Here is a 72,089-nt window from a genome sequence, read left to right as displayed (position 1 = left end):
TGACCAATTTTATATATACACCAATGTCATCAACAAATATTAACATGTACTTAAAAACACTTTGAATCATCAACTTAATACAAATTCCACAAAGTTGATTTTGATACAAATTCATACACTTAATACAAGTTCCTCCAAGTTTTCAAGAATACAAATTTCGAGCACCATGATAAGCAGCTCTAGCACCAAAATTTCCAAAAAGCAAACAACAACCAGCAATGAAAATGGAAGCAGCAGCTCCACCACCAGCAAGCAGCAGCTCCCAACAAGTAGTAACCATTTGATAGCAACCAGCGGTACAAAAATGATTTTCATTTGATAGCAACTAACAGTACAACAATACCCAAAAAATGTCACCACACAATCAAAACAATTGCAAAATCACCCAAAACCAAGCATACAACTATGTACGAGATATGACCTTATTCCTTTGTTCCTCAATGATTTCCATTTGAAGATTATGGAAATACTCTTGCTGCACAGAATTCATGGAATCAATATCCAATTTCATAATTTCCATATCAGTTTTTCTCTACTTAAGAGATACTAATTCAGATATATCTTCTTCAGCCTTAATTTTTATATCAAGTTTTCTCTTCTTAAGAAGTAGTAATTCAGATCTGTCATTGTCAAACTTCATCAATGTTTCTTTTCTCTTCATCATACAAGTCCTCGTATCATCTTTCATTTGCCTTAAGGCCTCATTAAATTCATTATCTTGTCTTTCCTTACATTTTCTTTGTTTCTCTCTTTCTGTTTCAGCCTTCTTGCCTGAAGGTCTCTCACAATCCATATGCACATTTTCCATGTCTTTTCATAAAGGTATTGAGTTTGGAGTAATACCTGAACGTGACACATTGTCTTTTCTTCTTACTTGTTCCACGTGTTTGCCATTTTGGTTGGTGCCTCAAAAGATTCCAACAATGATCCATATTGAAGTTGGTTTGGGTCTCTTGGTACAAAACTTTTGCCTTATCAATCTACAAAATAGTAGAACAATCAGTACGTTCTATCATTGCAAATACTTAATAATTAGAACAATAAAACATTGAAAAAAACATTATACCTTGCCTAGCTCGGTCGCACCACTTGTATTCATTCCTTCAACTTGGTAAAAGAGGGTATAGACCGTTCTTGACTGTTAGGTTTTTTATAGGTGTAGTAGTAATCATAAATTCTACTCCACAATTGTGTGGAGGTTTGGTCAGTCCCCCGTATGGAGTTTATACTAATGTTAAGCCAAGCTGAAATGAGGAGAGTATCTTCCTCTGTAGTAAATGACACACCCTGCTGGGATTTTTGTTTAGGTGCCTTTTTTTTTTTTTTTTTTTTTTTCCGTTGGGGTTGTATCGCTTGGACATCAACATTTGGACTATCCATAGGGGGGTTGTTAATACCACCCTCACCACTTTCCAACAGTGCGGTGAAGAAGGGATCCTCATCAATTAAAGTGTTCATTCTTCAACAAAATATTGAAGGACAAAATGTTACTAAAATAGCTTAATCAGTACCATTGTATTGAAGGACAAAATGCTCATCCTTCAACAGTATAAGAATGTACTCATAGTCATATTGGCAATTAAAACATGCCAAATAGTTTCCAAACAGCCCCCAAGGGGCATGCCAAGAACTGAAATGGTGCATACTTCCCATAGATAATGAGAGAGAGAGAGAGAGAGAGAGAGAGAGAGAGAGAGAGAGAGAGAGAGAGTGGCAACAAATACATATAAATAGCTAAAACTTGCTAAGGGTATTGTTGAAGGCAGGATTCAACTAGCACAGCTTGAAGAAGCCTGTAATGGAGCAAACTTATCAAGCTACGATAAATTGGCTAACCAGTTGAAAGAAATTGATGGATTTGGTCCTTTTACACGTGCAAATGTTCTTATGTGCATGGGATTTTACCACATTATTCCAATTGATTCTGAAACTATTAGGCATTTAAGACAAGTATCCTTTTGTTACTTCCCGATATTTTGTCAAAAATGTTGAAAATGTGCTTGATATGATTGAAGTTTCCTTAATAAACATGTAGGTCCATGCAAGCAAATCCAATAGGCCAATAGGCCAAAATGTGCTTATGTGAATGGGATTTTACCACATTATTCCAACTGATTCTGAAACTATTAGGCATTTAAGACAAGTATCCTTTTGTTACTTCCTGATATTTTGTCAAAAATGTTGAAAATGTGCTTGATGTGATTGAAGCTTTCTTAATAAACATGCAGGTCCATGCAAGCAAATCCAATAGGCCAATCGGCCAAACTGTTCTTGGCATACTGGTATATGATTATAATACCAGTTCTTAGCGCCATTTCAGTTCTTGGCACACTAGTATATGATTATAATACCACAAATCTAATGTCATTTTAACTATTATCTTCTTCAATTGCCAATAGGCCAAACAGTTTCCAAAAAGGTCTCTAATTACAATGCTAGGGAAAAGAAATAAGACATTACAACCACATAAGCTTAGCTAACATTTTGATTTGTATATCCTTTCACATCATTCTTTGTAATATGGGATTTTGTGCATGGAGAACAACTTGGAGTAATTCATTAGAACATTCTCTTTATATCATCACAAGTGTCTGAGGTAGAACAAATCACATTTCAAGGAGGACAGATTTGAACCCTACCTAGAACTAGTTATGCGGTCAGGAAAAAAAATGAAATAACATTTCCCTCCAAAAAAGTGAGGCACAGATGAGCTATCAAGAATTTAGCTCACCTTTTATTTGATGCTTGTAGCACTTTGTGAGGTAACTATTGCCCTACACAGCTAGAAAAATTGTTCAGGATATGAAGAATTGTATAGTTACTCCATATCGATAATACACTCATGGGTCACTCATGGATGCAACTTAACAGAGGTATATATTTGGGATCATGGTATTTATGGTGATAAGTACACATATATACAGAGTCAGATGTGTGCATTAGACCTTTGGGATGCTTTCATGTCATTGTATCATTTCTGCATTCTCTAGGGCCCAAGTAGTAGTTCAATATCTTATTTATTAGGCCAATATTTCCGAGGGTTGCATCTACCTGTGAACACAAAGTGCGCACCCAATTTCCTCTAACTCTGTTTCCTACCAAATTTCCTCTAACTATATTTCAACAAGTTTAGAAGGCGACGAACATATTTTGTTCCTAAATTCTTGAGAAAAGAACATGAGAAAAGAACTACCATAGCAAAAGACCACAAGTAATCTTTAGATAATACAAGCACACGCACATGAAACTTGAAAGCAAAAAAAATAAACCCAAGAATTGCAGCCCTATCCTCCCCACAAAAACCAAATCTCTCGCGAAATCCGAAAATCCAAAACCATAAGAAAGGGTAAAGAATTACTTATCGGAATATGCTTGATAACTCGAGTGGAGGTCTTTAAATGATCTTCCAGGGAACAAGATCTGGATTTTGCCCTAATATGTGGTATCAAAATGGGGAGAATTTGAGACCGGGAGGACGACAAAGGAGCACAAGTTGATGATATAGAAACTATAAAAAATAATCCCGTTGGTGGAGAGAGAGAGAGAGAGAGAGGGAGGAAGGAGAGAAAAAATTAGTAAAATAATATTTGTAAAGTGAATGGTATATCTGTAAATTTGTTGAAATACTATTTATAGATTTCACTTTTTTTTTTTTTTCTCTAAAGACATGTGTCCAAAATTTATAGCAATCAATTTTCACTTAATTACTTAGAATTCAAATTAAATGCTCATTTGATTATTTCTTCCTTTTTATTTTCCATTTCAACCTTTTCAATAATAATAAAAATGGCTTGACTGCCATGCATACCCATCCTCCACCACGCGCCGCCTAGCTAGCTGGATTCTTTATCCCGAGATCCACCGTCAAAGCACATGGGCAACACAAGTTATCACCCTGACTTTTTCTGTCTGTTCTCTCCTATGTCATATTTATTAGGAAAATGATTAACCTACAATATTTTGTACAACACATTATACAATAATATGTTAAATGAGAGGTATTTTTGTAAAATTATATTACTTTTATAAGATGTTTTATAAAAATATCCCTCATTTAACACGTTGTTATACAATATATTGGACAAAATGTTGTGGGTATATCATTACTTTATTTATTATAGGATGCTGCGAGTCAGCTCCATCATTTTATCCTTTCAAACTTACCACTAATTTAATTGTATTATTATTTTTTAAATATTTTTAAATATTTTAAAATAATATATAATTTCCTTAATAGTCACTTGCTAAACTATTAAGAAAAAAGAATTAAAATAACCTAATAGTAACTTTGAGGGGCCAAAATCATGGAACCAAGTATCATTTTCTATTTATTTATGTTTTTCAACTTTATTTACATGTTTTTTTAGTTTTTCATTTAAGAAGTATAAAACTAGTATTTAATAACTTAATATTATGACCATATATAGTATTAAGACATTTTAACTCAGCCTATAGATTGTCTCATCGCCATTGAGGGAAGCTAGTGAGTCTCTCAATCCTCAGTATCTCTTCTTCTTCTTCTTCTTCTTCTTCTTCTTCTTCTTCTCCTCTCTCTCTCTCTCTCTCTCTCTCTCTCTCTCTCTCTCTCCCCATTCGTTTCTCCCACTCTCTCTCGATTTTGTCCTAATTCTTGTTAGGATTTTGAATCTCTCAAATTCACCCTTAGGATCCACTTTCTGGTGAAATATGAAGAAAAACAGAGAAATAATAATAACACAAGAATTTATGTGGAAACTCCCAAATTCAGGAGAAAAACCACCAGACCCAGAGAAGAAAATACACTATGTGAAAAATTATTATAATCACACAATTTTTTTCCTTACCCCAAATGACACCCACAAAGCTTCCCCACTAGCAAAACTTTAACTCTCATCTCTTTCCCTTTTATAAGAAAAACTAATAGAGTAATTTTACTAGAGTCACAAGTTACTAAATAAGCTTATGATTTTGTGTACTTTAACTAGAGGCTAAGCCCTCTTATTTATAGGCCATGAGCCTTGGCTCCTACATCACTCCCCATCGATGTGGGACTCCAAAGAAGCTAACCCAACAATCTCTACCTTGCGACTTTGGCTGATCCCACAGCCACGCTCCACCGCAATGAAGATCTTCATAGCTTCTGCTATCATGCTCCACTATAAAAGTATACCCACTCAGAATAAACCAATTCCAAGCATTTCAATTTCGGCACATGTCGAAAATAACCTTGCTGAAAAATTATGGTGCAACTTTCACGTTTGGCTTTCTTGGAAGTTCATCAGCCATCGACATAAATTTCCACCACACACCCTGCATTAATGCTAAATCAATGCCTGTGTGCAAACTTGTGGACCAGCTAACATTAACACATCCTCTATCATGGCAACTTTGGGAATTAACGGCATGCCATGAGGATGTACATGTCCCTTTAACAGACGTTGTCTTCTATGGAGAGGGACACAACATCAGTTTCATTACCAGTATCTTCATTTACTGACTTGGAGCCACTTGCCGAACCTGCTCCCGCTCTTGGACAATTTTTCTTGACGTGTCCAGATTGTCCACACCCCCAGTAGACTACTTTCATCTTCATGGAGTTCTTCTTCTTCCCATTACCAGCTACTACCAATGCTAAGTTCACAGGTGGACCATTTCTTCCACCACATAATCTTCTCTCTTCAGAAAAAAGTTTATTGGTAACCTCTGAAAAAATTATTTTCTCCCTCCCATATATTAAAATAGGTTTCATATGCTCATAGGAAGATGGAAGAGACCAGATGAGCCTCAAGGCTTGATCCTCATCATCAGTTTTAACTCCAATAGATTCTAGCTCAGAGACAATGTCATTGAGAACACTTAAATGATCTGAAATAGTCGTACCTTCACTCATCTGCAGTATATGAAACTGCTCCTTTAAGTACACCCGATTTGAGATGCCTTTCGTCTGATACAACTCTTTGAGCTTTTCCTATAGTTCATTTGACGTAGATATTCCATGTATATTTGCAAGAACATTCTTGGCCAAGCACAGATGTATCGCACTTGCTGCTCTCAAATCCAGATCCTCCCAATCTTCATTGCTCATTACAGATCTGCTCTTTGTTTCATCAGTCACGCTAGTATCACTACTGATTTCAGGGGTTGGTCTGCCCTTCAACGTCTTGTGTAATCCTGATTGAATCAAAACATCATTGACTTGAACTTGCCACAAGCCAAAATTGATTCTCCCATTAAATTTCTCTACCTCGTATCTGATAGAATTTGAAGCCTTACTTCCAGACATTGCCTCGATGAATTTTTATCGTAGAAATGAATAGTACTCACTAAGTAAGTTCCCAGGAAAGATTGGAGGGTCACACTGGACCAATTAAATACCAATCTCCTAGACAGAACCTCCTTAGACTGTACGTATCCACACTACCACACCAAAGCTCCACCCACCAAAAAGAACCTAGTGGCTCTGATACCACTTGTTAGGAATTTGAATTTCTCAAATTCACCCCTAGGATCCACTTTCTGGTGAAATATGAAGAAAAACAAAGAAATAATAACAACACAAGAATTTACGTGGAAACTCTCAAATTCAAGAGAAAAACCACCAGACCCAGAGAAGAAAATACACTATGTGAAAAATTATTACAATCACACAATTTTTCTCCTCACCCCAAATGACACCCACAAAGCTTCCCCACTAGCAAAACTTAAATTCTCACCTCTTTCCCTTTTACAAGAAAAACTAATAGAAGAATTTTACTAGAGTCACAAGTTACTAAATAAGCTTATGACTTGGTGTACTTTAACTAGAGGCTAAGCCCTCTTATTTATAGGCCATGAGCCTTGGCTCCTCCATCACTCCCCACCGATGTGAGACTCCAAAGGAGCTAACCCAACAATTCTATCTCTCAGTTTCGTCATTGTATGTGGAGGATCTTGACCTGAGTGGTACAGAGGGCCAGATTTTTTATTAGGGTTCGTCATGAAGCTTATAAATCCTATATGGATTTGGATGAGAACCAGCAACTCAAATAGGTATCAGGTCTTCTTGATTAATTTTGAGGTTTTGTTTTCTTTTTCTTGAATATTTCAGAATTTTAGGGTAAAACATAATGATCTTTATGCTTATGATTTTGAGGTCTCGTGTTATGGTTTTGAGGTTTTTGTTGGACTACTTTACTAGGCGCGGTTAGATGGGGTTTAGCATTTTTCAAGTTCTCAAGATACTAAAAGATTCTGCAGTTCAGGAAGAAAATTTAAAGGGCTTGCAAGCTTGATTTCAACATTGGGCTTCTGATTTTGGTGTTTTTGTGTCGTGTACGCTTGTTGAAAATCTTAGGGGAGTAGTAACTTTCATTGAAAGAATGAAAAACTTGTTTGATGATATCAGTTCATGTTGTAGTTGAGAATTTATCTCTTACAAAGTATGCTGAAACTTATTGTGTAGATAACCATGTTTGTAGTTCGAGAATGGATTGCTTTTAGAGAATGGGTTGACGTTTGAGAATAGGTTGATTTTAGACTTTGGTTTATATGCCATTATAGTTCTATGTGCAAACGACCTAGGCTTATATTTTGTACTTATAATTTACTCAGGTGCATCATGTATCACTACAAGAAAGTTGGTCTTTACCGGCGAGTTATTAGTCGCCGCATAATAATTCGTTGGCAAAAGTATCATCTAGCGGCGAGTTAAAAACCGCCGGTTGTTTTTAAATGAAATACGACCAATCGTATAGTGGGTCCATAGAAGATGGCTATTACAACGACTTTATGGTCTATAGGGGCGATTAATGTCGCTGCTAGAAATAATTAAATTTGAACGCGGTAAACTTCGCCGCAATACATTTTCTGGGCACCAAACCGGCATCCAGGTTTCGGGTCTTAATTATTTTCCCCCCAAACACATTTCCCCCCAACACTTCGACGAACCTCTGCACTTCGACGAACCCGGCGACTATTGCACCTGCTTTGCGCAACCCTAACCAGTGTTTGCCCACGGCGTGACCTCCTCCGCGTTCACCGAATGCGGGTTTTCACTGTCCCATTTTCAGGCAATTTTCTCCCTTCCGTTGTTGGTTCTTGATTTTCAGCTAGTAAAATCAAAAAATCCACTCCCCTTCATTTCCACTAGTAACAAGCCGAATCCCTACGTTTCCTTCCCTTACAATATGAGTTCTTTGCCTCCATTTCGTTTCCCAAGTTGAAGATTTGCCAAGAGATCAGCATAATCGTTGGCGGCTCCAGGGAAGGGAACTACCGTATAGGTATACAAAGTTGCCAATTTAGCTGTTTTCCTCCCTTCAATGAAATCTAAAATTCGTTTTTGTGCTTATTCCAAAATTTGTCATTTGCCAAATGCACTCTGATCATGTAATTAGTTTACTCTTGACTATGTATTTGGTTGGAAATGGTTATTTCTCATGAGCACTGGACATGCAAAATACCATGTTTTTTTTTTTGTTTTTTTTGTCAATCCTTTTCTTTAACTTGCGAAACAAATGTGCATGTTCCTATGTAACTTGATTTTATTTTTCCTCTGTTTGCTTCAGGATTTTCTGTATCTGCCCAATCTTACGGTCTAAATATTGATTTTCTTTTCGATGCCTGGTTTTGTTTGTGTAATACTGATGTTTTTAGTGTTTATATATAGATTTAGATCAAGAGTAAGCTTAAGATCGAACTGTTGCAAGGCAATACTGACAAAATTGTTTCGGTAATATAGTTCACAGTTAAAATCCTATAGGAAAATGTACCAAACTATAAGAACAAATCATAATTTGGTAAAGGGGCAAAACCAACTCAAGCTAAGCTATGCCTTAATATACTTCATATATTAAACCCTTTTCAAGGAAAAAATAGGCCAACTTCAGGTGAGGCTAGCTATTTATAACTGACACATTGAGTTAGTTATAAATAGCTGTTTCAAATTTATTTATACTACTAACTTCATATTTTTCTATTTTTATAAGAACATAAAAGTTAATTTCTAGTTATTTTAGTTAGGAGCAAGTTTAAATATATCTTAACTATATTAGAGTTTAATTTAAGAATTGCATAGTGTCATTGCAAAACCATCACATTCATTATTAAAAACCAGGCAAACTTCTTATAATAGCAATCCCTTGGAGGAGAACTATGCATGGAAATTGGTGCAGTGACCCTAGATCAGATTTTTCATCCAGATGTATGCAAAAAAAAAAATTACTTGACAGAAATATTACCACCCAATTATCTGGTTGTAGATCAGATTTTCTGTTTTACAAATTTAGTTAAAAGTCTTTACGTTTAGATGAACTAATTCATTTGTTCTTATTAGGGGCAGGAACCAGCCATTTGGCATTCTTAATGCCTATGTAGGAAAGGCTAAAAAACTTATATTTATCCTGCACTTTTTAGAGTAGTCCAATGCCCCAAATGTAGGAATCTCATCTGCCACTGATTTTTTTATCTAGCAGTCGATAATTCCAAAATATAAGTGTTTCTTTCTATAGTTTACGACTTTTCACATCTCTTGCAAAAACTTAACCAAATGTAGTGTCATCAATAGGCCTTTTTCCCATTTTGGCAATCACCAAACTTATCGAATGCTATCATTAATGGCATTCATGAAAAGACAAACTAACATATTCCCAATTCGTATAGCAGGTGTTACAAATCAACGATATCTAGTCATGGCATTCATGCTGGAAAAATTTGCCACAATGACGAGGAACGTACAGCGCATTGTTTGCGTGTTAGCATGCATGCAAACATGAAAAAAACTTATAAGTTGCATCTATTAGCGCAGTACTGTCCTCAATTGAATACAAAATACTTCAGATCATGACTGAAATTAAAAACCCATTTAATTTAAAGTTATTTATAGGGTATTTCGAATATGATCAATTTGCTCGTAGTTAATATTCATATATCTCAATTATGCTAGTTGGGGGAACTGAAGTTCTTTCTATTACTGGTCAATTAAACAGCTGATCATGTTTTGTGGCTGTAAGCTCTGCTGGTTTCAAGTGCTATAATACTTGTCAATACCTTAAGCCATTGACAAGTTTTCTGTACTAAATATTTAGGCAAACATTAGTCTATACATTGGGGAACTCAAGTTCTTTCTGCATATAGAGATTAATTTTGGGTTCCAATATAATATACATATCAATTAATTAATTTATCACAGCAAACTATATACAAATGCGAGTAGGGGTGTATATATAAGTAGGTATGTATTTCAGTTTGTTTGATTACTATTTCTAATTTCTGTTTGTGATCAACCAAACATTTATCTTTGTATATGATATATAAACATATACTTTTCAGAATAACATAGTACTAGGCTTTTTGTGTTATTACTTTTAAGAATGAAGCTAAAGTATATGAATCGGTTATACCAACATCACTTGTGTTATTACTTCTAATATTTAGTCTATAAAGCCACCACCCGGCCATGCTCATAATTACCAATTAAATGAAGGACTCATTAACTATTCGCACAAAGAGTTAAATTTTTCAACTAAAATATAATACCAACATCCCAGAAATAAAATACTTGTTTCTAATTTCTGAATTTACTAAAATATAATTACTGTTTGAATGGCAAAAGTGTTTGCATTCCTTTTTGGTTTGTGGTGGAGAGGAGTTAACGATGACTTGTATTTTGTCTGTGGGATGACATTAATGTAAACTGGTTTGAATTAATATTGCCAATTTGGTGATTCTGCCGCCTAACAATGTGCTGGCCCGTCAAAATACTGATGGATATGGGAACTGATGCATCATTATGAGGTTGAAACCTGCATAATGTTCTTATAATGACGAGGCTCTACATCTATGAGAGCCATTGCATAACTGCCATATCAGGAATTCTGTTGCTGCATTGCATGCTAGCTTGTTGCAGCAGATATTCCATCATCATCAGCAGCAGCTGTAGATGCATCTGTGATTAAGAAATGATGATGATGATGGATACGATCCTAACATTCCACCATCCCTTACCATTGATCAGAGTCTCTTTATCTAGATTCTGAATTTGCTTGCCTTACAATCCCTGGCCCGGGCTTCCATTTCATGCAAAAAGAGAAGAAACAAAATAGGAAAGGAAGCCTGTTTGGTTTAATCTGAATCAGTAGTTTGCCATCATGTTTTCCTTGAAAGCTACTCCAACACCCAAAGGCAGGCTTTTGTGGGTCAGAAATTTATTAAAATCCTGACCCAAATGGCTTATTTACAGATGCACCTACCTACTAGAATAGACAAATACGGCTCAATAAAATTCTGAACGATTTGGGTTGCGTAAGCCTTAAGATATTGCATATATGTACATGAGCATCGACTCAAGCAATTAAGTGGATTTGGTTAATGTAAGCTTGGGCATAACATTAATTTATTTGGGTCTTCAACAAAAATAGACACGAACAAGGAAATATTCAGATGTTGGAACTTGTAATGCACGTATAATAATATTTTTCTGTGTGATAAATATAACAATGAAGAAAATCAGGAGGCAACGTAGTTTTAGCGGAAATTAACGTTAATTTACATACCCAACCAACTCCATTTTGAAATTTCCTTGTGTACTACTAACACACATTATTGTTTAAATAATGAATTTACTAAAATATAATTAAATGAAATGCTTGTTTGGATGTGAAAATCTCATGTTCGCTATTCTGGCCATGTATCTTTCATTAACGCTGATTGTGATGGTTTATTGATCAGTATGTTGATCTTGTCTTGACTATATAAAGATCCATATAGATTATATATATACATGGAGGTATGGAGTTGAAAGGTTTTTATGCAAATTATTCAAAGGTCTGCTGCATGCATGCCGGATTATATTGTTACACACTCAGCATTTATAGCCTTACGTGAATATTGATTTTGCGTGACATATTTCATGCGTGAATATTAACAGCTATAATTAAATATATTACATATATATATACATATATATATATAGGAAACTTCTTAAAAAAACAGTGGTCCCTGGATTCAATAGGAATGTATGATGTATATAAATATCATTGGCAAGTTGAATCCTTCCCAATGATATGTTAAGGTACTGTTCTGTGCTAGATTAAGTGATGGAAGTGTAGATAAGACCCTTTCGAGGCCTCGGCTGAAAGGAAATGGGATAAAAGTTGATGGGTGTGGATCAATATAACATGAAATGGGATAAAAGTATTGTTGGGTATATATATATATATATATATATATATATATATATATATATATTTATATATATATATATATTTATATTGATCCATTTTATTCTCAGCTAATTTTTTGTTCTTCTTTCTCAAGCCATGCAATTGAACTGAGTACTACTACCTACAATGAAAAAACAGTTCTAAAATTACCTAATTTTTTAGACTTTATCTATAAATGCTGGATCAGATCAAAGTCCCTTATTAGGAAAAGAATGGATGGTTGAGTGTTCAATTGGCAAAGCCTAGCTCTTATTGCTGGATAGTAACCAGGCTAGAAATTTTATAGAATCGAATCTTTAATTACATAAACCAGACAAGGATTAATTCAAAGAATAAAAGCTGTTAACTACATGTTTGGAGAGCTTATGTATATATATAGGAGGGCCAGCATGGTGGTTCTATCTGCAGTGAAACAAGAAGGGAGTTTCAAATCATAATGGATTCATTTATGATTTGAATAATCGCAGGATGTAGATATGGAGGGATGTTTGGTCCAGAAAACCAGAGGAACATGTTTTGCCACCCACCATTCGTTTCATTAAATATATATTTTTCTGTGGTGGTGATGATTTTAAAATTCAAGGCATTTTATACAATCACCTTCCATATTGCCTTTCAAATCATGAGGTGTCTATCTGTTTCAGTGTCTTGTCCTCCATGAAACCTATCAAGTTATTAGATTATTAGTGTCGTAACTAGCTCCCAAGTTGGGGCGTAAAGCAAACAACAATCTATTGATATTGTGGACTAGAAACCTCTCTCTCTCTTGCTGACCAGTAGGGCCCCCTCTGCGTCGGACGTCCATTAAGATAAGCCTGCAGGGCATATGCAACATGGCCCCATGTCGCGCGCGGACAAGGGTGTTCAACAGCTGCACTGAGCATTGTCTTTTGTGTTTGTGTGTATATATATATATATAGCAGTCCTTTCATTTCTGATGAACTTTTTACCGTAAATTTGTTAAATGAACAAGCTTTCGAACATGAATTTCCAGTTTCATTACCAAAAGATCAGTCGAAATTGAGCAGAAATTTTGTCTCTGCAATACATAGTTTGGAGAATATGTATTGACATGCATATTGACAGGTTGAATCTCTTCTGTTTGTCTACAGTTTCAGCACATGAAATAAGAACAAAGTGCGTGCTGCATCATGGTGTCTTTTAGCCCACACACATATATGGTGCATATAGCTAGGTATCAAACCCATATTAAGCCATTCACAAGAATTATACTTGCACATCCATTCATGCTGTTGTCTATCCAACAAACATTTTAGTAGTCCTTGATTATTTCTTAGTACTAAAACAAGCTTTAAAAACAGAAACATGGTGACAAAGCTTGTAGCTGAATTTGATTATACTTTTCAGCTCATAAGGGGCTCATGACCTACAAACACAAGCTAAGAAGTCGAGAAAGCATTCATGAAATCTAATTGTTATTAATTATTGTAGGTGCTGCAAACATATCAATAGCAAACCCCATATATGTGTACTTACTTTATCAGTACCTAAATATGATTTGAACTTCAAAAATAAGCATATATATTATGCTTATTTTCATAACATAAGCCCACCTTGGTCTCATATCCTTCAGGAAGCCCAATAATGAAGTACTGAACATTTAAATACTAGGCTAGGTCATGAATGAACATTTTATATATACAACTGTTGAGGATGAGAACTTGGTACTTTCTAGCAGATAAGACATGGACTTTTTCGAACTGTTTGAGTTTTACTTTGTAAGTGAAGACGTTAGGGATTGCGAGTTTTGCTTTTAAACCTGGTTGCAGCAAAATTATTTGTTCATTGACCGGCATTCTCTCTTTGTATCATTTTGTAGTTGATTTTCCCTAAGTTAAGAGGATGTAAGGAAAGTGCTTTGTACTTGAAATTATATAGTTGGTAAAGGTCTTTGATATTGTGATTAAATCTTCTAGCTCCTACATTTTTTTACTTTTATTAGTATATATATATATATTTTTTGTTTCTTGATTTTGTTTGTGTTATATTTTGGTATTGAGATCTGTTCTGAAAATTACTTGGTACTGTTGGGTGCAGATTGTAAGGCGGACGTGTTGTGCTTTTGATTAAAAAGCACTTGACTCAGACAACAAGCTTGTTGAGGAGCCATTTCACTCTTGTGTGAGCTGAAATTCCTTTAGTTGGGGATTGAAGGTAAGAAATACCCATACACAGCTTCAAGACGATATTTTATCTATTTTTCTCATTCTCAAAACATATGCTGCATGTTTTTTTTGTGAGTGTTATTATATATGCTAGCCTTTTTTTTGTTACATCTGCCACACCTTTTAGGCTGCCAACCGCTATATGATCTGACTCATCTTTATGGTTATATGTATGCGGCCTTTTTTTGCCCAGTTAAAAGGCTCAGTCTCAAGAGATTTAAGCAAAACCAACTTTATCCTTACGTAGTTTCATGTTTGGGGCCTTAAGCCATTGCATGCATTTGCTAATTCAGTATAAAGATGTCCAGCAATCAAATAACACGCGGTGTATTTAATTATATATTATAATTCACCAAATATTCATTGATCAACAAGTAGGTAGGTATTAACGAAGACGTACGTTGTTAATCCAACTTGGCTACGTTAACCTTTGATTGCTAATTATTGCCAAAACAAGAAAAAGAAAATCATGAACATCAGGTTAATTTTCTAGTCATTTTCAAGCTAAGCTAAGCCTAATTTGTTTTACAGACCACCTATATAATATATATTATTAGTCCCTGCCTATGGATATAAGGTCTTCTTTGTGATTTAATCAAGTTCCAGAGCTGATGAAGGACTCATGGCGCCAATCCTCTAATACCATGATCATATAGCTAGCTAGCATAATTTCGCACCATTCTTTGCGAAATCATGTCAGAAATATTATTTTTCTTATAATTATATATACGATTAATGTTTCTAATTTGGTTATTCCATAATTTAAACCTTCTGAGAATGAGACGTGATCCTACATTGGACATTCATCATGACTCTCACTGGGATCAATTTACTTTTACAGGGAGGAAGAGGTGGGCATTATGACCGGAAACATTGTTTGAGGGTCTATTCGCTGGGATATCACAGGTATGCATGAGTTCAGCCCATGTGCAGTTGCATCTAATTTATTTGGGTTCAAATTTGCTTCCATAAAACATAAGTAAAGAACACAAAAAGCCGCCTCATTTGGAGTGCAAAAACTGGTCGTAGTTGTAAGCTTGGTTTACTATTTATTCTTGTCTTGCATGCTCATTGGGAAAACCAAAGGGTACCCTAATTATCTTAAATGTTCTACTGCAGTCTGTTGCAACATATTTTCGATCATGTTATGACATTGGATTGGAGGAAACAGTGCTAGTCCAGGTATTTTGGTGCTTGAGTTCGATTTGTCTTCATAAGCTACCACCTATGTATTAGTTGGATGGGTTAGTACATGACATGGGACTGATGCCTTTCATTGTTTCTACTTTTTCCAAGGTGCCCCGTGCTGCAACACTTGGTCCAAGCCAGCCCAATCCAGTACTGAACCTGGCCGTTGTTGGGTTAAAGTCGCAGGAGCTGTACATGGAGGCATGACGCTCAGTAAATTTGTTTGATATTGGTTGTATTTATTCTCAGTGGATAGTAGAGTTGAATACAAAATGAGAAATGACTGTGATGGTTATTTAATATGAATGGATTTAGCTCAGTTTGTATATGAGAATACAATACGCCACCCTATTGTAATACATATGAGTTTGGATTTGTTGATGGGCTTGGATGTTTGTTGATGGGATTTTATTTTGCATGTTATATTGATGTTCAACCTTCATTTCTTGGGGATTATGAATGTTGCTTTTATGAACAGATAAAAAAACCAGGCTTAGAAAGAAAATTAGGCCCAGGGAATTTAAGCACGGAAAATTATTTGCGGCGAATTAAAACCCTTAACCGGCGACTAATTTATCGCCGCTATATCAATTTTACTTTATTAACTCTACCCCAGCGATCCCAAAATCTCTACGATAAACTTATAGCAGCGATTTAAATTTCGTTGCGATTTAATTTCAATACCAATAACTAAATGACGGCGAAACTCGAAATCGCTGTCTATAAGGAAATAGCGGCGTATTGAGCTCGCCGTTATAGGAACATCTACATTGCAGCGATTACAAACTCGCCGTAATATAGCATTTAGCAGCGATCTTATGGTCGCTGCCAAAAGGGCCATCTCCAATAGCCGCGATTAAAAACTCGCGGGCAGTAATGAAAACGGCGATTAATAATCGCCGCCAAATACAACAACACTGTTGTAGTTATATTACGGCGATTTGGATTGGTCGCTGGCAAATAGCATTGGCAGCGATATTTTCACTTCTAGCGTCAAAAATTAGTCGCTGCTAAATATCTTTCGCAGCGTTTATCAACTCAATCCTATTTTGATTTTGCGGCGATTAATAATATAGAGCAGCGAATATAATATCGCCGGTAAATAACCAGTATATGGCGGCGAGTTTTCCCTTCCGTTGGACTAGATCTAAAGTGGAGCTTTAATACCGGCGAACTAGCAGCGACTTATAAATCGCTGGGGTAGATGTACGCCAGCGATTTATATGGTATAGCCAGCGATAAATAATCGCTGGTAAAAGGCTCATTCCTTGTAGTGTATATAGATATGTACCGCGTACATCTTTCAATTATGCTTATGATAGTTTCGATATATGTATTTAGGAACAATTGATAATAGCATAGAGGTAGCCGCTAAAATCTATGATCTCTCTCATTCTTTCTTCTCCATCTCTTTTTCTATTTTATTCTATTTTCTACAATTTTTTAACTCTCAAAATCATAATATTTTACTTGAGAATATTTGCAGAAAGCTGTTAATTTTTTCCAGGAATCTTCAACATACGACCTGATCATGACGTTATAAATTCTCTGGCAAGTAACATGATTAATCGATGATAATTCTCAATATGCAAGATTAATTAATTAATTTATCGAATATCATGAAATATCCAAGGACTTCAGTACTCCAAACTGGATCTGATGACAACGTTAAGTACCAGAGCCAAGCCTTCAGGAAAAGAAACGACACCTGCAAACCAATCTATAATATATATGTTAAGTGGCCAGCCATGATGGATGGGACTATTGAATCATGCTATCAATCAAATCTCCAAGGTCGACAACATCCAATATCGATGTTTTCTTGAATTAGTTACTGTTTGAATGGGTATTCTGAATTAGAAAAGGGTTGTCTTTGGTCAAAAATAGATAATGTAAATCGTTGCATGGAGATAGCTGCATGCATATTCATTGAAACCACCGTACGCTTTAACTATGGAATTATATATTGACATGCCTTGGTTTGGTCGGGCCATTGCTATTGATTATATATATATATATATATATATATATATATATATACACACACACACACACACACGTACGAAGCTGCATGCATGAGTACGTACGTGGTGTTCTATACACGTTATTGTTGGCTTTGATTTGGCTGGCCGGAGCTAGCGCTGCTGCTCATAAATTACTGTATTTCTTGCCATCCACACACACACACGCTACTCTAAATATCCCATGCTAGCTTTAGCTTTATTATCAAATTGTGTTTTTGGATTTAACATGCGGATTATATATATAATATGCTCATGATCAGTTGGGAAAAAATAACAAATACTGAGCTGGTGGCCTTATCCTGCACTGTTTCACAGAAGTACTATACAGACTGCATGTACTGATGTTCTTATCCTATGATCATATGATACGTACCATGTCAACTAAACTTTGTGCTTACATAAATAATTTTAGTTATATTACATGTTATGGTAAGATGAGAATCATTCGTACGTACTAATTAATAATTTTTGTATTGACATAGTATTGTACTTCTTACAAGGGTTTATCTAATTTGGATTGGATAACTTTGAGGTTTGGGAGATTATATATATATAGAATATGGAGAACCACGCCATGCATATTGGTTATGGTATGCATGCATGCATGAGATCATACCCCATTTTTTATGATATACAAAATTATTTGGAAGTTCCAATATTCCCCAAAATTCGATACCTTCAACAATCGGGATTTCAAGATATATAAAAATGTTGAAAATTAATTAAACACATGATGAATCTCTTCATTCAAGGAGATAATAGATCAAATTGTGAGGATAAAGTTTGACCAAATATAGAAGCCAATAGGACTGAATAATTGGTGGGCGGTGACATATATATATATATATATAGAAAGACCGATTCATATCATACAGGAGGAGGCTCAGTATCATGCGAAGGTTGAATCATTGAGAGACACGTACCAACAGACGGATATCAGAGCAGTTGATTGGCTGTTAGTTGAGCTGAAACCTACGTGGAGGAACATAGACACAACCGTGGTCCAGATTCATGTTTTCAACACCTAATATTCACCCACAGCTCTATACATATGGGCTTCCCTCTGTCCTTTGTCTCCCTTTCTATGAGTACCAAACCACCTTTGTTCATCTCTCTCTTCTTTACGATTGGTGTCTGTGAAAGAAACGCGCACACAGTACATACGCAGAGAAATAACATGGAAGGAAGTTCAAAGAAGAGCTCAAAAGGGCAAAAAGAGAGAGGCAGTTTGTATCATATCATACACAAGGTTCCATGTGGCGATAGTCCTTATGTTAAAGCGAAGCATACCCAGGTGATCTGTGCTTCCCAATTTCATTCTCTTTCGTCCAACCCATTATTCTTTTTGGCTTTCTGATCAGCAAAAAGAGTACTAAATGTGCACATTAATGGTTTCCGGTTTCCTAGTACTAAAAGATCAATGTTAGCTAGAAACGGCAAGTAATTAATCAATGTTATAACAAGACCTTCAGATTACTTCTTACTTCATCATGAGCCTGCCTTTGATATGATTTATATATATATATATATATATATATATATATATATATATATATCTATATCTATATCTATAAGTTTTGCTACGCAATATATATAAGATTTATGAAGTAATTGGCAAAATTAGCTTGAACAGTTGACCTTTAATTCCCAAAACTTTCCCAGAACAAGTAGAAAGATCTAATCAAGTTAATCTCCATCGGTATATATATTAAATATAGTACGGATTATGGACATAGATATAATTATGCAAACCAACAATTAGAATAGTGATCTTCTGGTTTCTACTTTCTAGTCATTGTATTACATAAACCTAGCTTGGATTCCTGAGATGATCAACATCAGATCTATTCTTTGAAGATCAGATCCTCTTAGTTTTTAAGGATAATTCTACAATATGGAATTCATAAATCAGAGTTGATCATGATTAGGAAGGTGTTTTGATCAGGAAGGTGTTTTTAAGGATAAACTACAGTACTGGCCAGTCCTTTCATTTTGTGAAACCTTCCTCTTTCACTGTCATTTTATGCTTAGTATTGGTCTTGTAGGGGAGTTTCTCCCCCTATCGGCCCTTAAAGCAAGCCCACGAGGGACCACTGGGGAAGTAAGTCAGGAAACCCGGCCAAGTCCAATCTAGGCCAACAACCCTCCTCCAAAGGAGTCAGTGAGCTTCTGCAGAGTACTCGGCCCATGAGTAAAACCCACCCCCGAAGTAACCCATGCATAGAGAAAGCGGACGGTAGGGGTAGATGAGACTTGCCGCCCTAATACCATCCCGATGACACCTTGCCCTCTAGAACCTACACAGGCAGGTAGACAGGAAATATGGAGAATCCTCGATTTCCTGACAGCAAGCATGGAGAGGCTTAACAAGGAACTTCCGCAGGATAAAGTGAGTCAGGAAGCCATGTCGCATTAATGGCATCACTACTAGCACTCCATGCCGCATTAATGACTCCGCCCTAGAAGCAAGTCGCATTAAAGGATTCTGACAAATGAACAGCAGAAATGACATAGGTTGTCCCCACCCGAAACCTAGTATAAAAGTTAATCGATCCCCAAGTACGAAAAACTCTCTTTGATCCCTCTAAACTTGCGCACAAACAATTAAGGAGATATCCTGACTTTGGTATAAGAGACTCCATGGCCACCACCAAGGACCCCCATTCTTCGTGTTTGCTTAAGTATGCAAATTAAAGCCCAAAGACCTGAGTTGTTGGAACCCGACCCAAAGGCGTGCGAAACACGACGTTAACAGTGGTGTCGTCTGTGGGATCTCGATAAACTTCACGTGTCCTACGTATGCTTGAGACAACCCGTTCTCAGACAATTCGGGGACAAGAAGAAGTGATGTCGACAAACATGGAAGCAAAGCTCGCCGCAATGGAATAACTGGTAGGAAAACTAACTATCGAGGTGGAGACCCTCTGGAAAGGAGAATGAGATGCTCAAAGTAGCCACCAATGAGCCAGAAAATGAAGCATAACTAAGCAACAACGAGCACGAGGGATTCGAGAACGCAAGAAAAAGATGTGACACAAAGGAAGAAAGGAAAAACATGTAGGACGAGCTGCGTAACCTCAAAGGAAGTACGAAGAGATGACAAGGAAGATGGGCACATCGTCATCAGTAGACTAATTGCTCACCAGTACGGGCCTATCCTACCTCAAGGAGGTGATGGCTGTGCCCCTACCACCAAAGTTCCGAGTGCCCCTTATGGACATGTATGATGGGACTAGAGATCTCCTTGAACACTTGGAAACCTTTAGAGCCCACATGACTCTGCATGGTTTCCCGGAAGAAGTGGCCTGCAGGGCTTTCTCACTGACCTTGAGCGGGCTAGCGAGAGTATGGTTTGGGTCTTTGGCACCAGGGTCCATAGACGGCTTTGGGAAGGTGGCCCGCCTGTTCCTCACACAATTTATGGAGATCTGGAGAAGGAGACACCTCACAGCGTACCTCCTCACCATCAAGCAGAGGGAAGACGAGAAGTAGAAGGCATAAATATCTAGGTTCAACAAAGAACGAATGACTATGAATGACCAGGACAAGAATATAACTTTGGCAGCGCTCCTGGGAGGAGTGTGGCCCCGATCCAAGTTCATGGTAGAATTGGTGAGGAGAACTCTCGCCACACTACGAGAATTCATGGATCAAGTCGACAACTATATCAATGTCGAGGACACGTTTTAGGCCTTGACTGAGCCGAGGAGGAAAGAACTGGAACAAGCGGAGAAGAAAGGGAAGTCTCCAACAAGGGACAATGCTCGCGAGAAGCTGGAGAAAGGGCTGCACAACAACAGGAGAGAAGAAGCCCCTATGAAGGGCTTGTGGATTCGATTTGAATGACTGGCGCTCGCCATTTAGAAAGACCACTACCAACCTGCCCAAGAAGACGATTACAAGGGCACCAACTGTTGCTATTACACCTACCACCAGTCCCCCACTTATAACACCAAAGATTGCCTTTCATTGAAAGAGGGAAGAGAAGAGGCTAGGCGGCCAAGACCGTGGTACCCTCCCACTCGGAGGCCAAAGCGGGAGTGGAGGCAGAGATCCCAGGAAAGAAGTGCGAAGAGAGTTAGAAGGCCAAAGAGGGAAGGGAGCCCAAGGCAAAAGGTGACTGTGTAGGGACCCCAATGCAATCGTCCCTGTGCACCACATCAAGAAGGGCCACTGTTGGGAGAAATCAGAACCATCGCATGAGGGGTTCGCCGACGGGGGTGTAACCTCATCCGGGCGAAAGGCACAGGCCAAGCTAGCAAGAGATACCAATAAGTGTATTCAGTAGAGTGTCGTCCCACCAAGTGCAAAAGAAACGATCCGGCCCCCATCATTTCCTTTGGAGAGGACGATGCCGCACAACGAAGCCCTAGTAGTAACTATTCTGGTCACCAACTTCACCACTAGGCTATGTTTAGGTGGTGAGAATACCTGAGAAGTGTTGAGAATGTTTATGAATAGTTATGAGTAGAGATTGAAGTGGGTTTGTGGGTCCCATTGAGAGTATTTTGAGTTATTTGGATGTATGAAGTATGTTGAATCTTTGACTTTTGGATAGATAATTGAAAAATGTATGGGTCTCATCAATGATTGATTTTTTTTAATGATGATTTTATTTATATATAATAGTGATAAATATTTTAGTGATTTTATTTATTTTTTATATATAATAGATAGTGATAAATATTATAGTGATTTTTTTTCTTTCCTCACTCTCACTCACTCACTCACTCTCTCTCTCTCTCTCTCTCTCTCTCTCTCTCTCTTTCCCTCTCCTTGGCCCGATTCTCCCCCATGCCCAATTCTCCTTTAGTCCAGCTCGGCACCGCCGTGCGCTGCCCAGCCTCACAGCCACCATCGGCGACTCCCCCTCACGCCGACGACCAAGCCAGCTACCACCGATCTCCTCCACGCGCAACTCTCTCTCTCCCCTGCGGTAACCCAATCGAAATGGGTGAAACCCATTTCTCTCCACTTGCGCCGCTGTACGCCGCCACCCAGCCTCACCGCCACCACCGGTGACTCCCCCTCACGCCGGCGACCAAGCCAACCACCACTAATCTCCCCCACGCGCAACTCTCTCCCCTTGCGGAAACCCAACCGAAATGGGTGAAACTCATTTCTCTCCACTTGCGCCGCTGTATACGGCCACCCAGACCACCGCACCTCCACCACCTCTCGCAGACCCAGCCACCACGAACCTCCCTCTCCCTCTCCGTTGCACACTGGCATTCACACACTAGCAGTGAACTCTCGGCTCAGAAACACAGTGGAGACACTTTGGAGAGACCTTGGTACGAAGATGGTTCACTGTGTTTGGCATGTGAAGTATTTTCTTCTGTATGAGAATACTTGGAAAGTGTTGAGATATCTTCGCTACCCAAACGTAGCCAGAATCCTTATCAACAACAGCAACTCAGCAAACATCTTATTATGGGAAGCCTTTACACAAATAGGGATAGATGCCTCCCGACTTAAACCAACCCCCATGCCACTAAAGGGTTTCACTATGGACATGGTCTAGCTGATTGGAACCATCACACTATCTGTCTTGGCAGGCAGCCCCCCTTGACAGCCTCTGTAATGGTCAAATTCCTAGTGGTGAAGGCTCCTTTGTCATACAACACCATAATCGGTAGACCCACATTCAACAACTTAAAGGCGGTAACATCGACCAATCACTTGAAGATAAAGTTCCCAACCTCTCAGAGGATGGGAGAAATTCGAGGAGAAAAGGTCCTAGCATGGGCGTGTTACGCCCAAGAATTGAAACCAAGGGACGGCGGGGTGCACATGGTCCACGCCCACAGGACGTCGAGCGTCTGTGGGAGTTTTACTCTGAAAGAGCCTTATGACTTGTAATTTATATTACCATGTTGATAGTGTAAATCCCATTAATGAGAATGTGGTTTTTTTCAGGGATAAAATGTGTCTCGCCTATCTAGACTCCTTACTCCATCAACGTAATCTCCATCAACACAATCTCCATCAACGTAATCTCTATCAACAAATATTCATCAACGTAATCTCTATCAACCTAACCTCTACAGACGTATCTCCATCAATGGAATCTCCATCGATGACACTTACCTCCTCGTGAGATACCAAAGGGACGAGTTACTTTATCGTTCTCGTGGTGAAGAGCGGGCCAGCGCTCGGTTGCCCGACACTTACCTTCCTCGTGAGCGTCAATAGGTGAGAGCAGGTCCAGTCCCAAACTGTCAGGTAACTTACCTCCAGTGACAAAGAGTGGGTCCAACCCCTCGGTTGCCCGACAACTTACCCCAACCTCCGCTACGACAAATAGCAGGATCAACACCAGCCTGACCCAACACTTAAATTCCCTGTGGTGTCAATGAGTGGGAGCGGGTCCAGTCCCAAACTGCCCGGCTACCTACCTCCCCATTAGGGCTAAAAGGTGGGCAGGCGGCCCAACCACCCTCGTGGGGAGAGTGGGTCCAACTTTGAGGCTCCCCAAACAACTTACCCCGCCTCACGGTGAAGAGCGGACCGGCTGCTCAGCCGTTTGACACTTACCTCCCCACGAGGTACAAAAGGGATGAGTTATGCCTAAGGCTGCTTTATCCATCTCTCAGCAGAGAGTAGTCCAGCCTTTGGCTACCCGACACTTACCTTCCCCGTAGACGTCAACAGGCGGGAGCGAGTCCAGTCCCAAATTGCTCGGTAGCTTATCTCCTTGCGGGAGGCAGAGGGCGAGATGCACCTTAAGGCCATCTCGTCCCTCCTGCTAAGGAGAGCGGACCCAGCCCCTCGACTGCACGATAACTTACCCCGACCTCTACCACGACGAAGAGTGGGATTAGCATTAGCTTGAACCAACACTTACATTCTCTGTGATGTCAATGGGTGGGAGCGGGTCTAGTCTCAAAATGTCCGACAACTTACCCACCCTCACACCGCGAAGAATAGACCGGCTTCTTAGCCATCCGAAAAATCCTCCTCAGGGGAACAAAGGGGCGCACTTTGCCTAAGGCATCCCGAACCCTCCCACGATGAAGAATGGGTTTAGTCTTTCGACTACTCGACATAACGCTATCTCCAACAATGGAACGCCAAATGAGCAACGCCTCGAACTTCTTGCCTCGCTCTTTCTCCACCAAACGGGACGCCAAACGACTAATGCCTCACGTCTCCCACAAAACAACCCAAGTTTACAAATTTTGCACTCATAGATAGAAGATGAATTTTACTAACTTATTTATTTTGTCTAGCGGTACATTAGACATCCCCACTCGCCTCATGGCAAAGGGCAGACCAGGTTCTCAGCCATCAGACAAATTACCTTCTTGGGGGACCAAAGTGGCTGGCTTGCCCTAAGGCATCCCGATCCTTACCCAGATAGAGAGCGGGTTTAGTCCTTTGACTACCCAACACTACGCCATCTCCAACAACGGAATGCCAAACGAGTGACGCCTCAGACTCCTTGCCTCGCTCCATCTCCACCAAATGGGATGCCAAGCAGCTAACGCCTCACATCTCTGACAAAACAACCCAGGTTTACAAATTTTGCACCTAGAGGATGAATTATACTAACTTATTTATTTTGTCCAACAATATACAGTATGTTCGGCAAACTACCTCCTCGAAGGGACTAAAGGGGTGGGCTTGACCTAAGGCGTCCCAACCCCTCCCCTAATGGAGAGCGGGTTTAGTCTTCTGACTACCCAGCATAACGCCATCTCCAACGACGGAACACCAGAAAAATAGTGCCTCGTAGTCAATTTCAAACTCCTCCTCCACCAAATGAAAAGCCAGAGCAAGACGACTCATCAACAACGTGGCGGGTCACGCCCTTCGGGGAATATATGCCCGTTCTCTCCACAACCTAATAAATACGTCGATACAAGGAGGGGAATGATCAGCTGGCAGAGTAGGTACTGGTGGGGTTGCCTGAGAGTGCGCTTGGCATCAGCTCATTCCCTATCGAAGCCCCCAGCTCTAGCGCCGTCGGGTTTGGAGGAAGTACTTACACTTTCAATACCCTTAAATTGGTTTAGGGATTTAGGAACACGTAATCTCTCACTCTCTCAAAACCCTCCAGATAGCCGTGATTCCAGGCATTACCATGTCTCCATGAACTTGTCAGTTTACGAGGTCAACGAGAAGATCAGGGGAGCCAAGCACCATGTTCCCACAGACTTGCCCCACCCTTTGCCTCGGTCTACAACTCCAAGAAGAAGGCTGAGGGGCAACGTCCCTCCGAATTTGACTTATCCCTCGCATCAGGCCTGCCAAATGGCAAATGGAAGAAAGACAATTTGTAAAGGAACATAGCAAATGGCAAAGGAAGAAAGACAATTTTATTGACAAGTTAAACGTATAAAAAGCGCGAGCAAATGGCCACATGGACATCTAAAGATACTTAATCAGAATTTCCTACAAGAAAAGGAAATAATGTGTCTACCTTTACAAACAGAGCAACATGAACAAAAATTAATGATATGAACCCCGGAGAATGGAATCTGTTGAACTCACAATCAATTTGAAAACTTTTCCAAGAAAGTCAAAATCAAGCCAATGGAAAATTTAGACCGGTTGAGGAACTCGTTTCAAGAACTTGTCTCGATCAAGAACCTAAATTATAAGAAAGAACACCACAAAAGTTATGATTTGTCTTTGATAAGTTCAAAAGTTCATTTAAGAATAAGAGGAGATAAATTCAACTCGCAATGAATAAATTCATCAAATTTTATAAACTAATTAAAATGAGACTACCAAGAATATTTATAACAAAACCTAATTAAAATCTTAGCCAAAATAAAGCCCTTTATTCCAAAAATACCCCTGAATGAATAGCATCACGGCTACAGTAACTCGACTATAGTATCTTCTTGAAACTCTAGTTCAGCTAAATAAAACATATGTCGGCCAAACATCCCCAAGCCCAATTATTCTAAACTAATAAAATAAATGATTTAAACAAATTGAAAGCCTTCAATAAGAATAGGCTCAAATAATAACTCTGAGTCATGTCTTCCACAACTTGTATCGAATGAATCAAAACTGGTTCTTATTCTTTAAAGTCCATCTTGTGTGTTGGGCTCTTGCTAGATTCATCCAAGGTGGGTTGCACCAATCCTAACATTACTTACTTGATCTTCTTAGCTCTTGATCTTATAATTGGCACATCTGGAACTTGCAAAGGATCTTTAAGATTAGGTCCATGTTGGTCCCCATCATTCCCACTGTCCTCAAAAAGATTCAACCTTCAATCTTCACCTACATCAAAAGGAGAGAGGTTAGAAACAATGAAAGTAGTAGATACATTGTACTCATATGGAAGATCCACTTTATATGCATTGTCATTAATTTTCTCAAGAATTTAGAACGGGTTGGAATTTGCAACTTAGTTTGTCTATGGGTTGGAAATCTTTCTTTGCGCCTTCGCCCTTTTATTGGCTTGGGAAGCAAACCTCTCATTCTTTTGGGCAATTTAAAGTCATACCCTCTCATGAAATGACTTCACTAACTCCGCCTTCTTTTGTCCATCCAAGCTACTCTTGTCATCAACAGGTAAAGGCATCAAATTTAAAAGAGTAAGTGGAGTAAAACAATAAATAATTTCAAAATAAGAATATGAAGTTGTTATATGCATGGTCATATTATATGCAAACTCTATAAATGACAAACAATCTTCCAAAATTTTTAAATTCTTATGAATAATAATGCATAAAAGCTGAGTTAAAATCCTATTAACTACTTCAGTCTGACCGTCAGTCTGTGGATAAAAAGTAGTGAAAAATTAGAGCTTATTACCCAATTTCCCCCACAACACCTTCCAAAAGTAGCTAAGGAATTTAACATCCCTATTAGAAACAATAGTCCTAGGCACACCATGGAGTCGCACTATCTCCCTGAAAAACAAATCAGCTATGTTTGTGGCATCATCTGTTTTATGGCATGGAATGAAATGTGTCATCTTACTAAATCTATCCACAACCACAAAAATAGAATGTATACCCTTTTTTGTCCTACGTAGCCCTAAAGCAAAGTCCATAGATATGTCTACCTATGGCTCACTAGGAACAGGTAAGGGTGTATACAACCCATGTGGCAAAACCTTAGATTTGGCCTTTCTACATGTAATGCATCTGCCATAAATGCGATTGACATCTCTCTTCATCTCAGACCAAAAGAAATGTTCATGCAAAATGTCTAAAGTTTTCTTGACACCAAAGTGTCCCATTAATCCCCCACCATGTGCTTCACACACTAATCACTCATGCATAGAATAATGTGGCACACAAAATTTGCTTTCTTTAAACAAATAACCATCATACTTGTAAAACTTACCAATTGCCATCTTATCACATGCCATATATACATTAGAAAAGTCAGCATCATCGGCATACATGTCTTTCACATATTCAAACCCAAGCATTTTGGCACTCAAATAAGTAAGAAGGACATACCTCCGGGGTAACACACTAGCAACAATGTTCTCCTTACCTTACTTGTAACGGATGACATATGGAAAGGTATCAATGTATTCCATCCAACGAGCATGCCTATTATTCAACTTACATTGACCCTTAAGATACTTTAATGATTCATGATCGGTGTGGACCACAAATTCCCTAGGCCACAGGTAGTGCTACCAAGTCTCTAAAGCACGAACAAGAGCATAAAGCTCTTTGTCATAAGTAGGGTACTTCAAGGATGCCCCACTTAGCTTCTCACTGAAGAATGCTATGGGCCGACTATCCTGCATCAAAAGAGCTCCAATCCCTATTCTCGAGGCATCACATTCAATCTCAAAAGATTTGTTAAAGTCAGGTAATGCTAACACAGGTGCAGAGTACAACCTTTCTTTAATAGTAGTAAAAACATTCTTTTGATCAGCCCCCAATGAAACCCAACATTCTTTTTAATTACTTTAGTGAGTGGTGCAACAATGGTGCTAAAGTCTTGAACAAAATGCTGATAAAAACTAGTTAAGCCATGAAAGCTTCTTCCCTTAGTGATGCTCTTAGGCATTGGCCATTCCTTGATAGCCTTAACTTTCCCTCTGTCCACCTGAATACCTTTTGTACTAACAACATAACCAAGAAAAATAACTTTTTCTATGCAAAATGTATAGTTCTTAAAATTGGCATACAACTTTTCACATCTCAACACATCAAATACATATCTCAAATGCTCAATATGTTCATTTAAGTCATTGTTGTATAATAGGATATCATCAAAGTATACAAGTACACACTTGCCTATGAACGCACGTAAGACATGATTCATTAATCTCATGAAAGTACTAGGCGCATTTGTAAGTCCAAATGACATAATCAACCATTCATAAAGCCCACACTTTGTCTTAAAAGTATTTTTTCATTCATCACCATCTTTCATTCTAATTTGATGGTATCTGCTTTTAAGATTAATTTTACTGAAAATATATGAGTCATGCAGTTCATCAAGCATATAATCTAATCTAGTTATAGGATAGTGATACTTTACCGTGATATTGTTGATCGCCTTACAATCAACGCACATCCTCCACGTCCCATCCTTCTTTGGCACTAGTAGCACTGGTATTGCACATGGGCTTAAGCTCTCCCCCACGTACCCCTTGTTCTTCAAATTCTCAACTTGCCTTTGAAGCTCCTTTGTCTCCTCTGGATCACTCCTATAGGCTGGTCAGTTTGGAATAGCAGCTCCGGGTACAAAATCAATCTGATGCTCAATGCCTCTAATGGGTGGCAACTCATTTGGCATCTCCTCTAGGAATACATCCTCAAACTCTTGCAACAAAGAAACAACCAAACTATGAAGAGACTAGTTAGTTTCATCAAGATTAAGATGAGACTCTTTATAGACTAGAAAAATCTTATTGCGATCTGCTAAGAAAACCCTCTTAACCTCACTATCATTTGCATAGAAACTCACTTTTGTCTTTCTTTTCTCTCTCTAGGCTCTCTTTCTTTTTTTCTCGTGGCTCCACTCTTTTTTCTTTACTCACAACCATCTCTCTATTTTCTCTTTCAATCTTTCTTTTTTGCTCATTTCACTCTCAGTCTTTATTTTTTGCTCAATTTATTTTTCACTCTTTCTTTTTTTATCACTCTTACTTCCACTCTTTCTTTTATGACCACTCTCATTTTCACTTTTTCTTTTTTGAGCAACCTCACTTTTCAGTTTCAGTTAGTCCTCATGGACCTTTCTTAGAGTTAAAGGAGCAAGCTTGATTGTTTTGCCCTCCTTTACAAAGCTATACATGTTCTTGAACCCATTATGGGTCACCCTCCTATCATATTGCAACGGCCTCCCTAACAAAATATAGCCAGCATGCATAGGCACAACATTACAAAACACCTCATCCTGATACTTCCTAATTGAAAAAATAACTAGCACTTGTCTATCCACCTTAACGTCCCCACAATCATTCAACTACTACAACTTGTATGGTCTAGAGTGTTTCAAGGTAGGTAAATTCTATTTTTCAACTAAAGTAGTGCTAGCCACATTAGTACAACTCCCTCAATCAATGATCATACTACATACACATACCTTGTTATTGATGTGGCATCTAGTATGGAAAATGTTCTCCCTCAGTTGCTTTGCATCATCCATCATAATGTATGCATTTAGAGCACGCCTGGCAACAAGAGACTCACTTGTCACGGTGTACTCCACTCCATCATCATCACTAGCATCAACCAACTTTGGCATCTCATTCTATCATCCACACTCTCAGTCATCACCTCCCCATTGTCACGCATAATCATCACCCACTTGTTTGGACATTGAGAAACGATGTGCCCTGAACCCAAACACTTGAAACATTTAATATCTCTATTCCTTGAAGGTTGGATTTTTACCTTGGGTTTGTTCTTGCTAGTTCCCTCATCTTTTCTCTTAGGCGGTTCGGTCTTTGTCTTTGCTACAGCTTGATAATTCTTATCCCACTTTGGTTTTCAAGGAGTGCTAGAAACCGAAGTGTACCTTGTTGTCCCCTTTCTTTTTAACTGTCTCTCTACCTTCATAGCCATGTGCACCATGTCCTCTATCTTCACATAATGGTGCAATTCAACTACATTGGCTATTTTCCTATTCAAACCACTAAAAAATCTAGCCATGGTGGCCTCCCGGTCCTCCTCTACATTAGCCCGAATCATCTCCACATCCATCTCCTTATGATAATCCTCCACACTCGTAGGCCCTTGTGTAAGATTTTGTAATTTCTGGTAAAGGTCTCTATGGTAATGGTTAGGTACAAATCTCCGCCTCATGAGAGCTTTCAACTCTACCCATGTCTTTACAGGCCTTTCATAATTCCTCCTCTTATTGGTCACTAATTGATCCCATTAAATAATAGTATAATCAGTGAACTCAACTACCACCAACTTCACTTTCTTCTCCTGTGGATAATTATGACAATCAAAGCTCAACTCTATCTTTTTCTCCAACTCTAAATAAGTTTCAGGGTCAGTTCTACTTTGGAATGATGCTATTTTCATTTTGATGCTCCCAATGTTCCTATCTACTCCATCTCGACCCCCTGGGTTTCCCCTAAGTCCTCTTTCACACCTAACTCTTCAATATCTACCCAATCCAACTTCAGATATCAGGTATTCCTCATCCTCACCATACTTCCCATTCTCATACCCATTCTCAATACTAGGCTTACGTTGCCTCCTATCTCTCCCATCTTGCATATTTCTATTCATCGTTTCTTGATGATCCATCATATCCCTCACTTCACCCAACATCAAGTTCAACCGCTCAAACTGTTGTTGCATGACTTGCAACACAAATTACGAGTTATCTGCAATCCCCTTTGGTGATGATGAGTCACTCCTACGAGACATCGTAATGTGCTGCACAAAAAGAATGTTAGTGAAAAACTTCACATACACTCTTACGTGTTTACACTCGAATAATGGCACTCCGCTCGTGTTTCACTCTTAATTGATTTTTTTTAGATAACAGTCTCACTCTCTCTTACATTTTACCTCAATAGTTTTCCCGTTCAAGTTCTTTAAGAACTAGTTGAACTAAATCAAGACAATCTTATATTATTCCAACCAGCAATAGGTTCAAGAAATAAGAACAAGATATAAAGAAAGAATAAAATGACACGAGACTTAAGAAATTTATACGAGGGAAAGAGTAACTATAAAATAAGATACAAACTAGAAAGATGTATTCAGCTCCTTTGATAATAAAGTTCAATCAACATATGCCTTTCTTTCTCTTTGTTGTAATTATGTAGTGACCCTTGAAAATGTTACATTTTCTTTTCTTTTCTCTTCTCTAATTCAATCACAAACAATAATATTCAATTGTGAAAATCAAGCACTTGAATTCAAACGTACAAGAATTGACAATGAAGTAAAAGAGAATCGATGGAATGACACTTCAAGCAATTGACAAACTTAGAGATGTAAGAAACCCTAGATGATGCAAATTTCAGCCAAACCAAAAACCCTAAGAATTTCAATAGCCTACTTTTTTTTTTAGTCTTAGAATAATGAAGCCCTAGAATTAAATTTAAAGATGCAAGAATTAAAAGATAGAATCAGACCTGATTGGAAACCAAGCTCTGAATACCAAATGATATGAATCAGTGGGAATGGAATCTCTTGAACCCACGATCAATTTGAAAACTCACCCAAGAAAGTTAAAATCTAGCCAATGGAAAATTTAGACCAGTTGAGGAACTCGTTTCAAGAACCTAGATTATATGAAAATCTAGACCCATTGAAGAACCTGTCTCAAGAACCTAAATTATAAGGAAAAATGTTACAAATGTTCTGATTTACTCTTGATAAGTTCAAAAGTTCATTTAAGAACAAAATGAGATAAACTCAACTCACAATGAATGAATTCATCAAATTTCATAAACTAATTAAAATGAGGCTACAAAGAGTATTTAAACCAAAATCTAATTAAAATCCTAGCCAAAATCTTCTAAAAATACCCCTAAATGACGCACTATAGTAACTTCTTGAAACCCTAGTTCAACAAAATAAAACATATGTGGGCCAAACATCCTCAAGTCCAATTATTCTAAACTAAGAAAATAAATCCTTTAAATTATTTAAAAAAATTGAAAGCCTTCAATAACAATAGGCCCAAACAATAACTCTAAATCATTTCTTCCACAACTTGTATCAAGTAGATCAAAACAGGTTCTTCTTCTTTAAAGCCCATCTTTTGTGTTGGGTCCTTGCTAGTTTCATCCCAAGTGGATTGCACAACTCCTTGCATTGCTTCCTTGATCTTCTTAGCTCTTGATCTTGTAATTGGCTCATCTGGAACTTGTAAAGGATCTTTAAGACTAGGTCCATGTTGATGCCCATCAACTAAGGTGTGGGAGCATCAAGGTTTTGCTCAGGATCATTGGGGTCTGGCGCAGGTGCATTAGGATCTGGGTCGGGAGCTCCAGAATCGGAAGAGAAGGTGTCAGGAATCATGTATGTGCCCAAGGTGCAGACATGCTCGAGCGTGTCAAGTTCTGAAGGGAGGTCAGGGGTCAATGGCTCTTAAGTGTGCCTTTAGGGCTCCTAAGTCTGCCTAAGGGTTCTCCAGAATGTGGTCCCACATCCTATTGAGGCCATCAAGGTATCCTTACGAACAAGCTTGGTCGCAGACGAACACAGCCGACCTCAACTGCCCTGCTAAGCGAAGAACAACCTCTTGAACTTGAGATCGGTCGCTTCATAGATCTTCAATGACCCCCATCTGGGCGGCCAACCTTTTCTGAACTCCCTTTAAATCATTGGATGCTTGGCCGGCCCTCCTCTTCATTTGGCAGGAAGCGGCTTGGGCGACCGCCAATGAATCTTCTCGTCCTTTCAAGGCTACAGAAAGGGATTGGCAGTCTTTATCCAACTACTCAAGCTGCGGGCCTCAGAGTCTCGATTGCCCTTTAAGTCGGTATTCTCCCCTTGCAACTGGCTTAGTGACTCCTCAAGAGCTGCCATGTGGCGCCCCTAGCCCCCACTTTCTGCTGCTTGGCGATTTCCTAAATGAAACGGTTATGGAATTTTGTCTTAAATCGATCCCATGAGAGTGCAGCTAGATCTCCAAACTCTTGAATTAACAACTGTTGTTTAGTGTCCCACCATATACCGGCTTCTCCATGGAGCAGGTGTCCAACATACAAGACTTTCTATTCCTCTTTGCATCCATTGATACTAAAGGTTCTCTCCAAGTCCACTAGCCACTTATTGGCCCTCAAAGGTCCTTCTGTTCCCATAAATTTAGGGTATTTATAAACTAAAAATTTCTCATACGAACACCCTTGATTTCCTTATCTAGGCGGTTCTTGCCTAACATTCTGCACTTGCGTTATCTAACTGCGCACTACCTCAGTCATTTGGCGACTAGCTTCCGTAATTGCCTGTCCTCCTTCCAGTGGAGGGTTTCTAGCCTCTTGGGCTCAACGTCTCAGAGAAGTATCCTCACGTCGGTTTCGTACCATAGTTCTTTCTTTCTCTTGAAACGTACAAAAACTAGCATGGGTTAGCCTTCTTATTAGAGACAGGATATTTTCTTCAACTGGCATTCACTATTCTACACGCGTACTTTCCTTCTACTTCTACCTCCTCCAAGATTCAAGCTTATAGCTATAAGATCCAAGCCTATAACAACAGATCTCAAACCTAGTTGAGTGGTACCATGTATTTCTAGGACAATGCGTGGGTTTACCCAGATACGTAGTTGCTCTGATACCATGTGCTATGGCTCCCCAACCCCTACTTGAATTGGACGGCGACTAAACACTGGGACATGCAACACATGGCTATATACCTCTGTATATGACATATTATATGCAATGCTCCTAGGCATACTAGCAGTATGCAATAATTAATGCAATAGAAAATATAAGGTTCATGTGAAACTAGGCAACGCTTAAACCAATTGCCTTAGCACATGGTATCGTAAAACTATGCATAACCCAAACATTGCCTTCAACACAAAATTTCATATCAAAAGTACCCAAATGAAGAATATGTTCATGTCTCCCAAAATAAAAACTATTTTCACAAAAGCAAAACCTTAAGTCATGTATTTTCACCACAAAACATTTTAAGTTTCCAATCTCTTCATTACTACAGCTCCATCTTAAGTCAAGCACAAAAAGATCCCATGTGACTTCTGAGGGTTAGGTGCCAGAAGTCCTAAGTCCTTTGCTATCTCTTTTGCCTAAACCACAGTCTCAGAAGCTCGCTTAAGGAAACTTGACACTTGGTCCATGTTCCACCAAAATCTTAAGTTCTTTGTTGGGTTGGTAAGCATAGTACCAATCTTGGCCTCGCTAAGACTAGCTAATATTTCTTTGAGAAGCGTGGTCGTGTACTTCAAGATTTCTACAGTAAAGTCGTGATGAGCCTTCATGGTGAACTTGTCCTCTATCATTGAGCCATCTAGGTTCATGGTTCCATGGTGTCTAAGGTACCTATCACAACTTCTACCATTCCAGGTGGGGAATGGTAGTGGAAACTACCGCAATGAGAATTCGAAAACTCTCAGCAAGTAGACATACAAAATACAATGATTAACATAAGCATACAAGTGGCAAACCATGGAATCCATGCAAGAACATGTATTTGACACATGACGTGACCCAAAATTTGACTTATGCAATTGACCTTTTACAAAAGACATGTAACATATTCTTTGGGCTTTTCAAAAAAACATTATTTTGACATCATTTCATATCTTATTCTATCACGTGATGTATGTCGTATCGTATCATATCGTATCATATCGTATCATATCACGTGATTCATATCATGTGAGCTCACTACCTTGTTCTTATAATACATGGTGAACACATCACGTATCATAACGGTCCGTACACCGTGGTGAATAAGTCTTATTCATATTTATTATAACACGATCGTCGAGTTATTAGCCTTAGTCATGGCACCCACTAGCATTAGGTGCTACCTCGCCCAGACATCCTTTTCAAAAAGATCCATTCAAGGCTCGCCGACGGTTCTATGTTGACCCAAGGGTTACCACTCTATTATTAAGCATTCCAGAGTGAACAGAAGAGTTCTACCATTTGGAGTCGTGATAAAACATTTTTAGACACTTTTCTTTATCTTTTAAAAAGACCATTTACCCAAATGCATGTGAAATGAGACTTAAGACGTGTTCCTTCTTACACTAGACATGTGACACATGAGATGTCGTGCATGAACTCATCAAACATTACATATTCAAATCGTGGCATGATAACATAGGACATGTGAAATATCAAAACAACTTCCTGAACATAGAAGAACATGACTTGGCCAAAACATCAAATGCATGTAACGTAGAGAAATTTCACTTTAACATCTTTCGAACTTGAAGCATATTAGATAAGAATCATGGTAAGGGTGAAACAAACATGAGATCGTGGCAACATTTCAAAAATCCAAAACACATGACATCACAATAGCCGAATCATGATAATATGTGAAAAATCTACATAACCTTAAGCAAAACCAAAACATATGCATGAGATTCATGTTTTTTTCAACATAGATTCGAAACAAATAACCTCTTTCATGATCTTATACGAAGTCAAAAGAATATATTCAACCAAGCAAAACATAGATTAACAATCAAAGGTAACAATAACATGGAAAGATTTATACAAATAAATACATATGTTTAGGGCTGTACACCGATGGGTTCGGTGTCGGTTTCGGTGCAAAACCAAGACACCACCGACGTCTGCTATGGGTCGGTTGAACCGGCCGAAACCGATGGTTTGGGGATAAAAAACCGATCATATCGGTCTCGACGTGCGTCGGTGCGGTCTTCGGTCCACCGTCGGCGTCTTCTGTGAAGGAGGAGGAACTGAGGAAGAGTGAAGAACTGTCTCGCCGTCGCTGCCATGGAAGAAGAAGAGAGTTGCAGAGGGTAGAGAGAAAGAAGATGACGCGGGGAAGAAGAAGAGGGGCTTGGGGGGGTTATTAATTCATCTTAAAACGGCGCCGTTTGGCTTTTAAGCCAAACGGTGCCGTTCTATTTTAATTTTTTTTTTAACTTTCAAGCTTTAAAACGGCGCCGTTTCACTTATAATAAGTGAAACGGCGCCGTTTTATATACATATATTAAAAAAAATATATAAATAGACCGGATCGGCCGGTTCAGCGGTTTTCCAGGGGTTCAAACCGACGCCGAACCGCCGATATCGGTTTTCCTTCCATTTCTCTCGACCGCCGACCGGTTCTTTGCCGGTTCCGGCCGGTTCTGTGCTCCGGCGGTCGGTCTGATCGGTTCACGGTCGGTTCCGGCGGTTCCTGTACAGCCCTACATATGTTAACCAAACTAAGTTGAGTGTATACTTACAAAAATCTTTCGGGAAAACAACAAGCAAGCTATAAATCGGATGTACAACTCGTTAAAACAAGGGTTTCAAAACCCAAATCCGTGTGCATTAGTGTGTGAGGTTTTTAGGGTTGTCACTCGTTCTTGGAAACTTCAAAACCATTCGATTCTAGGGTTCTTAAACATGAAACCCGTCAAATTTTGTGTGACTCATGGCTGACTCTTGAACGTGTGTGTAGTTCATGTGGGTGGCCGATTGTGTGGAGGATCTAAGCCCTCAAAGCCTGGGCTCCCTCTCCTTTCTTGGAAAACCCTAGGTTACTTCAAAATGAAATAACCTTAAACTCGTGTGTACTTTACAAGAATCTAGAACTCTTTGGAGATTTCATCATCTCCTTGAGTTAGGTGTGAATCGTGTGAAGAGAAAATAGAAAAATATACAAGATCCTCACCATGGTTTCCACCTTGCTACTGTCGTGGTCCTCTCATGAGTGTAGAGAAGAGTGGTTTCTCTTGTTTGATTGAAAGGAAAGTGAGAGAAAGTGAGAAATCTTCAAGTGTTTGTATGAAGTGGTATGGAGAAGATGAGAGCATGAGCAATTTCGAAAATGGCAAAGAAAGAAGAACCCTTGGGCATGTGTCTCTCTTTCCTTTTCATAGTACTTTCCCCAATCTCTCATTGGTTGCTTGTGATCCATTGTTTGAACGACAAATGTACTCTCCTTCTTCCTTCTAGCCGAATGCCTCTTCCCCTTCTAAATCATTGGATTGCCTTGGGAAGGTGAAAAGGCTTGCTTGTGGCGTGTGGCCCTTGCCTTGGCCGAACCCTTTGTCCTCTAAGCCCATTCCATTTTCGTTTAGATGCAATGTATCTTAGGGTAGAAAGGTAAAACAATCACCAAGTCTCTTCATATTCCAAAAGTGAAGCTTTGCATGAATGACACATGGCATAGGCATGTGCCTTGCCCTAGCCTTCCACTTCCTTCTCAAAATCCCATGATGATTCTTCATCTTCTAGTGCCCCTTCCCTAGGTAACCTTTAACTTACCAAAGATTCTTTTTGTAACCCTAATGTGACAAGTGGTGTGAGTCTTTTCCGCGGCAAGGTCACAGACCACAACTAACTTTGGCTCCACCCATTCCCCTCCAGAGGTTCTTCCGACAGGCTTCTTAGTTGAGGCCACTGGGATCTCAACAGCGGCTGTGGCAAGAGCAAGGCCCTCTGGTGCCAGCTGGGTGTGGAAGGGCTCAAAGGAAGACATCTTCTCCACACCTGGACTGGAACCCCCTATGTAATCCTCAGCAGCACACTAGAAAACTTGACCTTCAATGGCAGACTATGCTGTGGATGGGGAGGAGGGGATCATCTCCACGTTCACCTTGGGAGGAGGCTCCACCAGTGTTGACAGAAGAGGAGCTGGCCAGCACTGCTAGGACGACAACCGTGATGGGCTCATTGGTCAAAGCATTTGCAGAAGGAGGAACGGCCGGTGCCTCCGGGATGGTAGGGCCTTTTCCTCCCTGGCTCCTTGCTGGATTCAATTGATGGATAGATGGAGTCGGCTGTGGGAGAGGCACAACTGGGCTGTTGTCGACCCTAGCAGCCTCCATGCAAACTTTCTTCCCTTTGCCTACGAAAGGGGAGCTCACTTAACGCTTTCGAGCCAGAGTGGCTCTGGGCTGGATGGGACTGATGTGGTCATCGAAAACGGTGTGGCAGAGAGGAGGCAAGAAGGCCCTTATGTTTTCCTCCCCAAGGAGAGCCTTTGAGAGGACATCGACTGGGTGATTTTGTACTCATTCTCGGACTAAGCAATACGACGCAACTCCTCGGGAGAGGACTTCGGCCATACCGCTTTGTCTTCAGGAACCACCCCCATATGGCCCAAACGAGGAACTCGTGGAGGTTCACCTGCCCAATCGGAAATTCTCATCCATAGCCAGACACGAAGAAAATCTTGGGAGTCCAATCCTTGACTTTGCGATAGCGTGGTTCCAAAGAAACAAGGGCGTGTATCGCCCTGAAACTGCAAATATTCCCTTTATACTTTATGAGGTTATAAGTCAGGAGAAACTCGCGACCAGTAAGGTCAATGTGCTCCGAATTTGACTCCAACAAAGATGGCTGCCAGAGGATGCAGCAACACATCAAAATCCTCCAAGCATTTGGGTGGAGTTGAGAGGGGGCCAATGTGAGGCGATCCAATAGGTCGCGAACAAGACAAGGGAAGGGTAACCTCAGCCCGCAAGAGAACATATTTCCAATATCAACACTTGCAAATACTTGGAAATATTGGAACAAGAAAGAATAAAAATTCTTTTGATCACTGATATTATTTGCATGTTTTATAGGAAAATTAGCTAATCACACTTGCTGAGCATAAATAAAATTTATATTTTCAAACCGGTGTGGAAGACGCACTATCCACGGTATTGTTGATGTGACATGATTTGAACTCCTCCTATAAATCAAATTCTACAATATCAACATTGTGTAAAGTGTCTCTTTACACCATGATCTAATATATCATAAGAAGTCATGACGCATGATATTAATTTATCAGTTTAATTTTGAGAGATATCTTAGTGGTTGTAACACTTCTTATTTTATATTGGGTTTCCTCTCCCCCCATCTATTTAAACAACATATATTTATGCTAAACATAGAAGTAGTCATGATATTTATTCGTTAAAATTAATAAACTGATTAGAAATTAACATGATCATCACTAGCTAGCTAATTAATTAAATAATATTGGTTAATTAATTATTTGCTTCAATTGGCATGGCAATTTGATCATGATCAGCTAGTCGAAAAGGATCCAGAAGCAGCCATAGTATTGTTTTGGAAGGCAATAAATGAAGGAGATAGAGTGGAGAGTGCCCTAAAGGACATGGCTGTAGTGATGAAGCAACTTGATAGAACTGAAGAAGCCATTGAAGCGATAAAGTCTTTCAGAGGCCGTTGCCCCAAACAAGCCCAGGAATCCCTCGATAACGTTCTCATTGATCTATACAAGGTATATGAATGTATGTAATATTGTATGTATGCATGCACAGCACATATCACTATCATTGATCGAGCATGGTTTTCTATGTATGTATTAATAATGCAGAAGTGTGGGAAAATAGAGGAGCAGATTGATCTGCTAAAGCGGAAGCTAAGACTGATCTACCAAGGAGAGGCCTTCAATGGAAAACCCACAAAGACTGCACGCTCTCGTGGCAAAAAGTTCCAAGTCTCCATCAAACAAGAAACTTCAAGATTATTGGTATGCATGCACCTTAATAATTTATTAATTACATGCATGCATGCATGATAACTTCATTAACGTGTCTGATGATCACTTTTAACTCATTGGACTGCTAGATCTTTAATGAATATCATAGCTTGACATATATGATGCTTAAAAATATGCAGGATATTAATATATAGCATTAATGGCATAGTTGAAAGAGGAAAGATCCCGATATAACCAGCTTATAAATTCGTTTGCGTTTATACAACCATGCATTTGTATAGCTCGTATCTTTCATGGTTTATAAATAAATACATGACCTTCACACACACACATATACACACATACACACACATATATATATATATATATATGTATATATATACAGAAATTCCTAGCCATGCATGTTTAACACTTGATTTGTCAATATACATATACATTCAAATCTGAAGTACATGAAAGCATTGTACTGATTACCAGGGATGTTCGCCTCAAGTTCATTTTCTCAAGTGAGAGATAGATAAACACAAAAATAATTCATTCCGGAAGTGTTCATATTTCTCTCCTACGACCCTCAAATTCAGACAAGAACTTGAATTGATATTTTTCCATATCGACTAAAGTACCATTGTTTCTTTGCCTTTCATTAAGTACTAGTTACATTGAATGATGACAGGGAAATTTGGGTTGGGCGTACATGCAGAAATCAAACTTTATGATGGCAGAGGTGGTGTACCAGAAAGCACAGATGATCGATCCAGACGCCAATAAGGCCTGTAATTTGGTATTTTGCCTGATCAAACAGGCTCGATATGATGAAGCATTTCCTATTATTCAAGATGTATTGCAAGGTAGACTTCCGGGTTCAGATGAGTGCAAGCCGAGGAAACGAGCCCAGGAACTGATAATGGAGCTTAAATCCAGATGGCACCCTTCACAACCATTAATGGAGTCATCATCAGATGATCATATAGTACCAGGCCTTGATGATGATTTTGTTAAGGGACTTGATCAGTTGATGAATGAATGGGGTCCATTGAGACCAAAGAGACTGCCCATCTTTGAAGAGATCTCTCCCTTTAGGAATGATCAGCTGGCATTTTAGATAATATTTGTTTCTTTTTTACTTGTTCATATGGGGGTTTCTGGCCGGGGGGGCGGGCGTGATAGTATAAGGTTCTACTGAAAATAAATGGGCCGAAAGAAAGACCATGTATGAGGCTTGTTCTGTACAATGTTATTATTCTCCACACAGGAGTTGTTTGGGAAACCAATTACCTGTTTTGGGTTTCAACTAAATTGGCTTTTCTTCCAAGTAAGAAAGCAATATATATAGAAAATCTGATAAGATGAAGAATTCTGATAATCATGACTGAAATCTTGATTATTTAGGCAGTTGAGAAAATCTGCCTTTATTAATTAATGGCGCCTCCCACTTTGAAGTTTTCAAATGGACAGATGTAATTTGACCTTGGGATAAATATTTTTCGAAATTAGTGTGCTAGTTACAAATTTCTAAACACCAAACTGAACTAGAAGAGGTTGTGTGACGGCACTGATGCGTAGGAAACAAAAATATATGAGGGTTGATAAAGACACAAATGGATCTCACACACTAATGTGTCACACTGCTAGTGTATCACGTCTCCATTCTTTCTTTTTTCTTTTTCTTTTTCCTCTCTCTTTCTCCCCCCTCTCACCGTGCCTATCCCCTCCTCCCCCTTTCTCTCTCTATCTCACCGGGGTGGTTCTCGACCACCATAGATGGTCAAAGGATGGCGACCATTGACCACGCAAGCCGTCAGCTCAGATCTTGACCACCCCAATCACCTAGCGGCAGCCACGCACACAGAGTGCGAAATGTGCACCAACATGCACGGCGAGCTGTCGTGAGCTCGACGCCGGGGGTGCCACTTGGACCACTGGCGTCTTCTGCCCAACCTGAGGTGGTCGTCGACCACCATGGCCGGCACGGAGAGAGGGCACAGGGAGAGGGCAGGGGTGGCGAGCACGAGGGGAGGGGGAGAAAGAAAGATAAAAAGAAATAGGGGGAGATGTTATACACTAGCAATGTGCCACATCATTGTGTGCATTATGCCTGTTTAAAAAATAACTGACCCACCCCGACCACCCGAACACCCTTGGCGCGTGGTTCCCACATTCCTTCACAGCCACAAATGAGTACTTCAGCCATTGTCGACTCAAGTTGGCTGAAGTATTCTAGGTCTTTCTATCAACCAACTCAAAACAACAAAATGTAGTGTCAAATGATTGGCCGGCCACGGTCTCGGCCAAATGTTGTACCGTAGTTTACAAGTAGAATTGTAAAAAGAGTTTTGCTATATACAATCACTTTTGCTTATTCTTTACGCACTTCATTGATGTGATTGGCCAAAGTAATTATTTTATATTAAAAAAAGTGACGCAGCCAATCACATTAGTAGAATGCACAAGGGAGTATGCAAAAGTGATTGTACTTAGAGTTTTTGTGGTAAAAAAACATTCATTTAAGGTGTCTCTACCTTAAATATTTTAATTACATAATATCTTGCATGTAATAAGATTTAAGTGCTAGGAGTTTCTAATAATCTTCTTCCTGGAAATCCCGAAGTTGTGTTACGTTTTTATTATAAAGTTGTAAACCTATACTATAAAAGATGATGAAAATACACAGTTAAGACACAGCAGCCTAATGGATAAAGATAGAACCAATGTAGTGTTTGTACTGATGGGGTTGATAACTTGATGTTCTGAAAATGCAGAATTTTACAGTACATGACGATCGACATGGTATTTGATTACGTTTATTTACTTTATAAAAAGAATAAATGTAGGCAACAATATTACAAGAGATGATAGCCAATCTTTTCCTGTTGGTTGATGTTCCGATCAAAGATTAATAAAACTAAATATTCCTACGTTTAATCGAGTTCTCTGTTTGTTATTAAAATGGGTTGATGGCTGCAACAATTGGGTCAAACTTAGAACCCAAACCTCTTAAAATAGAGATGATGAAATCATATCATCATCTAAAGGTTTAATTTCTAGCACCTCTCAGGGCAAGAGCCAGAGACTAGGCGTTGTGGAGATACTCCTCCATGGAAGAAGTCCCTTTGGTGAGGGATTGGAGTACAGTTTTCATCTGAAGAACTTAGTCACGTGTATGTCAACCATACAACGTTTCAACGACCTCCCAAGCTTCATGGGATGTCTCACAATTTCTCACTTGTGAGAGAGGCACATTCGAGAGAGAACTATTCATCCAGCTCAGAATCAACTAGTCAATGCGGACCCACTTGGTTGCAGCAGCGATGACAATGGGGATTCCATTCTCATCAGCAATGGAAATCGGTGGACAAGGCAACTCATTGTTTACATAACGCAGCAGACCATAGCCACGTAGAACCGGTACTACTTGAGCTCTCCATAGTAGGTAGTTTGTAGGGGAGTTTAATTGAAATTTCTGGCAGATTTGTTTTGGAGGAAACAAGATCAAATGAAGCAGGTTCTCCCACAGGTGGGATCGTTGAAGTGGCAGAGGAGGAAGCCATGAAAATACCTCTGTTGGCGACTAATACCCTGTAGGGAGAATAGCTTGCCTTGACCATAGCTAGTAATCCATTTATAGAATGTTTAGTTGGCCTACGTAGTTGTACAGAGAACTAAACAAGGAAATATACAACTGGAACAATTACAAGATAACGGATGAGCTATTTACATAAGGCAAAAATAATGCAATACAGAAATAAATGGGAGAGATTGCCGCAGTCATTGATGAGGAACGATATGGGCAGCAAATCAGGAGATATGTCTCTTCACTCTCATCTCATTTTATTTCATCTTAATATTCAAACACAATAAAAATAAATACTTTTCAATTTCAAATCAACTTTTTCATATAATTATTATCTTATAATTACAAATTTCTAAAATTCCAAATAAAATACAAAAAAACAATTCAAGATTTTAAAATTAAAAAAAAATATTATAATAATATTTTAACTTTATAATATTTTTATTTAATTTTTTCTCTCTTTTTTTAAAATATCATGTAATATATTAATTCAAATTATTCTATTACTATTTATAAATTATTTAATTACTATTTACATATGATTTCATCTGTAAATATTCTACCATGGATGTCAAATCTGTTTTTTTAAGCTAGAATTGGTCAAAACAAATGGCAATATCTTTGTTTGGTAGAAAACAACAAAATTACTTGGAAATACAGGGGTAAAATGCAAACAAACAACATCTTCTTCGGTCAGCACAAAGGATGCGACTTTCGTACAATCCGCCACATATGGTTCACTTCTGAAACAGTTACAGTTCTGTTTTCAACTCACGAGGTAGCCAGGAACTTTGATTTCTCCTTTCGTAGTTCTCTACAGAATTAGTGCATAAAGCATCCTCCTAAACTTCCAACATCAATTCCCGTCTCTTTCAGTGCATAATCTCAAGGATAGCTTTGGTCCGAAGGACCCACAAATCCCGCGCTTTGAGGAAGGAGTACAAAGCCGTCGCCCGATTTCCAATGGCAGGCAGAGAACCAGAGATAATAACAGAAAAGAATCAGATGAGGAAATGGTCAAGGGCCATGAGAGCCAAAGGCGAGACCATAGGCTTGGTACCCACCATGGGTTACCTTCATGAGGGCCACATATCACTAATCAAAGAAGCGCACAAGCGCACCAGCTTGATAGTCGTCTCGATCTATGTGAACCCAGGTCAGTTCTCTCCCACCGAGGACCTTTCCACCTACCCATCTGACTTTCATAGTGATATCCGGAAACTCATGGCTGTCCCTGGTGGCGTTGATGTGGTCTTCCATCCCCACAATCTATATGATTATGGAAAAAGTAAAACCACTGGATTAAAGAATGGAGGTGGTAGCAGTAATTGTGAGAACTCTAGTGGTGGTGTTGATGGTGAGGTAGAGAAAAAAGGGGTGATGTCCTGTGTGGAGGAGAGAGGGTTGGGGCATGAAACATGGGTAAGAGTTGAGAGGTTGGAAAAGGTTATGTGTGGGAAGAGTAGGCCAGTGTTCTTTAGAGGGGTTGCGACTGTTGTCACGAAGTTGTTTAATATAGTGGAGCCCGATGTCGCTGTATTCGGGAAGAAGGATTATCAGCAGTGGCGAATTATTCAGCGGATGGTGAGTTTACAGAGAATCATCAAGTTCTTGTTTGAATTTGGGAAGAATGATTGAAAAGAAAAGGAACATTTTCGTTATTGATCAAGAAATGAAAGGCTTTTTTTAAAAAATAGGCCCCTTCTTTTTCTTTTGTTCTTTGCGAGAACCGTTTTGAACTGTTAAATGCACTTGACTGTATAATATATTTGATGGAGTTATTCAGGTTACTTTAAGGCCTCAAAATTATTTACGCACCGTGATACTTTGAACCCAATCCAGATAATGGAAATCATAGCCTTTCTTTACGGGCATATGATATTTGTTGCTTTGGGAGAAGAACTTGGAATCTTGTGATTTATGTGAGGCATGAATGCTTGTTATAAGTTGACTTTCTGTGTCCATTTGCTTTCTTGACAACTGATTGAGGGTAAGTTTCTAGTAGAAGAATTTTGTTGGTTTGTGAGAAAGAAGAGCAACTATGCAATAGTTACTTCATTTTTTGTTGTAATGGCTGCTGCAGAGTCCAATATTCCCTTTCTTTTCCTACGCTAACTGGAGACCAAATTATCTACATTATTCATGTTTGGGATTATGGTTGTCATTTACCTTATTTTATCAAAAGAAACAATCTGGGAAATTTGGGAAAATGATACAGAAATGCTTTATCTTTACCAATATTTTTATTTGTATGGAACAAAATGGAGTTTGAACAGCATGAGACTTAAAGGAATCATTAATTCACCATGACCTGTACCCGCTGTTCAAGGGCTATCTAAGTTTTGGCATTGTGAAGAGAGAGATCCTTCCAATGTGTCAGTATCTCCCCTCTTGGTTACTTGATGTATGTATAGAAGCTAGGGCCTCGTTTGATGTTAAGATGAGATGAGAAATTTGTGAATAGTAGTCTGTGTGAATAGTAGTGAAATAGTTTAAGTTGAGATGTTTTATGGGGTTTTGGGAGGAGAGAGAAAAAATTGAATAAAAATATTATTAAGTTAAAATATTGTTAGAATATAATTTTTTAATATTATTTTTGTTTTGGAATTTGAAAAAGTTGAATTGTTTTTTGTGTTTTGTTTGGAAGTTTGGAAGTTTGTAATAATTATGTAATAATTAGATGAAAAAGTTGATGAAATTGAAAAAGTGTTTGTGTTTGTGGTGTTTGAATGTTGAGATGAGATGAGATGATCTTGCAATCCAAACAAGGCCTAAGACAGTAAGGGACTTAAAAGCATGGAAAGTGGAAGAGCTTTAGTCATTAAACGTTTATGTTAGGCATATTGCTTTTAATCTTTAGGATTTTCTATTGTGCCTGACTCCGCTTAATTTCAACTTATGCAATGCAAATGAAATCATAATTTCAGTCAACCATTCAGTTCTCAGGTTGGAAAGTTTCTGTTGGTCCAGTTCTGACCTTGAAAAAATGGGTTTTGGGATTGGGTTTATACTGTTTCCAGAGCCCTTAATTTGGTCTTGTTTCATTCTTTTAACTAAGTATTTCTACTAATATATTGCTTGATAGTAATGAAAAAAAAAATGTCACCTAGTTGTCAGAGAGTGCTGTTCATCGTTTTATTTTCTGGTTGAATTCTTACAGGTTCGAGATCTTGATTTTTCCATAGAAGTGATAGGTTCTGATGTCATGCGTGATAATGATGGCCTCGCATTGAGTTCACGCAATGTGCATCTATCACCTGAAGAGAGGGAAAAGGTTCTCTTAATGCCGTTATTCCTTTTAACTCTTAAATTTTCACGAAGCTTTGCTTCTAGTTATGTATATAGATATCTTTCCTCTTTTTCAGGAAAATGATTTCTAGTTATTTTCTGAATAAAAAATTATCAGAGTAGGTAGTATGCATAAACCATTGCCCTTTTCTTTTTTTCTCACACAGTTTACTTTCAAGACCTGCATCTTATCTAAAGTAGCTAAGTATCAGTATTTTATATTCACAGCTCTGAAAAGCCATTTTATGTTTTATTATTGTACAACTGCTTTGTATTCTGCAGGCATTATCTATAAGCAAGTCATTGTTGAGAGCTAAGTTTTCTGCAGAAAAGGGTCAAGTAAATTGTAGAGAATTAAGAAACTTGGTGACCCAAGCAGTAGATAAAGCTGGTGGAAGAATTGATTATGCCGAGGTGAGGTACCTTAACTGTTGTCTGTTTTGGACAAGTTATAAATTTAGATATAATAAATCAGGGATTTTTATTTTTCCTCTTTCTATTAGAAAGGTTGTCAAAAGTTGAAAATTGAGTTTGATTGCTGGAGCCTGGGTATTTGCAAACGCCTTGCTAATTAGATAGAAAGGGCTTGTTTTGCTAGTAATATTATGAGTACAAAGTAAACTTCTTTGGTGATTTTATTTCTCTGGTCTTGTGTATGAACAAATGATCATCTCCACTAGTTTTATCAAATATTTCTCAGCTGTATACTCTTTGATTATCATTGGTTTGCTGTTGGCCATAAGTGAGTCAACCTTCAAGGTGTTTCCAATTTACCTGGTGTGCAGGGTCTGTTCTAACTTGAGATTGTTGCTTTATTAGTGGTGGGACTGACAGTCAAATGCACTGACCTTTTAACTCGAGTGTAAATATCTGAACATAACGAAAACAAGTAACAGAGAGTTCTTGATTTCATCCTCTCCTACTAATAAGGAGCCAGGCCGTAATAAGTCAGTGTAATTTATGGCTGCAGTGCACGATATCACTGCTTCTGGTGAGTACTAGAGATTTGAGTCAATTGTATGATAACAATCTAAATTTTGTCCTTCAAGTACAACCTTGAACTGCAAAATCAAGAAATTTTGGAGAGGATTCTGAAGAGGATTTTAACTGCCCATTTGTTAAAAAGCTATCTTGTGGATATAGTGACAGACTATGCCCATTTGAGTTCTCAAGAACAAAGTGGGACAGGCATAGATTGCCAGAGCTTGACCAAAAAAAGGGGTCGGACTCAGGAATGGGGGTACTGATGGGCTGGTGGACTTTTGATCCACGTATCCAAGGGTTGTCGCTCTCTCCAAAGTCCAAGTATCTGACATTCATGAAGGGAATATTTGCCCTCTCCACTTATGATTTAAATTATGTTCACTTTTTTCTGGTCTTTGTTTCGGTGCCACTTGACTATTGTCATTGTTTTGCACCATATGTTCCATATAGTTTATGCTAGCTCCACAAGAAACTGGCTGGGCTGTATTACCTAATGATGGTGCTTATGCATATTTGGAACCCATGTCTCTGATCTGAGTGGGTGCATATCAATCAACATCATAATAGAACCCTAGCACTTATATATTGGAGTTTAACAAAGTTCAAGTTACAATATGTATTGATTATGTATGCTTCATGCTATCAGATTGTAGACCAGGAGTCTTTGGAGGCGGTGGAAGAGATCAAGAGCCCTGTTGTATTCTGCATTGCTGCCTGGTTTGGGAAGGTCAGGTTGATAGACAACATGGAAATAAATATATGAAAGCAATTGGTTTAATCTGCATTCGTTGACAACTTGTCATAAATTTCCTCTCCCAATTTTAAGACATTGGGCAGTTCAGCAATTTTGTTGGACAGATTCTGTCATGATAGATGTATCGTACGTACAAAATTTAATTTATATGATACCCGTGAAAGGAAAGACTATAGTTAGAATCCAATTTTGTAAGGGGCAAGACAGATTACTGATATCTTCAACTTGTTTGAGAAAAAGAAAAACAAGAAAAAATTGTTCGAGGATTACCAATATTCTTATAGACTGATTGTATTCCTCTTTGTAAAGGAGGAGATGGGATTCTACTCATCGTAAATGTGAGATTATTGGGGATTTGATACCAGAGTAATTATGTGAGTATGAAGATTTGTTTTTCCCTGCATGGATTCAAAATCTCCTGTACGCGTAGACGTTTAAAAAGGTTTTCAAGTAGAATAGTGTTATTAGAAGGCTTTTACACCACATTACATCTTTTCTTTTCTTTTTTTGTATGTCAGGGAACTTCTCCAAGACAGAGTCCTTGAGGCCCACCCTTGCAAGATAAACTTTGATCCCGTGCATCACATCCTTTAAAGTTTTTTTTACACGAAACTAGTTAAATGACTTTTCATCAGGAGTGTGACCTCAAAAGATTGTTTGTACTACACCACACTATATCTACATGACATGATTTGATTTATAAGATTCAAATTTTAAAATTTATTTTTCAAATCAAATTGTGAAGTTAATATTTCGTACATATAGTGTAAAAATTTTCAAATAAAATTATTCTTTAAATATATATAAATCGTGTCGGCTTGTGCTTTGAGTCCATTATATTCTTAAAAAATGTTCAGATGTCAACGCTTTTCATATGTAAATTGTTGATACCTTAGACGGTGTCATTAGACAAGTTTATAAATAGATTTATTCCTCCCACAGTGGCTATGCAAACATGCCATTTTGGGAGATTTTGGACAACCTGCATTATGGGATTGTCGAGCTTTTATCTGGTTTTTCAGCTTTCTACCAATACTCAGTTCGGTGTAATTAATTTGTTTTATCTGATATTTTACGGCATGCATCTTCACCTCGATTTACGCACAAAGATGAATGCAACTTAGCAAATTTAAGATGGAAAGTTGTAGATAAAGGCTCCAACTGCCATTCGGATTTTAAATGCAAGACAGTGGTTGATTGTATGGTAATTGCTTCGACCTCCACACTAATAGTGATTGTCAACCAGAACTATAATTCAAGACATGAATGGCAAGCTTAACACGTCATGCGGCAGCAGAATCGTTTCAAAAAAAAAAAAAAAAATTCAGGAATACAACCTATACAAGCATCATCGTACAACATACAGTAGAAGTGGACCGTGTAACCAAAAACACTATAGGTAAACCGGCATTAATGAAATCGTGAAGCATTCACTTTTTACCGCAATTGAAACCACCACAAACGGATAGAACTATGATGAGAATCAAGGCAACCAGGATACCCAGAACTATCAGCTTTATCTTCATGTTCTGGAACCACATTTTTCTCCTTATCTGGGTTCCTTGCTGCCTGAAATCTTGTGCCTGCAACACCATACAAGCAACCACAGAATTATTTTAAATGCAACTAGGAAATAAAACAATTCAATTCAATATTCACATAGGCCAAGGATAAAGAAAATAAAACCCTGCCCAACAATGAAGGTCATTTTTTAAAGAGTTACTATTGTTTCCCAAGCAGGAAAAAAAAAAATTGTAGACCACTTCTGGAGTACAGTATCCATGTCTAGATGCTCGGACTGAACAGATAGTTACCCTGTGAATTACAGGGCTGATTCTTGCATTTGTAGATAAGGCATCGATTTTCAGATCTAAAATAAGAAATGTCATCAATGCCCACTACCAAATACATCTTATCTTAGATTGCTCATTCCATAAACTATATAACAAAACCTTGCACCCTTGAAACGCATGGGCAAACTAGAAACAAAATCATCTATAATTCATTTCTGGGTTCTTTATTCTTTTCTATAATATATATACAATCGTCATTTCAAGATAGGGAGGTTAAAAAACAGGGAAAACAAGAAAAAAGAATCAACAATACAAAGTTGCTAACCTGAGAACGAAGGTTCTCTGTTTTATCCACCAGAAGCTCAATCTTTTCTCCACGGTCAAGAACCTATACAGACAAATCAGGCTTCTTGAGTTTCACTGACAAAACATTCAACCAAAGAGAATATAACCTTTGAAACTTGCATTTTTTTATAAGTCTTTCTAGCTGACATATAGAAGAGAAAGCAACACTGACTTACCTTCTCTATATTTTCCATCATAACTCCTTTGACTTCCGAAACCTGAGCTTTCACTTTAGCCAGCTTGCTGATCTCCTCTGGATGATCTACACAATATTGCATCTGCTCCTTCAATTTGGGCCTAAATCATCAGGACCAAATTTTTGGCATTAAAGTAACTCATGAAAAAATTTAAAATGAACATCCTATTTTACAGCAACAATATGACATACTTCAAAAAGATGAAAAAGGGATAAGTAGAAGAACAGGAAGAAGAGAAGATTACCCAAACTCCTTGTTGAAGCTATTGGCAACTGCTGTTGCAGCTTTTCCTCCACCATATCTCTGGGTGAAATCCTCCTTGATTCGCTCGAGGAAGGCAATTGGCATCTGCCGCCCAACAGCCTCAACAGCAACCACACAGTAAGCTGCAATATTCAAAAGATGAGGTTAGCACCACTAAAGTTATTGTGGATACAAGTCCATAATTGAGCAAAATGGGAGAAACAACTTTAATAACCCAAACCATTAATTCAAAGGAAAACTTAACAGAATGGGGTATTTCTCAATGTTTTGAATACCGTACCGGATGGCGTACCGGTCAAGACACTGGAACGAAATATTTCGGTACCGGTACCGTTTCGTGTACCGTTTCGGGATAGTCGATATATGAATAAATTATATATATAAATATATATAACAATTATATTCTAAAATAATAGTTTATATATGAATAAATTATATATAAATACATACATACATATAAATTATAAATAGTCTAGTCTAAATTGGGGGTCAAAAAATAAACTTGTAGTTTGAAAAAACGAAAAAAAAAAAAAAAAAAACACAGGCCGAAATATCGGCCGGTACAGACCGAAATTTAGGCCGGTACCGGCCGGTATTTTGGCCGGTACGGAACATATATAGTACCTGTACCGGCCGGACGGCCGAAACGAAAAATTTCGGCCGTACCGGCCGGTACGGTACGAAATTAAAAACATTGGTATTTCTACCTAACTAATGCTTATGATGTATCAAAGCTTACTTCCTCTTTTCACATGTTACATCTCATTTACTGCAAAACTACAATCTAACTTCACTAGCATGAAAAAGTGGGTTGGGGAAGGTAAAACCACAAACCATGTAAAACCCCAAAATGAGCATAAGAGGGTGGGGAATGAGGTCCTACATTATCTTAGGAATGGAAAGATCTTGTCCTTTATAACGATTTTGATGGACTCTCATTATAATCTTGATTAGTCCTTTTGAAGCATTAACTCAAATATGACTTGAACTTTCATTGAGTTGTTACAAATGGCATCAAAGACTCAGATTTAATCCCCAACCAGATGAGGTGGGTTTTGAATCATGTTCCCTAGAACAGAACGTCCTAACAAGGACGTAAGGGTAGTGAATGTGACCCACATTGCCTGCAAAGGAGAATTTCTTGCCCTTTATAATGATTACAAGAAGCTCTAATTATAATTTTGAATGTGTAATTTCCGTGAGAAGTTATACCCATCTTGCTAAAGCATGAAATCTTTACAAGAGAGAACCAAAAACCTGGACAGCAAAGCATTTGAACAAATCCAACAGGGGGAATGACAAGAAAAAAAGAAATTCTTTAAAAAGGGAAAAGGCTACCTACTTAAAGAGCATTCTGAAAAAGTCGGATCAGTCGGGAAATTTGTTCTCCTATTTGTTATAGCATTAATACTCTTTCAAGTGAAAAAAAAAAATAGTAGTCCAAAGAACAACTCCAAATGACCACTTTTATTTTCGTGAACTCCACATAGCCAGATTGGAATTGGCAAACGCTAAATGACATTGGTGGCAACGAAACAGCAACGGGAGTAAGTGTTCAACTATGATAAAGCAAAAACGGAAGCTAGCAGAAACGTCTGTTGAACAAATTAGAAGTAGAGGCCACAAAGAACTCAAGAAGAATAAAAAATAAATAAATAAAAAGATGTCTCGACATAAAGAAATGAAAAAGAAGATAAAGACATAGGTAGCAGATCAGAGCGAAAAGAATCGGGATGAGGGGTGAGAGAGGGGGAAATACTGAAGCCGTTGTCGACGAGGTAATTGAAGGTGTGGCCGTCGCAGTTGTAGGTGAACCTGTTGTTGGAAGCAGGAAGTTTCTGAAGGCACTGCGAGGCGATGCCGGTGAAGTTTCCGCTGAATTCCGTGTATTCGGCCAGGATCACCGTCCCTCGAGCCACGAAGCTGTAGATTAACGACTGCTGCCCCATCGAATCGATCACCTCAACCCTAACCCTAGGAAAGAGAAATGAAAACAAAAAAAGAGAGAAAAGTCTTGGAGGGAGATGAACTCGCTATCAATGGTTTGCTTTGCTCCTTTGCTTTAGATTGGAAGGCAGAGGTAGCGTGATTTTGTTTCTTTTACCTTACCCTCCAATTCTCCATAAAATAACTGAAATGCCACGCGGCCTCACGCGACATGCAGCATGCCAGCAACACCGCAAAAGTCTTCTTGGTAGGTGTGTTTCGACGTAAATTTTCTGGTCAAAGAGCAATTATATTTGAAACCCTACTATAATTTAATTTAAAATTAAATTTAAAATTTTATAAATAAAATTATGTCTGTAAAATTTTTAATTATTATTTTTTAATTTTTAAAATTTGGTGGAAGAAATAAATTTTTATCAAATATTTTTATGATTTTATGAGATTTATTTTTTTTTAAACTTCGATTATAATGTGCAACCTTTTTACATTTCAATTGTTTCATTAAAAGAAATCAAAATACGAAAACACATAGAAAAAATGTACATATTATGTAATTATTTACATAATCTTATTTTAATAAAAAATATTTCTATAAAATAATTTAATAAAAATACCTTTAATTTAAAATATAATTATAAAAATAATTATACGTATATTATTACTCCAAAACAATAATGTTGCAAGTCATTGCAATTTGATAATGTCTTCTCGTTCAAAGCTGAGTGCATTCCTTACGTACTAAGGCTTTGTTTGGATCCTCAATCCATCACAACTCATCATTATAATTTTTTTAAATTTCAATACAAAATATAATAAATAATTCAATTTTTTCAAATCTTAAAATAATAATAATATTAAAAAATAATATTCTAACAATATTTTCTCAACTCAACTCAACTCACTTCAACATTCAAATTCAACCTAAGTTTTGAATTGGGCTTTCAAATATCGAAATTGGATTTTTGAAAATTGTCACAAAAAAGTAATAATTTAGATGGTTAAAAAAATATAGAAAATAACAACTGACATAAAGGTTCTCAACGATCTTATGACTGGATTATCAACTCAAACCACCTTAATGATATTAATGGGTTTTAAAAAGAAATTATATTTATAATATTCTCAACATATTTTTAAAAAAAAAATTGATAAATTTAGGATCATATAAAAAAATTAATTTTTTAATGATGACTCTTTAAGTTTTTTTTAAAAAAGACAAAAATTGTTTTTTTGTAATCAATATTGTAATCCACTAGGATAAAGAACATCTTCTTGATCTCAGGCTTTGTTTGTTTTTACAGATGAGATGAATTAAGATTAAAGTTAAAAATTAAATAAAATATTATTAAAATATATTTATTTAATATTATTTTTATTTTGAGATTTAAAAAATTTAAATTGTTTATTTTATTTTATGTGAAAATTTTAAAAAATTATAATATTTAAATAAAATGAGTTGTGAAAATAAACAAAGTCTTAATATTGTATATGTCCTTTCTATCTTGTTACGATAGTTTGGAATTGTGATCAGAATGTCTTAGGTAATTGTAGAGATCTTTTGCCTCATCTTGCGAAGTTTGAACAATGGCACAGAAAAAAAAAGGAAGTTGAACATGAAATTGGTGCCAGACTGGCTGCAAAAGGACGTCAAGACTCAAGACTATCCCAAAGTCGAGGTTGAACTTCTTGTCCATTCCCTCTCATTAAAATATATTAATATGGCGTGGGAAACTTCTACAATGCCGTAAGATAATCAGTTGATGTCTGCGTACGTCGTCGTATGCTGGCCGATTTTATTTGTTGTATTTTTTCTGTGTTCATATGGATGGATGTATTAGCATTTGCATGCTTCGTTTTCATAACATATAGAAGCTTCCCTTTGTGTGAGGAAGAATCTACCTCCCTCATACGTGTAGAAAGGCTAACCTGCCGTTCTTTGGTATTGTATTCATCTTAGATAGAAATTACAAGTGTGTAACGGGTATGTACAGCATAATATGTACAGCTAACATCATGGCTGTATATTATGCTATACATAGGAATATAATCAATGTCTTATTGTACTATACATGGAAAGAACAAAACAGAGTAAATAATTAATCATGAGAGGAAATCATAGGAGAGACTAGAGAGGATCGTGGTTGACAGATCATATCTCTTCATCCCCCCTCAAGCTCAAGGCAGTATTGGACTGATGAAGAGCTTGCGTCGATTGGGTAGAAACTTGGCAGCACATAATGGTTTTGTAAATATATCGGCTACTTGATCTGGACCAGAAACATGTTCGAGATTGAGGGTGTCCAAGCAGAGCATGCCACAAGTTGCTAGGGACAAATAACAATTTCTTTTTAATATCAGGGACAACAAGAACAGTATTGAGCTTGATATCAGTTGCAGGTAGTGAGACTTATCCAATACCAGATATAGGTAATCCATTTCCATTTCCAACCATAACAAAATCATTGCCAAGATAAGAATAAATACATTTTACTTCACTTGTATCAGATGTCATATGATGATTGGCACCAGTATCGAGGTACCAAGGATCCTCTGGAGTATCTGTAACTTGTAGAGCAGCAAAAGCTTTGAATTGTTCCACGTCCTCATCTGATGCAAAACAACCATTTGCTTTATGATTCGGGCCTCCACATTGAAAGCAAGTTATGCCTCCACGTCCGCAACCAATACTTCGACCACCACGACTTGAGAAAGTTTGATTGCGATTTTCGAAATTACCTCCAGTTGAGCATGAGGAACGAGCATCTTTGTATCGTGGTTGACCACGAGAACCATGAGCTCCACGAGACCTTGTATTGGTTCTTCCTCGATTTGTGTAGAGAGCAACATTAGGAGAAGTCATCCGTGCTGCTTGAAGGCGTATTTCAAAATCACGGAGTTTGCCAATTACCCCTTCAAGGGGTGGAAACATATCCCGAGCATTCAAAGCTACTATTATAGGATCAAACTCGGATCCTAAGCCCCAAAGAATACATATGATGAACTCATCGTCATCCATTGGCTTACTTGCACCTCGAAGAGACAAGGCCAGAGATTTGGCCTTGTGCAGATAATCTTCTAAAGAGGAACTGCCCTTGTTGAGCGATTCGCCCTTCATCTGTTGAATACGGTCCTGAGTATGACTACCATAAAGAGTCTCTAAAACATGCCAAGCATCATGAAAACTGTTGATGACTTGGGACAGGGAACCATCAGACAGAGAATTATTGATCAGTGTGCAACCAAGTAGCTGCTTCTGGGTTGGTTCGAGACACACCATCTTCACCAATGATGGTTTGCGATGGGCAGAGAACCTGATTCTGCACATAACCGAGTAGACCATTGCCACACAGAATGGGAATGCCTTTTGCTTTCCATAAAAGATCATTGTTGGAGGCTAGCTTAATAGAGATATCAGGTAAATGAGAGTGAGAGGGTGAAAATGCAAGAGAAGGAGAATTTGACACAGGTGGGATCGAAGAGGTAGAAGACTCCATTGTTGGTGATACCTTTGTGGCGACTGATACCATGTAGAAAGGGTAACCTGCCGTTCTTTGGTATTGTATTCATCTTAAATAGAAATTACAGGTGTGAGTAACGGGTATGTATAGCTAACATCATGGCTGTATATTCTGCTAACAAGACAGAATAAATAATTAATCATGAAAAGAAATCTTGGGAGAGAGGATCATGGTTGATAGATCGTATCTCTTCAATACGTACAATGGCAGATAAGGACATATTTATTATTCAAAGCTGCAGAAAATTTACTTGTCAACCATCCAGAAATTTCTTGTTGTATGTGTTTTAAAGCGTTTAATGTTGTCTGAGAAATTCGATCGGGCAACAATAATTGTTATAGGGTCTATTTTCATATATCTGTCTCTCTTTTACTCCGGTCCCTAAAGTTCGGATAGAAATCCTAGAAGATGAGTCTCGAAAAAAAATTTGCCCCTTTTTTAGTTTAACCTTCTCTCTCACCCACTTTTTAGCATTTCAAGTGGGTGCATCTTAGATCGTGACTGCATATAAGAGAAAGGGAGAGTATGTACTTGAAACTGGAAGGCTTAAGTTCCAAAGCTTATGTGCTGGGTTTTTAATCATACATATCTGGCAGCATAAATGAAAATTTGATATAGGAAATTATGAAGACTAATTTGTTGAAAGGGTCGGCCTATGTCACGATAAAAATTCATTGCATAGATTCCAGCAAAGTCACAAATCAGTCATCATTTGACACCCCTGTAATAGTTTCCTCCTTGTTTGAGACATCCTGCTCCGACTGTGCTGTTGGCGTAGTCAGACCCGAGGGTGAAGTAACTGAATTAACAGAATTTGTGACTGGTGTTGTATTTACTGTAGAAGACTTGGAGGAAACGATGCCTTGCGCCTCCATGGCCTCCAATGCTGCTTTCTCCTTGGCTCGTTTTGCTCTTTCCAGCACCTCATCCTGCATTCAATCGATAAATTAGGACTCGTTTGAATACAGAAACCAACTCACCTCACCTCACCTCACCTCACTTCATTTCATCATTACAATTTTTTTAAATTTCCACACAAAATATAATAAACAATTAAACATTTTCAAATCCAAAAAAAATTAAAAAAAATATTTTAACAATATTTTATTCAACTCATCTAAAACTATCTTATCTCATTATCCAAACCAACTCTAAATAATAAATATCCTCTATTTCAAACTGTACGGGAATGAAGAATTACAAAAGTTTGGCGATTATGATTCAAAAAACACCGTCCTGATTCCCCAAAAAAAAAAAAAATCCTGAATCCAATAACAAATTTTATTGCATTTATCATTTCCCTACAGAAGTTCACAACAAATCTAGAACCACCTAAATATATTTGTCACCTCGATAATGCTAGATTTGTTGTAATCAGTTGACTTTATAGGACAGGCCACTGTGAACTGAAATATGAAGTCATGGTTGGACAAACATCAAATATAGATACAGAAATATCTAAACTTCAACATCATTTTGAGTCTCAATCAATCTAAGCAGGGGGGAAAATCTTCTTCTTGGGAAGTTATAATACTAGAGTTATAACTAGGGGTGTAATCGGTCTAGTCCCCCAGGGGGTGGGTCAGGGACCAAAAATTTCGGTCCACCCTTTTTCCAAACTGGACCGGACTGATTAACCCTATAGATCGGACTGGACCATTAGTAATCGGTTGAGTCAGTCCAATCGGTCCGATTCAGTCCAAATGAGCTAGGAACATTTTTTTTTCCTCTTTTATTTTTTTAGCAGATAAATTAATACAAGAAATTAATTAAATTAGTAAAATTAAAATTAAGTGAGCTATTTAATATGGATTATGTAACTAATTCATTAAAAAATAATTAATTATAATTATATTTATGATGTTAATAGTTACAAACCTAGTACTTAATATTATGTAAATTGTATTATGATTTTAATGCATAATGGTCTATATTAAAATTTTAACATTTTATATATGGTTAATGAATAATTGTAATTGACCATAGATACTTCACACTTACTTACAACTTAGGTATCTTACAAAATTTACTTAATTACTTTAATTAGGTGTAGATACTAGAGTATGTCTCTTTGCATATAAAATTATGAATTTATGATTTATCATGATTCATATAATATATTAGTTAATTGACAGCATATTAATAATTATATATTTAACATTTTATATTATCAATGGTGATAGATTAGATAAAAATTATATAATTCACTTATATAACTACTATATAAAATAATATATATAATTTATAAAAAAATATTTAAATATATATTATTTTATATATATATATATAATGGTGATAGGTTATAGATTATGATTATAGGTTATAGGTTATGATTCAGTCGGTCTGGTCCGGGGTGAAAAAACCCCACCTTGAGATCGGACCGATTCCCAAAATTTTCCATCTATTAGGACCAAAACTGACCAAACCCCATTTTGGTCTAGTCCGGTCGAGTTTGTGTGTGCATGCATTCTTATGTCTAGCAGTGGATATATGGTGGATCTCTTCCTAAGCTTAAATGTCATGTTAATGATGGTATTTTCTTAGTGCAATTACTGTTGAGTTGAGTATTTTTAAAGTGCGTTTAGGGGGATTATGGGGTTTTTGAAACATTTAGTGATAGAATCCATGGCGTTTGCCTTGTCGAAGGAAGGGAAGTTCTTGTTCATTACTGAGAGGAATAGGAGGGTGGTAAAGGAGATGAGTTTAGGAATACCCATGGTCCAGTGGTTTGCAAAAACATTGGAGGATTGCCTGAAGGGTGAAAAGAATGAATTTTACACAACAACAAGGGAGGGTTCTAGAAGCTTTATTGCGCAAAGGTGTTCAAATGCTTGAGGCTGTTACATGGCCCTGGTGGAGTACGGTGGTGGTGGTCGACAAAGATTCATCTTCATACCTGAAGAATTGGGAGGTAAGGGCTGGAGGAGAATGGCAGAGGCATCGTGGGAGCCCATTATGGAGGGTGGGTAAGAGTTTCACGACAGAGGAGTTGTAGTGCGGAGGCCAATGGTGGAGGTGAACCACCCTCAAACTCGCTCTTATAGGGTGGTTCTGGTGTAGCAAAAGGTCACGAATCATGGAGCTGGTGCAGCAGATTGTGCCGACAGGGGTGGAAAGGCTCTACTTACCTCTGGGAAAGCAAGTACACAGTGGAGAGGTGGAGGTGGTAGGCCTGTCGTGGGACTAGCAGAGGAAGATATGTAGAATACCTTGCTGGAAAGAAAATGCAGCTATCGGATTTACAGGAGAAGGTTGAGGCTCTAATATGGTGCGTTGAAGCGGAGCGTAATGGGCCTAGAAAGAGAAATGTGTGGATTGGGTACTGTAAGGGGCATGGGAGATGAGGTCAGTGTGCTTCTAAACGAGGATAGCCAGGCTCCAAGCAAATGAATTTGGGTCCAAACCAAGGAAACGCGGGTGGAGGGAGGCTAGGTCCAAACCAAAGGCATCAGAAGGCTGGGTTAGATCCAAACTTAATGGCCCATGCGGAGGGGGTGCAAAATAAAGAAAAGTTTAGGGCTAAAACCCAGCTCGTGTGGAGGGTTAGGTAGGGTGGAGAGGCGGTGGCTTCTGCCAGCGAGAATCAGCTAACCTTGCTAGAGAAGGAGCTAAGGTATCCATCAGACCCGCAAGACACCCATCAGAGTCGCGAAAAGAAGAAGATGGTATGGAGGAGCTCTTTGATGGCGATGGAGGACCTGCGAAACGGTGACGATGAAGTTGAGGTGCCAAGGACCATAGGTCAAAAGCCACTCAACCCATCGAGACCGCGAATGGCCAAGGAATCATCGAAGGTGGCTCAGAGGGTGAGTGGGGAGTTGCCGACAGTCGATCTGGAAATGGATCCTAACATTTTCTCATTGGCAAACGTGGGATCTCCGGCACAACACACACAGACAGGGCCTATGGGTAACAGGGAGGAGGCTCAGGTGCTCTCTTCTCTGGTGAGGGTCTTTGGGCAGTCTCAACTGGTCCAAGAGATGGTAGTGGGGGTAGAGGACACAAATTATATGCTTCAGTTGGCACACAGGGAGGTCGAGATGGACCCAGAGCCGCTACACACCTTGTCTCCCTTGCTTACACTGGGAGGCTCACTATTAGATTGGGTGGTTCAAAATGTGAAGGATATTCAGGAGTGTGGGGATCTCTTGTGACGGGTTTGATGAGCAATTCAGGGCATTACTTATCATCATTGAGGAGGGTCGGATTCAATCCCCTAAATCTGCTTCTAGGAAAAAGAGGGAGCTAAAACATCTCACTTGTTCAATCAATTATGACGGAAGGGAAGGGAGGGGAGTACTAGCAAATGAAGATCCAAGGGAAAGGTTATTTCTCCCTATGAAGCCTAGAATTCTTTGGAACATTCAGGGTCTTAATGATCCCAATAAGCGTATACAGGTGAAGAATCTTTTATGTCAATGGAAGTTGGATATTGTTTGTTTGCAGGAAACTAAGATGAAATTCATGAATCGTAGCTTCATCACTACCATTTGGGGCTATCTATTTGTGAGATGGATGTATCTTGCCTCGGTGGGGGCATCATTATTATGTGGGATTCGAGGGTGGTTGAGTCTATTGAGGAGTGTGCTGGAAATTATATGGTAGCGTGTTGATTTAAAAAAGTGGAGGACGGTTTTTGTTGGGCTTTCGTTGGTGTGTATGGGCCAAACATGGACACACATAGGAAGATCTTATGGGCGACATTAGCAGGTTTGGGCAGCTGGTGGAGCTTACCATGGTACATTGGCAGTGATTTTAATATCACTAGGTTTCCTAGCGAAAGATCGGGAGAAGTCCGACATAGCCAGGCAATGAATGAGTTTTCTGAATTGATTTTTTATATGGATCTGGTGGACTTACCACATGTTGGTGGTGTACACACTTGGTCTAATAATCGAGCGTGGTCTCGTTTAGATAGATTTTTTGTGTCTCCTTCATGGGAGGTACATTACTCTATCATGTTACAGAAGAGATTGGATAGAGTTTGCTCGGACCATTTCCCCATTGTACTGGATTGTGGAGGCATTCATGAGGGTAAACAATACTTTTAAGTTCGAAAATATATGGCTAAAAGTTTAGGGTTTTGTGGAGAAAGTGAGATCGTGGTGGACCTTGTACTCTTTTGAGGGTTCACCCAGCTTTATCCTGGCTAGGAAATTGAAAGCACTGAAGAGGGATTTGAAGAGTTGGAATGCTGAAGTCTTCGGACACATTAATAGTCAAAAAAGGTCTCTTATGGAGGATTTAAAGGACTTGGAGGTAAAGGAGGTGAGCGCTCCTCTTTTTGAAGAGTACTCTTGTAGGAAAGTAGCTATCACTTCGGAGATGGAGAAGGTGCTACTAATGGAGGAAATCTCATTTGAGACAAAAGTCAAGAGCCCATTGGTTGAAGGAAGGGGACCGTTGTACAAAATTTTTCCACCGGTTGGCTAATTCTCAACGTAGGAATAAAGCTATCGAGGTGCTTCAGGTCGAGGGACAAGTATACTCTAACTATGATGCTATTAAGAACCATATTGTCACTTACTATGAAGATCTACTTGCTGAAAAATCCCCATGGAGACCCAAATTGGATAGTATGCCTTTTGAGAACATTGATCAAGTAAGCTCTGTGTGGTTGGAGAGACCTTTTGAAGTAGAGGAGGTTCTTCGTGGAATGGCCAAGAATAAAGCCCCAGGGCCGGATGGGTTTTCGATGGCCTTTTATCATGATTGTTGGGATGTGGTAGGAGAGGATATCATGCAGGTTTTTCAGGAGTTATACACTTTTGGTTAATTCGAAAAAAACATTAATGCGTCTTTCATTGCTCTTATCCATAAGAAAGTTGGGGCAGTGGGGGTGAAAGATTTTTGGCCTATTAGTCTCATAAATGGGGTGTATAAGATTATTTCAAAGGTGCTTGTCAATCGCATGAGTAAGGTTTTGAGTAAAGTATTATATCAAAACCCCAAAATGCATTTGTAAAGGGAAGACAAATCTTGGATTCAGTGTTGATTGCAACCAAATGCCTAGATCGTAGACTCAAGGAGGGTACACTCAGACTCTTGTGTAAGCTGGACATGGAGAAGGTCTATGACCACATTAATTGGGATTTTCTGTGTTATTTACTTGGGAGGTGCGGTTTTGGGCAGAGATGGATTTCATGGATTTGGCATTTTATAACTACGGTTCACTACTCATTTTTGGTAAATGGAGCACCAGAAGGATTCTTTAACAGCTTTAGGGAATTAAGACAAGGAGACCCCCTCTCCCCTTTGCTTTTTGTCATTGTTATAGACGCATTGAGTTGTATGTTGAGTGCAGCTGTTAATAGAGGCTTTATTGTTGGATTCTCTGTGGGAGGTGTCACTATATCTCACTTTTTTTTTTATAAGTAAAAATATTATATATATCAAAAGGAGTAACCAAGTACACTGAATGTATACAAAAAAACACCTTGCCCATAATAGAAAGTCCCTAATGACCCAAAAAGCTTTGATGACACATTGCTGTTTTGTGAGCCGAACAGTGATCATATGCAGTACTTAAGGGCTGTATTACTTTTTTTTTAAGCGATTTCAGGCCTGAAGGTAAATCTCTCGAAATCTGAAATGGTTCATGTGGGTGGTGTGAACAATATTCAAGGCTTTGCAACTATCTTGGGTTGTAAGATTGCTTCGCTGCCCTTGAACTACGTTGGTCTTCCATTGGAGGCTGCATTCAAGACAAAATCTATTTGGGGTGGTGTGTTAGAAAAAATTGAAAGAAGATTGGCCGGGTGGAAACGGATATATTTGTCCAAGGGAGGTAGATTGACTCTCATTAAGAGCACTTTATATAATCTCTCTACTTATTTTCTATCCTTATTTCCGATATCTGCAAGTGTGGCTTTTCTTATTGAAACTTTCCATAGCTTTCTTTGGGAAGAAATGGGGGATGAAACTAAGTTCCATCCTGTAGGAAGGGATAAAGTTTGCTCACCAATAATATGTGGTGGGTTGGGGGTGCGTAATGTAAGGGTGTTCAACAAAGCACTTTTGGGGAAATGGTTGTGGAGGTATCATAGGGAAGGAGAGGGCTTATGGAGAGAAGTCATAGAGTCTAAGTATGGGAGCATTCGGGGGTGGTGCTCTAATGAAGTTAGGGGGACACATGGTGTGGGATTGTGGAAAAATATAAGAGTTGGATGGGGAAGATTCTCTCAATTTTTCAGATTTGCAATTGGAAGAGGCAACAATGTTTACTTTTAGCACGATGTGTGGTGCAGTGACATGGCTCTTAAGCAGGTGTTTCCTATGCTTTACCAAATTGCTTGTGACAAAGAGGCTGTTATGGCTGATTTATTGGTGCTATCCATTGGAATGCAAGATTTTCGAGAACGCTCAAGATTGGGAGTTGGACATGTTTACTGGTTTCTTTGATTCATTATATGCAATGTCGATTGTCAATGAGATGAGGGTTAGGCTGTTGTGGAATCCGAGTGGAAATAAAAAATACTCGATGCGCTCTTTCTATAAGGCACTATTGGGATTTTCTAATGATCATAGCTATCCTTGGAAGGCTATCTGGAAGTGCAATGTACCTTCCAAGATTGCTTTCTTCATTTGGATTGCATCTCTTAGGCGGATTCTCACCTCAGATAATTTAAGAAAATGTGTCTCATTATTTCAGATTGGTGCTTTATGTGCAAGTGATGGGGAATCAGTTGATCATCTTTTGTTACATTGTGAAGTGGCCCAGTGTTTCTGGAATGAGATCTTTAATAGGATTGGGGTGGCATGGGTTATGCTTGGAAGAGTTAGGGATATTATGTGCTACTGGAGAGGTATCGGGGGAAATGTCCACATCGTTGCTGTGTGGAGAATGATCCCTCATTGCATTATGAGGTGCTTGTGGCTGGAGCGAAACAAGATGTGCTTTGAAGACATGGAGCATTATGTGGATGAGCTGAAGCGATTTTTTTACAATACATTACTTTCCTGGGCTTTGGCCATTATTTGTAATATGGACAACCTTCATGATTTGCTTGTAACTCTCACTAGTGCTTAGATGTAATTAGGCATGTTCATTGTATGCTACCAGCGTACCTGGGTGATGCCTCTTATATCAATAAAATTCTAATTTTACCTATAAAAAAAAAAAAAAAAGAGCTCCAACAGATTTGGAAAAGTACATCCTAGAAATGAATCAAAAGATATTACAAAATGCTTCTATAGCACAAGAATGAGACTGAATGTGAAGAACAATCAATTTCACCATAATGATTAAAATAAAATTTTTCATCATTTTTACATGCTGTTTTCCATAATCAAACTAACAATACTAGTAGCAAGCATAATAGCAATATTGTGGTTACCTTGATATGCACTTCATCCAAGGGATGATGTAATTATTTTTCAGATTTTCCTTTCCAACAAAATACTACAGCTTTGAATTAGTAATGAATTTATTGTTGATATACTGTAAGTTGAATTGCTCATTACCTGGAAGTCCTGCACTTGCTTTTGTTGCTCAGCTTGCAGCCTACCAATTGAACTCAAGAACTCCCCAACTGTAGATTCAATACGCTCATTTAGGGCTTCTGCTACAGCTTTTCCCAAGAAAAATGCATCCAGAATACTCCTGCTCTCGCTATCACCTACAAGATTCAGTTCCTCACTTGTTTGCAAACAACAAAAGTGCTATTGTACACTTGAAATGTTCATAAAAGATCAACATCATTTTTCTTTCATAAGTAAAAAGATATTTATAAAGCAAAGAAAAATTCTTCCAATTAATTGAAGTTTCCTTCTTTCTTCTGTCACTACCTCTCTTCCTGGGAGGGTAATCATGTAAAAAAATACCCCAATTTATTAGCCTGAGACAGTAAATCACTAACAACTTTCTAAAAAAATTTAAAAATTTAAAAAATTAAAAAATTAAAGAAAGCTGTTGAAAAAAAATTTAAAAAAAAGAAACAGTTCGCCATATGGGGTAATTGGTAAGGTCTCCTCGCCACACCCAAATCCCCACACATAGATGCAAACGGCTAAAAAAATGCATAATGGTAGGCGAAGAAACAATAATAGAAGATGGTGACAAAAGAAATAAAGAAGCCATATAATCAAAATCTGCTAAGCACAGTCTGGAAAAGTGTATAGTAATGATCCTAGTAGGCCCTTGTACAAATCCACTTCCTAAAGAAATCCCAAGTTCTTAGTTCTGTGACTTTCTTTCTATTTAGTGTTTTCCGTATGTGGATTTTACTTGATTATTCCCCTATCAAAACTGAGAAAGCAAAACAAAAGTGACAGAAGCTAGAAGGACCCAATAATAACAAATGCTTTCATGGACACTGCAGGTTCTCTTGCCAAATCTTATCCAGGATATCCAATCGGTTGTTCCCCACAGAGGCACTTTCTACGGATTAAGTTCCTCAAGCCATGTAAGCAAACTACTTTGTGACTCTTTTTTTTTTTTGGTGGGGTGGGGGGATGGGAAGGAGTTCCCAAACCAAAAAAACAGAAATGACTCTGCATTTACAGAGTTAATGGAGTAAAAAAACCTGTTTTGGTTGTTTTAAGAGAGAATTAATCCGACACTTTGGTCAAATATATACCACCCTAGTCTCAATCAACAGCCCACAATGTTTCTAAACTCATTACTTTTGGTGGGGTGGGGGGATGGGAAGGAGTTCCCGAACCAAAAAAAACAGAAATGACTGCATTTACAGAGTTAATGGAGTAAAAAAGCCTGTTTTGGTTGTTTTAAGAGAGAATTAATCCGACACTTTGGTCAAATATATACCACCTAGTCTCAATCAACAGCACACAATGTTTCTAAACTCATTACCAAGTCTAGAAATGTTCTCGAAACCCAAGATTCTGTTATTATTGCAATTTAGCTGCCCGCAGATGCAATGCCTAACAAGCAATTAACTTCCTGATCCCCAAACAAGCTTCAATCCAATCAGATAGTACAAAATATGGTAAGTCCTCCAGCATTCACGTGTCCCTTCATCATTAGTCCACCAACTTAACAAGGCAGATCTGCATCATAAAAAAGGCATAACCAAACTATCCCCTAACAAGCTGGTTGCTGGAAAGACTTAATCAAAGCTCTCCTCAATCACAAGGGCACATAAGCATTTATTCACTGGAATTGATCATTCACATTGGTTATCTTCAAAACACCCAGGTAGTTCCAACTTCCACTCGGGAGATCTCTAATTTCATGGTGTGCACATCCACCGTGCCATTTTTTAAGTCAAAAACCATTAATTCTTTCTCGCCAAAAGAACTTTATGCATTTTTGCCAAAACATTTGAAATATATGGATTAACTCCACATTGATATTCTAGCCAATGTCAAAACCCCACCTACCTACTTAAATACCCATATCTTGAAAAATACAATATTTGCAAACTCCATATAAAGATAAGCTTTCAATGTAACATAAGTTGACTCCCCAGTTACATTCAAAAAGCAGCAACGGATGGGACAGACGCATGTTTCAGATATGACACAACAAAGTAAAGCAGAAGATAAATATCAAACATATATGCGAATAAAGGATGAAATCTAAGGTGGAAGCCATAATGAACCTCAACCAAATCGTAAGGCTCAAAATTAAGATATAAAGAAATATATCCATCCTATCAAAGAGCAAATCCCATGTCATTATCGAGCACACATGAAGAATCGAGTTTATTCATTTCTTAACAAAGTCATCCGAACACGTTCTCTAAGATACCCACTTCACATATTCTAACAACTAACCGCTCTCAGGCCATTTCACCACAATATAGCAACCTATAACACTTGAAAAGAGATACAAATTTTGAGAAAACGGGTACTGTACCAGAGCCAGAACCGCCAGGTTGGGTGCTGCTATTGCAGCATATTCTGACTCTATGAGGTCCTTCCACTCCAGAAAATCTGAGACCTCTAAACTCGACATTAGAGAAAGATAGAGTACGAGGAAAGAGGGAGTTCGACGCATGGTAGTAACTCGTAGATTGGCGTATAGACGGTGAAGAAGAAAAAGTAGGTGGGGAAGCTGAAGCTGAAGCTGAAACCCCACTCATTTTTTCCTTTCCTGTATCTCAAAATTTCATCGTCTCCTCTTCTATATGTAACTTGATTTTTCTCGTCGGTCAAACGCAATAAAAAAGCTTCCCGAAAAAAGAACAAAGGCAGAAAAAACAAAGAGTAGTGCTAGCTGCCGCCCAGCAATATCGCTGCCGGCATGTCGGTCAGCACAAATTTATTTTATTTATTTATTTTTATATTTTTTTAATATTTTTAAAAAATAATAAAAAAAAAAAACAAATCAAAGTTATTTTTTAATTATTAAATAAATAAAATCAATGAACAGTGAAAATAAGAGATAAATTTAAGCAACGTACTAGTATTTCTCAAAAAACAAAACAGCAACAAGCGGATTTGGATCAAGTGGAAAGTTATTCGGGTTAAACGGCCCTCGAAAAATGACCAGTATAAAGCCCAACCTCGTTAGGAGATTGATAAAAGGCCGTGAGCATAAAGCCCAGAATGAAAGGAGTGACACAGCCTAGACTGACCATAAATGATGCTCATGAGTCCACAAAACCCAATCAAATGTGTAATAATATGGACATAATTATTTTACAATTTATTTAATAATTTATCTACTTTAATATTTATAAAAATAAAAATAAAAAATTTTCAAGTTTGAGTTTTCATCTGAATTGAATTTCATGAATTGTCTTTCCTTTTGTATAAAATATAAAATTATATAAAAAGTTCTAAAAATAATTATATGTACCTATTACTCATGTTTATTATTTTCATTTACATGTTGATTTTAGATCCCTAGCTTTTTTTTGTTTTAAACTAGCTTTAGTGAATACATATACTTTTGTTGATATACATACTGTCATGTTTATTTTCCCAAAGACAACAATGATCCAACGTCGTGTCTTAAAACCAAACTATTTTGCTTAAAAAAATAAATTATTTTATATATTTTATCTAAAACAAAAAAGAAACCCCAATTTTATTAATGATCAACCCTCACTTTTAACGGGAGAATGTCGTTTACAAGTAAAAACCAAGCTTGAAAAACTATAAATATAAGGAAGATCATCAATATATATATATATATATAGAGAGAGAGAGAGAGAGAGAGAAGAGAGAGAGCTAAGTACTCTGTGTTCTTGATCAATTAACTTCAAAAGGAAAATTCTATACACCATACTATCATCCTACTTTCATCTCACTAAGTAAGATGTGGTATATTTATCACCATTATATGATCATTTATTGCATACTTTTTTACTATCTAATGGTGATGAATGTGCCACATACTACTTAGTATGATCAAAATAGGATGACAGTGCCCGACACCACACTCGGTTGCTGTGGAACCTCTGACTCCGGGTCTTCCAAGTCTGACCGTCGGCTTTCCTCCCAACGTGAATAGTTTCTGTATGAAACAATGCCGACAATTGTATACTGTTAATCCGTTTTGTATTTTTTGTTCTGTTTTTTTTTTTTTCATTTCTTTGTTGTTGTCCGTTTCAGTGTTTTGTAGTTGTTTTGTTTCTGGTGTTGGTGTTACTTTTGTTGACCCGAGTGAGGTTTGAGCTTTTAGATTAGACGTAATCCGGGGGCAAGGCTTTCAAGAGTGATGGGCGATGCTACGGCTGGTGGTTATACGGTCAGGCTATTGTGGTCCGTATGTACGCTAGGTGCTTGTTTCACCAGGGCTCGAGATGACGATGCTTGTGGTGGGCGTAACGTCTGGGGTCTCACCAGAGCTTGTGGTCTTGTAGTTGTTAATGTGGTTATTTGTAGTTGTTTGTTAGTTTAGTTTTTAATAAAATAGGAATAGGCTATAGGACGTGATGTCCATAGCAGTGTCCTGTACTCGTCTTCCCTAGGAGGATAGAGAGGGCCATTAAGTTCTGTTTTTACAGAGCGCATTTTCTGTTATGAGATTGTTTGATTAGAAGTTAAGACAATGTCCGCCACAAATGTATTTGTGTGTGGGGAAGCCCCAGAACTGTTGCGTTAGTTGGCTTATAGACTGGATTTCCTATGTACTAGAACTTCTTGTATTGATAAGTCACATTTGTAACTTTGGTTTATTAATTAAATGAGTATGTTTCATTCAAAAAAAAAAAAGGATAAGAGTATGATGTATAATATTACTCACTTAAAAAACATGGGATGCTTGTTTTATCCAAATTAGTGTAGCTAGCTAGGTGGTGCCTACTGTATGTTTAGGGAGCTGCATGCATGGGAGATGCATGGTAGAAATTAAAACATTCATTATTACCCAAATAATTATAAGCACCATTATTATAATTAGATGCTAATTAAGCTATAGTAAGTATGTATATATGGTCAGGAACGTCGTCATCATTATATATAATTTCGATCCTTCTCAATAAATATGGGCAAAAGTGATCTAACGGAGTGGAATAATTTCGATCCTTCATTTTTAGTTGTAATTAATTAGCAAATATTCTCAAACTTCGCATGAATAATAATGTATTCTATTGGAGTGGAATAAAAAATAATTCGCTGGTATATATATATATATATATCTTATAATCATGTTCTTGATCTTCTTGTGATCATCAGATCAATAATTTGCAGTAATATTTTCAATTAAACGTACATAACATTTTGATTACCATAATCTCTCTTATTATAAGTGGCATCGATCTCTCCTAGAGTTTTGCAATCGTAATTTATAACTGATATGATCACATCTTGTGATAAGATACAAATATCAGTACGTCACCTCTATTTCAGAATTAGTATCTAATTAATAATTTTTCTCAGATAAATAAGGATGTTATATATATATATATATTTATATATATAAAGATTATTGATCATTAATTCTTTTATATAAAAAGTCATACTCAAAACACACAAAAGCATGGACCCAGATATTAAAAGTCCCAAAAAATTCTAGAAAAATCCCATCTAGAGGGTTTCTTCTATCTTTTGATGTGGTGGTTAGAAAAGAAGGCAATACTCTTGCTACAATTTGTAGATCTGATTCAGGAAATGTAGTAATGGTGAAAACAAACTTTATTCAAAGCAACAACGCGGCCAACATAGGAGAGGCAGCTGCGGTTAGCCTTGATGATAATAGAAGAAGCTGACAAACTTAAGCTCAAGAAAATCATAGTCCAAGGTGATTCAAATCTGGTTGTTCAAGCAATAAACAATAAGAAACAAGCATCAGATTGGACTATGCAAAACATCATCAGAGACATCAAGCACCTTCTTGGCAATTTAATTCGAAGTATGGAAATTTGAAAAAATATATCGTGACAAAAATCGATGCACACATAATTTGGTGCAATGGGCAGCTTCAACGCAGGCCTATAGAAATATCCCTCTTTTTCTACTTTCTTCTTGCATGTTAGATTTTCGTAGTGGAAAAAACCACCTTAAATTAGAAAGCTATAAATAAGGAGCATGGACTCATTGTAGTTGTTTTTCATTAAAAAAAAAATAAATTAGAAAGCTAGCTATATACTCAAGTAATGAACTTTACTTTGTTCTCTCTCCCTAAGAATGCTACATAAAATGCAAGGACATGATATAATAATGAAAAAATCTACTCAACTACCGGTTTATCATCACACACCACACGAACCGGTCTATAGCCACACGTCACGGTTCTTCTCTCTCACCCAACACTCCCCCAACTTTCCTCAACCATCCTTTTCTCCCTTACTCGAGCCTTCTTTGTTCCTCATCCTCACCCACGTTCCCCTTCTCAGTTGTTGGAGTCCATACTCATTTTTCACAAAACTTTTTCTCCTAAGGCCCCATCTTCCACATCTCTCTCGTTTTCTCTCTATTTTTCTCTCCGTTACTGAACGAGACTACATCCTCTCTTTTCGCATCGCTGTCTCGCCAAGCTTCCATGAAGAACAATCGCGATGCTCTTCCTCCGCCTGTCTAAACCTCTATTCCGTCAATTTTCGACGACAACCAACCGCAATCGTCTAGAAAACTCAAGACACACACCTCTGTTCTCTCTATTTGTGAGATCTGTTGAGTGTTTATTTACAAATCATGTTTGGATCTTTTTTTTGGTCAATTTCTTATCTTTTCAATTTTACAGATTATTTTTAGTTTTATACTTATCACAATTGTTATTTGTTTCGAGATTCTATTTTCAAGTTTTTTTTTTTATCTTCAATTTCTACAACTTCAATTTCTACAAGAAGAGATACTGGGTTTTTTATATATATATATTTGTATGAAATTGTTCAAATCGGATCTCATTTGTCAACCTCCATGGCTTTGGCAGCTTTAGCTTTTGACGAGGTTGTCAATTTGGTCT

The 72,089-nt window shown here is 38.1% G+C and overlaps 4 protein-coding genes across 5 annotated transcripts; 2 read left to right on the top strand and 2 right to left on the bottom strand.

Annotated features, from left to right (window-relative positions):
• The first annotated feature begins 18,657 nt into the window (after nucleotides 1-18,657).
• Nucleotides 18,658-41,383, top strand: LOC108991655 (protein SULFUR DEFICIENCY-INDUCED 1-like). The gene is made up of 4 exons (XM_018965980.2): nucleotides 18,658-18,871; nucleotides 39,678-39,890; nucleotides 39,987-40,142; nucleotides 40,786-41,383. The coding sequence occupies exons 1-4, from the start codon at nucleotides 18,662-18,664 to the stop codon at nucleotides 41,212-41,214; spliced, it is 1,008 nt and encodes a 335-aa protein (XP_018821525.1). The 5' UTR covers nucleotides 18,658-18,661; the 3' UTR covers nucleotides 41,215-41,383.
• Nucleotides 41,384-44,363: 2,980 nt separating this feature from the next.
• On the top strand, nucleotides 44,364-49,362 carry LOC108991706 (pantoate--beta-alanine ligase). Of its 2 annotated transcripts, XM_035694680.1 has the most exons (5): nucleotides 44,364-45,267; nucleotides 46,844-46,957; nucleotides 47,254-47,385; nucleotides 48,602-48,682; nucleotides 49,228-49,362. In XM_035694680.1, the coding sequence occupies exons 1-5, from the start codon at nucleotides 44,647-44,649 to the stop codon at nucleotides 49,252-49,254; spliced, it is 975 nt and encodes a 324-aa protein (XP_035550573.1). In that variant the 5' UTR covers nucleotides 44,364-44,646; the 3' UTR covers nucleotides 49,255-49,362. The 2 variants fall into 2 exon arrangements, with proteins under 2 accessions (XP_035550573.1, XP_018821613.1); XM_018966068.2 differs by lacking the exon at nucleotides 49,228-49,362 and having other exon boundaries at nucleotides 44,366-45,267; nucleotides 48,602-49,123.
• Nucleotides 49,363-49,902: 540 nt separating this feature from the next.
• LOC108991707 (vesicle-associated membrane protein 722-like) lies at nucleotides 49,903-53,369 on the bottom strand. Its single transcript, XM_018966069.2, has 5 exons — nucleotides 53,068-53,369; nucleotides 51,289-51,430; nucleotides 51,024-51,144; nucleotides 50,828-50,890; nucleotides 49,903-50,292 (listed from the first exon to the last, which is right to left on the bottom strand). Exons 1-5 carry the CDS (start codon nucleotides 53,255-53,257, stop codon nucleotides 50,140-50,142), a joined length of 669 nt encoding a protein of 222 aa, XP_018821614.1. The 5' UTR covers nucleotides 53,258-53,369; the 3' UTR covers nucleotides 49,903-50,139.
• Nucleotides 53,370-57,281: 3,912 nt separating this feature from the next.
• LOC108991740 (uncharacterized protein At4g13200, chloroplastic-like) lies at nucleotides 57,282-67,931 on the bottom strand. The gene is made up of 3 exons (XM_018966122.2): nucleotides 67,593-67,931; nucleotides 65,237-65,391; nucleotides 57,282-57,702 (listed from the first exon to the last, which is right to left on the bottom strand). The coding sequence occupies exons 1-3, from the start codon at nucleotides 67,816-67,818 to the stop codon at nucleotides 57,475-57,477; spliced, it is 609 nt and encodes a 202-aa protein (XP_018821667.1). The 5' UTR covers nucleotides 67,819-67,931; the 3' UTR covers nucleotides 57,282-57,474.
• Nucleotides 67,932-72,089: the final 4,158 nt, after the last annotated feature.

This window comes from Juglans regia, chromosome 10, assembly GCF_001411555.2.
Source record: "Juglans regia cultivar Chandler chromosome 10, Walnut 2.0, whole genome shotgun sequence".
Taxonomy (NCBI): domain Eukaryota; kingdom Viridiplantae; phylum Streptophyta; class Magnoliopsida; order Fagales; family Juglandaceae; genus Juglans; species Juglans regia.
Note: the sequence above shows the minus strand (reverse complement) of the source record. Positions and strands in the feature narration are given on the sequence as shown.

Coding starts and splice junctions, on each gene's coding strand:
- LOC108991655 (XM_018965980.2), top strand. CDS start 18,662: ATGAGTACCAAACCACCTTTGTTCATCTCTCTCTTCTTTACGATTGGT. Junction 39,891..39,986: donor TTCTCATTGATCTATACAAG/GTATATGAATGT, acceptor TTAATAATGCAG/AAGTGTGGGAAAATAGAGGA. Junction 40,143..40,785: donor AAGAAACTTCAAGATTATTG/GTATGCATGCAC, acceptor GAATGATGACAG/GGAAATTTGGGTTGGGCGTA.
- LOC108991706 (XM_018966068.2), top strand. CDS start 44,647: ATGGCAGGCAGAGAACCAGAGATAATAACAGAAAAGAATCAGATGAGG. Junction 45,268..46,843: donor GGCGAATTATTCAGCGGATG/GTGAGTTTACAG, acceptor GAATTCTTACAG/GTTCGAGATCTTGATTTTTC. Junction 46,958..47,253: donor CACCTGAAGAGAGGGAAAAG/GTTCTCTTAATG, acceptor TGTATTCTGCAG/GCATTATCTATAAGCAAGTC.
- LOC108991707 (XM_018966069.2), bottom strand. CDS start 53,257: ATGGGGCAGCAGTCGTTAATCTACAGCTTCGTGGCTCGAGGGACGGTG. Junction 51,431..53,067: donor CCTCGTCGACAACGGCTTCA/GTATTTCCCCCT, acceptor TGAATATTGCAG/CTTACTGTGTGGTTGCTGTT. Junction 51,145..51,288: donor AGCTTCAACAAGGAGTTTGG/GTAATCTTCTCT, acceptor CTGATGATTTAG/GCCCAAATTGAAGGAGCAGA.
- LOC108991740 (XM_018966122.2), bottom strand. CDS start 67,818: ATGAGTGGGGTTTCAGCTTCAGCTTCAGCTTCCCCACCTACTTTTTCT. Junction 65,392..67,592: donor ACCTGGCGGTTCTGGCTCTG/GTACAGTACCCG, acceptor TGAATCTTGTAG/GTGATAGCGAGAGCAGGAGT. Junction 57,703..65,236: donor AGCAAGTGCAGGACTTCCAG/GTAATGAGCAAT, acceptor GATTGAATGCAG/GATGAGGTGCTGGAAAGAGC.